This window comes from Gymnoscopelus microlampas (assembly GCF_963454915.1).
Source record: "Gymnoscopelus microlampas genome assembly, chromosome: 17".
Lineage (NCBI taxonomy): Eukaryota > Metazoa > Chordata > Actinopteri > Myctophiformes > Myctophidae > Gymnoscopelus > Gymnoscopelus microlampas.
Window position 1 is genome coordinate 15,897,035 of NC_139954.1, and position 61,493 is coordinate 15,958,527.

The window sequence follows — 61,493 nt, forward strand, 5'->3', positions numbered from 1 at the left end:
CCATGACGGCTTTTTATAAGCGACTTTGGGCTTCTTTTTCTGTAAAGTTGCTTGTAAATATTGGTAGTTGTGGGGTTGCCGTTTTTGGGCTTGTTTCTAAAGTGTATGCTTATTTGGGGTCGTTTCCTAATGTTGTTTAAACCAGTGATTCTCAAACATTTTCATGTCAAGGACCAAAATGTATATGTATATGTATTTGTCTGTAAACCCCCCAATCTGAAAATATTGTATGCCAGGGACCCCCCATACAAAATTTGTGTTTTGTGTTTTGTGTGTGTGTGTGTGTGTGTGTGTGTGTGTGTGTGTGTGTGTGTGTGTGTGTGTGTGTGTGTGTGTGTGTGTGTGTGTGTGTGTGTGTGTGATTCAAAATGGTGTAAATGGTTGCTATGATTCAACAGGACCTGTTGAACAGGTTATGACATGCATTATGGTGTATGGTGTTTTAAACTATTGTTTCATGTGTCCCTTTTGACATCTGAGTACATGCCCCTCTAAATGTCTCTGCACGGCCCTGCCTAGTGATAAACTAGTTAAACTTTAACCCACCAGAACACGTCATGATAACATAAACATACAAAGGAAGTGCACAGCACATGCGCACATCCTGCCCGCCAGAAAGAAACTGTTACTTTCACTTTGACTTGTGTGTGTGTGTGTGTGTCTGTGACATGTCAAGCTTTAAGGTAAGCTATTTTCTCTTTTCTGACTCTTTTAACCACATGAATCCTAGCGTTCCTATTCTGGGCATGTCATGATAGGCAAAAATAGACCGACATTCTAGAAAATAGAGAAACACATGGCAGAAATAAGAGAACATTCGGTAAAAACAGCAGATCTACAAGCTTGCAGATCAGCTATTTTTGCTACTTCATGTACAACAAAGTATTGGATTATAGAATTCATATGATTTAAGTGGTTAAAGGTTAAAAAAACGAATAACGCACATCCTCTGTTCCTTGGTGCTGAGCCAAACTGTAAGAAAAGAATCATAAGAGCAAAGCGGGGCTCGCAAATCACTTGTTGAATGCTCATGACAAACAGCAGATAAACGACGTTTCAATGTTTCAACGTTTGAAAAAGACGGGTCGAAACATTGTATATCTGCTGTTTGTCATGAATTTAAAAAAAGACCTTTGGAGCATTCAACAAGTGAGTTGTGAGCCCCGCTTTGTTCTTAAGAGGTTAATGGTCCACACATGTGGTAAAGATTGAAGACATACCGGGTCTGTGTACAGTATGTGCTAGGAAACCACGTTTGAACCTATTGTAGTTGATGGTGATGGATACTTTGCACGTTTTTCTCAAAGATTATATTTAATGTGGAAAAATGCCACATTTGTTCTGTTTGGCCTTATGTTTTGAAATTACAGACATACTTATACATATGTAGATATGTATGTAGATATGAACTCATGTAGAATGGTTCATGTTTTCACCTGCTGTATGACTAATAATAGCACATAATGTGGAATTTAGGATAGGAGCCCCTAAGCATGCGTGTACTGAAAAATCCCCCAAAAGTCCCATGAGCCCAAATATTAAATTATTATACCTTTCAAGGCAAGAACAAGATATAGACATTATTTATGTATATATTTTATACAAAAAAGCTTTTCAGAAAAAAAGGCAGCGTTTTTAGAATCACCCTCAGGTCTAAATGGGTTTGAAGTATCCTACCATAAACTGTACAGTATTTTCTGTTTTCTCACCAGAACATGGACATTCTAAAGTTAATCCAGGAGGACCAGGACCAACTTTGCAAGTGGCTTTCAACCGATCCTGATCACATCATTAAAAAATGTGGGGCCATCTTAACCATGGATCAGTATCTGGAGCTACAGAAGCAAGATGTTCCTTTGGAGAAAATGACACTTCTTTTGAAGATGATCACTGAAGGTGGAGAAAGCAAATGTCAGAGCTTCTATGACATTCTGAAGGAGCAGCAGACTCACTATCCAGAAATGCAGTTTTTCAAACAGAAAGGTAAGTCAGTCTCACTCATTGCTGCTTTTATTTGACACGACTCTTATTCAGCTGTTAGTCAAGCCAAGTACAGACGTTAAAGCTGCAATCCATCTTTGTTTTGGTGAATAAAACACCATTTTGACCAATCTGTAGACTATGTTAATACAATAGGCTCTAAATAACAGCAGTGGTTGGATTTGGTCTCCCTGTTCTTTTATTGAGACATTTAGATTATGTGCTTGAGTAGGACCACTACTGATTGACATGAGGTACTGTAACTGTAACTTAATGACTTGAAAATCCAACATGTCCTGTCCATTATAGCTCAACAGTACACAGTTTGGCCCCTGCACGGGGGACCTGGGTTCGAATGCTGAGTAGGACATGAGAAATGAAAATTATGGATTGCAGCTTTAAGAAGCAGTGAGCCTTACAGGGGCCAGCTGGGCTAATCTGACCTTCCTCAGTTATTGTTGTTATAATCAGTGGTGTAAAGTAACATTTACTCAAGTACTGTACCTAAGTACAATGTTGAGGTATTTTACTTTAATGGAGTATTTCCAATTTTCAGTACTTTTGCTTCTACTCCACTACATCTCAGAGGCATTGTACTTTTCCTCCACTACAATTATTTGAAAACTTTAGTTACTTGTTACTTTGTAGATTTTGATTATTATTACAACATTTTTTTCACTCACTTCAGCCCTATATACATTTTGGCCATTTGAAAATAGCCAATCTACAAGCTAGCAATGTGTTGGGATGCGACGCATTGTGAGCTTGTAGATCTGCTATTTTCAAATGATTTTTATACATTTGAAAACTTGTGAAATGGGACATTCTGCACAATGAGTACTTTCTACTTTTGGTACTTTAAGTACATTTTGATACCAATACTTTTGTACTTTTACTAGTAATACTAACAGAGTATTTTTACATTGCAGTATTGATACTTTTACTCCAAAAATGTGAGTACTTTTTCCACCACTGGTTATAATAATATATTGCTGATCTTTTGTCCTTTGTAGGGACACAGAGCCAAACGGTCCATGCTGATGGTGGGAGTGCTGCTTTTGCTCGCAACATTAAGGGCGTCAAAGCAAACACCCTGAATCTGTCAGTAAAAATAACTGGCAGCCCAGGAGTAACTCCTCAGAGTGGTGAGTATTATTATGAGACAACATAATACAGGAGGACAGTACGAAATGAATGCACAAAGATCAGAAAAGTGATTGTCTCATCCTCTTTTCACTCTTTTTTTAGAGAGGCCTGCTGGACAACTAGCAGCTTGCAATGCATCCAATAACAGTTTTGCAAGTGCAGATACACTACAAGATGTTGATATCAATGACATAAACATGTCAGTGGAGTTGAATAACCTACTCCCAGCAGGTAAACTACACTTTCCACGCATGTTTTTTTGGACATTATGTAGCTACACTTGTCTTCTTTCACACAATGTGAACTATAGCCTTCTGAGCGACAGGACTTCCATCAGGCTCCTCCATTGTGACTCATGTTAATGTATTTATCATTTTGTCAGAAAGCTGTTCACAAAGCCAATTTCTTAACTCGCTCTATAACCACGTTTTTGGTCGTACCAACACAAAAATCACCTTTTCTGCATCACTACACCAGGCACTCGGCATGTAAATATTGATGTATGCATACTACTATCTGTACATGCATGCATGCAATCTAGTTTAATGTTTAACTATAATATTAATCATGAACATGCAATTAAGTCTTTCACTTCTCTCATCCACAGGACCACCTGAACCAAAGAGAATGAGGCATGAAGTTGAAGGTACAGACTCATCATCCCGATTATACAAAGTATATGATTGTGACGGAACACAGTACAAGCTAGGGCTGAGCAATATGACTTCAATCTCACGATTACTTTATTTTGTTTGCCTCGATTTTATGATTAATTAACTTTTTTTTTAATGGATGCTACTATTGTACAACAAAGTATAAGTAAGCCTTGCCGAGCCCTGAGGCCCATAGGGCAGGAGCCTATCTCCTGTTTCCTTAGTGTGAGGCAGCTTGATGCACAAGTACACCCCCTGGACATGATGCTAGTATGTCACAGGGACTTATCCCAATCCAACCCTTGATGCAGAGTGCCAAGCAGGGAGGCACTGGGTACCATAGAGTCTTTGGTATGACCCGGCCGGGGATCAAACCCTGGCCTTCCAGTCTCAGGTCGGTCACTCAACCCACAAGGCCACTGAGCTGGTACAACAAGGTATAATACAGGGTTAAATGATTAATCAGACTAATCGGTTTAGTCGAAAACCTTCTAGTCAATTCGTTCGTTGCTATATAAGAAATAAAAACTGATATATATATATTTCTTTCAATTAACCTACGCAAGATTAAGTCTGTTATTGGTTCTAAATATCGGTTTCGATATATTTTCAGTTAATTGCTCTGCTCTAGTACAAGCTTATCAGTACACGTATACTTCACTCATAATCACAACTCCTCCTTCCAATAAGTAAAGATTAAATTCCCCCTTTTTCCCTGTCAGTGCCTCTTCCAGAGAAGACCATGGCTTCCACTCAGGTAGATACTCTAGGTTTACTGGCAAATAGCAACACAAAATAAGGTGTATTGTTACATTTGATAAATATTGGAAAGAAATTATACCTGCTACTCATTTCTATAGGGCTCATCTGTAAAGATATTGGTCGCCAACAAGGTGGAACTTGTCGAGTGGCTCCGCTCAGATCTCTACATTCTACAGCATGCACATTCTGGCGGAATTATTGATGAAAGAGTTTATAACCAACTGATGAATATAGTACAGCCGGAAGAAGCTTGTACTAAACTTATTGATATAATTACTAAGAGAGGAGAGGGACCTTCATCTCAGTTCCTTAAACTTCTCAAAAAACAACAGATCCTCGACACTTATCCACAACTCAAGGAATGGAATCCGTCTTTTTAGCAGCCAGGTAATTAAGACAAAAGCATGAATCTTTTTGCTGGGTGGGTGTAATGTCTAGGACATCCTTCAGGCGCACACAGCCACAATACAATATTAGGCCATTACACAGCATTTGACCAAAAATACAGACACCGATAAGCAGGGTTGAGCTGTAGGGGGTGCCGCACCATTAGTTCTGACACTGTGGGGGCTGGGGGCTCGTGCATGCTCCACATGCACGCACCGTCAGCGGCGGTCTTTAACGCCTTAAAGTTTAAAAACAATAGCCTCTCAAGGTTCGCGCCGTCAGTGGCGAGCCGTTCTCAATAGCGTCTACCTGGCTGCTTTGCATAACATTAGGCTACTCGAGAAAAGACACAGACTTGAATTGAATGTGTTACATTCCTCTCACAATGACAGACAACAGTCTCTGCACGGCAAGGTGTGAAGGGGGTCGCTTAGCAGAGGACCCAGTTCTCTGAGACAAGACAAAGACAAGTTGTCTGATTATTTTAACTACTTATGTGTGGGTGAGTCTATGTAAAGGGCTTTTATATAAATTTAAAAGGAAAATAAAATAATTAATTTGAAACAAAAATAAAAACAACAAATTAACAATGCAACAAAATAATAATACATATAATTACATTAATTATCACATGTTGAATACAGTATTTCAACTAGCACTGAGCTGAGTGGCTATGTGCACATGCCTGCGCAAGCACGTGCGCGCGTGACGTCATAAAATACAGCACCCGTAGTTCAAAAATCCACAGCTCACCACTGCCGATAAGCACAATAAGCAACAAAGAACTTAATAAAATAAAATAAACGGCTAAATTAGCTACTATTTTGAAGACTGAAATTATTTCATGTAATTAGATTAAGGTTAAACATTTAACTATAATATGAATCATATTCATGCACTAAAGTCTTTCACCTCTCTCATCTACAGGACCACACAGACCAATGAAGATCCGCCTTTCTGTTGAAGGTACAGACTCATTTTGTCCCATGTGTTCCTTCACAATAATATACTGCCTACAGATTAGGGCTGACCCAAATAACTTGAATATTCGAAGCTTCGTTCGATGGCACAAGATTCAAACTTTTTTTTTAAATCGAGTAATCGGCCGTTTTTTAAATTAGATTATTTTTTGTACAAAAATGTACAAATGCAAAATATAAGGTGCTTACCCGCTTGCCCCAAATGTTACCTAGGTGTCCGGAGTATTTGTGCAATGTATTAGTCCATATTTTTCAATAAAGAAGTGTTTTAATCCCGTCTGTGGACGAACGCCATTTCCCCCCCTCGTTTAATTCCTGTTTACATTGAGTGTAATTCCGGCTTTCACCGGATGCGCCCCCTCACTACCGCCGACAGAATCGGTCACAGGCGGGATTTAAACACTTCTTAATTGAAGAATATGGACTAATATATTGCACAAATACTCCGGACACCTAGTTAACATTTGAGGCAAGCGGGTAAGCACCTTATATTTTGCATCTGTACATGTTTGGAGAAATACAGGCTTTACTGGTGACATTCCAGGGCGAACTGGGGGGTGGTCGCTAAGACTCTCATAGATACGAAAATAAAAGTCATGACTAAAATACATTTACTACGACTTTTGTGACTGACAAATAAATCCTCTCGAATCTCCAATTGACAAACATAGAAAGTGTTCCGTTGCTCATTTTAATGCAAAAGAACCTGAGCATACGATTATTGTCAATTACTGCTGGTCCTTCCACGTCAACAAATAATTAGATCATACCCATTATGTGGCGTAATTCACTTTCGATTTAAAACTCCAGTGTCTTCCATTATTCCTGGGATTTCATCTTTTGGAAACTTTCCACCTTCCATAATAGGCTAGTGACAATGGCCCCCAAAAATTGATGTACCCCTACCGGAGGTAGAACCAAACACAACATAGTTTTTCTTCATCTCTAAGGCCTCCCATACATGAAATGGATTGTTGTGTAAAAATATTTTACTGCAAAAGTGGTGAAATTGATATATAAAGTTAGACAACCCAAACAAAAAATAAAGCCTGGCCGTCTGGGGGTTGAGGCATAAAAACTCATGTAGATTCACAATGGAAGCTCTGACAGATTTAAAACTTGGCTTAAATTAAGTCAGGACATTCCTCTACATTCCAAAAAAAGACTGAATGTCAATATCTGAATGTAAATAGGAGTATACAGTCATTTGAACACATACCTACGTAGGCGGAAATGTAAATCTATGTAGAATGTTCACTTTACTTTGTAGTGACTCTGACATGGATTGTCATAGCAGAACTTATGATGTCTTGTTTGAAAGGTTCTAATGAATCCAGCAATATCAATTGTGTAAAAGTAGCTTTAATACTCATGGAGTTATGTCACTAAACGTATATGGTGTCCCAAATGGGGAAAACATGAAACAGTCCTAATGAAATCTACAGTATCACACAGATTAGTTTTATTTTCAATTCACTTTTCAAGGGTGGAAAAATATTAGCAAATTCACTTGAGTAGAAGTCCCTAAAATGTATGAAATGTCCCAAAGTTGAGAACATTTGAAAATATTCAACAAGTTCAACAAGAGAAATTCAGGCGTACAGTAGAACGGTCTAGAATGGATACGGGAAAGGTCTGCACCTGATGTGTGCGTTCATGTATGTGTTCATGTACAGTATGTGTGTGTGATTGTTCTTTCTTTCTTGTCCTCCTTTCATTTCCAGAAGAAGAAGATCGCCAAAAGCTACCCAAAGGTATGGTGTGTGTGTGTGTGTGTGTGTGTGTGTGTGTGTGTGTGTGTGTGTGTGTGTGTGTGTGTGTGTGTGTGTGTGTGTGTGTGTGTGTCTGTCTTTTGTAGACAGCTTGCCTCATACAGAGCTGTAAGTGTAATTGAAGCGTGCGTCTAAAAGGTCAATGACATGTAAGCCTAATGATGATGAAGATGATTGAGAACAAACCTATACAAACAGTAACAGTTGCTCCAGTAACTGAGGGATGCAAAGCATTTCCATGTTAAAACATAGAATGTTAAGAAACATAATATAGCTGCAAGCAGCGATAATACGGGGCCAGTGAATGCAGAAAGAAAAAAGCAATGATAAGTAATATGCACAATAAGCCATAGAAACATAGAAGACTGAACTTAAGATTAAGAAGACCATGCAATTAAAAAATGAGCATTTTAAACCCTCACTAACACTAACCTCATTAAAACAACGCCTAAGCCTATCCTCAAGAAACACTGTGTAAACCTAAGAAAGCCAAATCATGATCACCTCAATACATTGTCGGGGACAGGAATCGAATCAGTGACCTACGAACTCACAGGCTGCCTCTCTTCTCATTGAGCTTCCCTGACAGCATCTGTTGACATATATAATTATTTCCGTCCATTATGAACCAAGCCTCATTTTTTTGTCTCCTCAGAACGAAAACTAGTGAAAGTATCCAATCTACAAGCTCACAAAGGGTTGCTATCTGAAAAGTTGTGTGATTGTAGATCGGCTATTTTCAAAATGAAGTATGTCACACATTGTAAAAACATACTCTCAAATAAGCATTTCATGTTATCTTTAAAAATTGCACATGCATTATTTGATGCAGTCATGTTTTGTGCGATGCAATTAAAAAGTGGAATGACCCACCCACAGACAGACAGACAGACAGACAGACAGACAGACAGACAGACAGACAGACAGACAGACAGACAGACAGACAGACAGACACACAGACAGACAGACAGACAGACACAAAAAAAGCAAACACATGGAAACAGAATAGATTGAAATTGAGACAAAGAGAGAGAGTCAAGGCACATGTGTAAGCAAGTTTAATGGCTGTCGGTCAAACAAGGCATGACTTTTGCTTGTTTAAAGTTTGCATTTAAAAAAAAAATCTATAGCGCCAATTGGACCAATTGGAGTAAGATTGGTTTCAGTGATATTTGGAATGACCCTATCGAGGTTTTATGGCTCTAGGTCCAAAAAGGGCATGAGTTGTACCTGTTTAAAGCCACCTTTTGACGAAAGATTGTGAGATTAATTTCTTGATAGTTTTTCATGACCATCTACCATTATGGCAGAGTTTCGTAAAAAGCGTATGCACGTTAAGCCAGAATTGCCAAAAACAGCAGAAGAAGGAGAAGAAACAGGATAATGCCAATATCAAAATGGAGCCATGCTTGAAGCCTGGCCCCATAAATAGTGAATAATGCCAATAACAAAAACGGAGTCTTGCTCTGCAGAGCCTGGCCCCATAATAAAGTAGGTGTGTGGATGGCACAGCGTGAGGACAGTGTTAGTTGAGGACAAGAGGAGATCAGGTTTGACCAGATGTGTGTTTGTCACGGTAGCTTTAATAGCTGTGGTTTCCATTCATGTGAACAGGTATTCTGTGTTGATGAGAGAGTCTTAAAGCATGCGTGGGTGTGTGTGTGTGTGTGTGTGTGTGTGTGTGTGTGTGTGTGTGTGTGTGTGTGTGTGTGTGTGTGTGTGTGTGTGTGTGTGTGTGTGTGTGTGTCCTCACAAGAAATGTTTTGTTTGTTAATATAATATATTATAATAAATAGTTTGTTTTATGGTTAAGAAAGATTTTTAGAGACACGTTTACAATTATGCAAATATTCAGGTTAGGGTTAGACATTTAGAGGTTTGGTTTAGTGATTAGAGATAGAGTTATGACTCATTTACACTGTATTGCAAGTTGGTGTTGTACACCGAAAAATAGCTGACCTATAATAATAAATAATAATAAAGCAGGTGTGTGGTTAATAATAAATCCTCATAGTAAAGCAGGTGTGTGGATAATAATAAATCCTAATAGTAAAGCAGATGTTTGGATAATAATAAATAATAATAATAAAGCAGGTGTGTGGACAATAATAAATACATAATAATAAAGCAGGTGTGTGGATAATAATAAATAATAATAATAAAGCAGGTTTGTGGATAATAATAAATAATAATAATAATAATAATAATAATAATAATAATAAATAATCATAATAAAGCAATTGTGTGGATAATAATAAATCATAATAAAGCAGGGGTGTGGATGCCACAGCGTGAGGACAGTGTTAGTTGAGGACAAGAGGAGATCAGGTTTGACCAGATGTGTGTTTGTCGCGGTAGCTTTAATAGCTGTGGTTTCCATTCATGTGAACAGGTATTCTGTGTTGAGAGAGAGAGAGAGAGAGAGAGAGTCTTAAAGCATGCGTGGGTGAGATGTAAGGTGTGCTAAAAGGAACAATGGGAACAGATACTGAACCTGATTCAAAACCTTAAAGCATTTTAAACCCTCACTAACCCTAACCTCAGTAAAACTATGCCTTCCCCTAATCTTAAGAAACACTATGCGTAAACCTAAGAATGCCAAATCATGATCACCCGACACATCGTCGAGACAGGGATCAAAGCAGTGACTTCAAGACTCATAAGCTGCCTTTCTTCTCATTGAGCTAGACATATGGTAGCCCTGGCAGTGTCTGTTGATATATATAAGTATTTCCGTCCCTGATGAACCAAGCCTCTGTTTTGCTAACTACTCTAGATCACTGGTTCCCTAACCATCTACCGATAGAGAAATTGTACTCCTCGGAACAGAAACTAGTGAAAGTAGTCAATCTACAAGCTCACAAAACATTGCTATCTGAAAAGTTGTGAGATTGTAGATCGGCTATGTCATACATTGAAATAACACACTCTCAAATAAGCATTTCATGTTATCTTTATCAATTGTACATGTATTCATTGATTTTGTGGACCCCAGGAAGATTAGCTGTTGTTATGCACCAGCTAATGGGGATCCTAATAAACTCATTAAAAAAAAAACAGTCATGATGTTTGCAATGCTCTTTAAAAGAAGTCTGCATGAAGTGAGGCTTGAACCGTCAACCTTGCGGTTTTTGCCATTGGCCCAGCAGACCAGAACCAGTGAAAAAGGAGCTCACACAGTTGATACAGTTTCAGGCGAATTACTCACAAATCCTGGGTTTAAGTGTTATTCAAACTGCTCAAAATTGCGGTCAATCTAAGGGCGGAGCTTACTGGTCAAAACGATAGATGTGTTCCCCATGAGTCAAGGCACAAGTGTAAGCAAGTTTCACGACTTTGGGCCAAACGAGGCATGACTTTTGCTTGTTTAAAGTTAGCATTTTCCAAAAAATTGCTATAGCGCCCCCCTTTGACCAATTGGAGTAAGATTGGTTTGGCTTCATTTTTTCACTTCAAAAATCCACCGCTAACGTTTTGTCGGCATAGGTCCAAAGTTCATGTGTAAAAAGTTTCGTGCAGATTACTCAAAAATTCCAGGAGGAGATAGTATTTAACTGTTTTTCATATAATTCAAAATGGTGGGAGATCTAAAGGTCAGAGGTCAAAAGTCAGACCACCAAAGTCGTTCATCATGAGTAGACGCATGTGTGTATCGAAGTTTCATGGCTGTAGGTCAAACAGGGCATGAGTTTTACCTGTTCAAAGTTGGCACTTTCAATTGAGTACTATAGCGCCACCCTTTGACGCATGACTGTGAGATTAATTTCTTGACAGTTTTTCATGACAAACTACCATATGGCCGAGTTTCGTAAAAAGCGACAGCACGGTTAAGCCAGAACTAAGATTAGCCTTGGAGAGAGAGGGAGCGGAAAACAATTATCAATATAGCTGCAAGCAGCGATAATACGGGGCCAGTGAATAGAGAGAGAGAGAGACATGGAAACGGAATAGATTGAAGAGAGAGAGAGTGACATGGAAACAATAGATTGATGAGAGAGAGAGAGATGGAAACATAATGGTTTGATTGGACATCTCAACCTACTGCCATTAACAGGATTCGAACTCTCAACCTTCAGACTAATAGGCTGCAACACTACCTATAGTGCTATAGCTTTGTCCAGGCTGATATTGTCTGTTGAAGATCATAAACTCTTGCCTTCTTTCATGAACCAAGCCCCTGTTTCACTAACACTAAGATCACTCGTTCACAAACCATTTACCAATGAAGAAATTGTAAATCTCCTCAGAACCATCACCAAAACTAGTGAAAGTAGCCGATCTACAAGCTCACAAACCATGAAAAGTTGTGAGATTGTAGATCAGCTATTTTCAGAATGAAGTATGTCATACGTTGAAAAAACGTACTCTCAAATAAGCATTTCTGGTTATCTTTACCATTTGCACATGTATTCATTGATACAGTCATGTTGTTTGCAATTCAACTTAAATTAAGTCTGCATCAAGTGAGGCTTGAACTGGCGTCCTTGAGATTGTGAGGCGTTCATTTAAGGGAGACGCCATTGGCCCAACAGACAAGTAACTGTGAAAAAGGAGATCAGACAGATGATACAGTTTCACGCAAATAGCTGAAAAATCCTGGGTTCAAGTGTTTTCAAACTGCTCAAAATTGCGGACAATCTAAGGGCGGAGCTTACTGGTCAAAGCGATAGATGTGTTCCTCATGAGTCAAGGCACAAGTGTAAGCAAGTTTCACGACTTTCGGCCAAACGAGGCATGACTTTTGCCTGTTTAAAGTTTGCATTTTCAAAAAATTGCTATAGCGCCCCCCTTTGGCCAATTGGAGTGAGATTGGTTTCAGTGATATTTGGAATGACTCTCTACATTACTGCAACGTTTCAAAGAAATGTGAGTCTTGCATGTATGTATTAGGGGCAGATGAATAATTTTCATAAAACTGCAATAGTTAAAATCTATTTCCTCCTGGGATTTTTGAGTAATCTGCACAAAACATTTTACACATGAACTTAGGACCTTTGCCGACAAAACAAAAGCGGCGGATTTTCCATAAGTGAAAAAATGCAGAAGTTATGAGCCAATGGCTGTTTTTCATATAATTCAAAATGGTGGGCGATCTAAAGGTCAGAGGTCAAAAGTCAGACCACGAAAGTTGTCGGGCATAAAGAGACGCATGTGTGTATCGAAGTTTCATGGTTGTAGGTCAAACAGGGCATGAGTTGCATTTTACACATGAACTTTGGACCTCTGCCTACAAAAATTTCCAACTTTTTTCCACTTGGATTTTCCAAGTGAAAAAATGCAGAAGTTAGGAGCCAATGACTGTTTTTCATATAATTCAAAATGGTGGGAGATCTAAAGGTCAGAGGTCAAAAGTCAGAGGGTGAAAGTTGTTCAGCATGAGGAGACGCATATGTGTATCCAAGTTTCATGGCTCTAAGTCAAACAGGGCATGAGTTGTACCTGTTCAAAGTTGCCATTTTCAATTGAGTGCTATAGCGCCACCAAGATTGTGAGAATTATTTCTTGATCGTTTTTCATTACCATCTACCATATGGCCGAGTTTCATAAAAAGCGACTGCACGGTTCAGCCAGAACTGCGAAAAGTGGCAGAAGAAGTGACAGAATACTGCCAATAACAAAACAGGTCCAGAGCTGAGCTCTGGCCCCGTAATTAATGTTTTTCTTTAAATATGTTTCACCCATCCTCTTAGCTTCAGTGAGTGACTTTGTGGACAAGCAGCGGGTTCTCCTGACTCAGAGAGTGAAGATGGTGGATCCCATCCTGGATCTGCTCCTAGTTGAGCGAAGCATCACCCAGGAGGGCTACGAAAATGTCAGGTCTAAGAGCACCACTCAGGCCCAGATGGGGGAACTCTACAAACTGCTGAACTCCAGGAAAGCCAAAGAGACTTTCTACGAAGGCCTTCAGGAAAATGAGAAATATCTTCTTGAAGACCTGAGGTAGTTTTCTTTTTTTAGGCCAAACATTGTGTTAATACAAGAGAATGTACACCGGGCAGTGTATTGTGTACAGTGGTGGACATCCGGGTTCAATCAACCTTTCTGATGCTGCATGACAGACCGTGTCTATGGTACTCTTACTGTACCTGTCCCAGTCTTAATGTCAGATGTTCTTGTCTTGTATGGCCTTCCCACAAATGAAACAATGTAATTTGTGGTAAGTGCGTCCTATTCGTGACGCAATGTGAGCTTGTAGATCTGCTATTTACTGCGCACTACACCGACACACAACTAGTATAGCTGAGGCCATGCAACACTTGGGTGTCGGGTTACATTCAGCGGGTCGTGGAGCTGGAGCAGCATTCTACTACAGCTGATCTTTATGACAGATCGCTATGGATGGATGCTTTGTAGTTTGGAATTCATTTTGACTAGCAAGAATATGTGGCTAATATTGAGCCACTTGTTTGGGTTTTATCCAACTAAGACAAGTAGCATATCCAATCCAACCTAGCAATGCATGTAAAATGTATTGTCGCTGGCTGCTGACTGCAGAGATAGGGCAACAGCGCAGGCCAGCGCAGCCTCGCGCTCATGGAAGATTAGCGACCCGACTCAACCCGAAAAAACTAAAAAAGGCACCCGAGTAATTCAGGGAAATGCATGACTATAACTACAAAACATGCATTAACCACTTCACTTCTGAATATACTTACAGCTATTTGATCTACAAGCTCACAGATCTGCTATTTTCAAAGGATTTGTGTACATTTTATACATATGCAAACTTGTGAAACAGGACAGTAAATTCCTTCTTTCCCTCTTCCAGGGAAGACCATGGCATCCACTCAGGTAGATACTCTAGGTTTACTGGCAAATAGTAACACAAAATAAGGTGTATTCTTCTTACATTTGATAAATATTGAAAAAAATCATACCTGCAACTAATTTCTATAGGGCTCGTCTGTGGTCATATTGGTCGCCAACAAGGTGAAACTTGTCGGGTGGCTCCGCTCAGATCTCAACATTCTACAGCATGCACATTCTGCCAAAATTATTGATGAAAGAGTTTATAACCAACTGATGAATACAGATCAGCCGGAAGAAGCTTGTACTAAACTTATTGATACAATGACTAATAGAGGATCTCAGTTCCTTAAACTTCTCAAAAAACAAGAGATCCTCGACACTTAGCCACAACTCAAGGAATGGAATCCTTCTTTTCAGCAGCCAGGTAATAGAGTATGCACATGCGTCACTTTTCCACCGGGAAACGCCCCCCCCCCCCCCCCCCCCCCCCCCCTCATCTAGACTGAGGTGCAAAACATTGAGCAGCATGGAGCATTGGAGTTTGGCCTCCTGCACATAATGCAGGAGGCAGCAGGACTAAGTTATTGAAAACGAGCACTTCCATGCTCTGACACTTATAAAATAATCACCTGCACAGAATTTCATGCCAGAAAGCAGCTCATAACATGTCTATGGTGGATTTTTATGAAACAAAAACTTTGCAGATAGAAAGAGGATAATTCAAGCTTTCCGTACCGCTGCCATGTTGGTGAGTTTAACGTTGTTTAATCCAATCAGATAGGACTTTTCTGTTTGGATGTATGGGCTGTCAAGGCTAGAAAGTTGTTTTTTGCCACTCAATAGGCGTTCCTGCATAACTTCCAGGTACGTCGATGTCACACGCATAGTCTCTATTAAAACAAAAGCATGAATATTTTTGCTGGGTGGGTGTAATGTCGACTTTATAGGACATCCTTCAGGCGCACACAGCCACAATACAATCTGAGGCCATTACACAGAATTTGACCAAAAATATTTACACCGATAAGCACAATAAGCAACAAAGAACTTAATAAAATAAAATAAACAGCTAAATCAGCTACTATAAGGATGACTGAAATTATTTCATTTAATTAGATAGTTTAATATTTAACTATAATATGAATCATAATAATGCAATATAGTCTTTCACTTCTGTCATCTACAGGACCACACGAACCAATGAAGAGCAGCCTTTCTGTTGAAGGTACAGACACATTTTCCCATTTGTTCCTTCACAATCATATACTGCCTACAATTATGCACGTGCGCACGTAAACACACACACACACACACACACACACACACACACACACACACACACACACACACACACACACACACACACACACACACACACACACACACACACACACACACACACACACACACACACACACACACACACACACATTTTCTTATATGTTCTTATATTATTTGTATAGTTTTATTTGCTTAAAGACAAACAGCTGTTCTTTGTCTTACTGCACTACGTGCTGTTTACATTTCTGACTAATAAAGTATTCAATCAACAAATCAATCACTTTAGGCAAGCGCCTTGCATTTTCACCTAGGGAAAAAAAAGAAGGGAAACAAAGCTTTGGTAGACACAAGGTCCTACACAGTACTGCCTCTAGATGACCAGGTACATTGAGGGGGTCCTACTGTATCTGCAATAATCGGATTGGGTCAAGTTCATCATGCAGTGAAAAAGTACCAGAAGTATTTTGGTCTGTCTGTTTGCTTGTCTGTTAGTCAAACACTTAGTCAGTCAGTCTGTGCTAGTCACACTGTGTAATTATGTATGTTCATTTTAACTGAATCCAAGCAATAATTAATCCATCATCCAGTTGTCGGCCCAAGTCAGCCAAATGTGTCAATGATGGCATCAGAGAAGTTGCATGAGGTCGATCATTCAAACATGGACATTGTGAGTAAAACCAGCTCCTCTATAGAACAATCAGACAGATTGAACAGCAGGACAGTTAATGATTATTTACTGACTGCTTTCTCTCTTTCAGACCAGTTTTACACCAACAGTGCACAAAGAACAGACAACCAATGAATACAGGTAACTGTATTTCACCACTGTGATTATAAATTAACTTGATACAACATGTGGCATGATTAAACATAATGAAGTCAATAGATGATATCAGAAACAATGGTTGTTTTGTGTCACAGGTTCAAGTTCCCTGGGACAGGGCTGTTCCAGTGCAGTGTGTCAGGGTTGGTCTTTGTAACGACAAAGGAAGGAGAAGTCCTCTACAGGACTGTTCAGTGGGATGAAAGATGTCTCCAGTCTAAAAGAGGGGTTCCTGCAGGGCCTCTGTTTGACATCCAGTGTCCTCAGGAGTCTGTCTGCCGGCTACACCTGCTGCACTGTGAGGTCACACTCGGTGAGACTGCTCTTCTCATTGTCTAATCATTATCAATAATTTTTAGTTTTTTCTTTCATCAATATTTTTTATAGTTTTTTCTTTTTTGTTTTCAAAGTTCAAAGTGACACTGTGAAACAGACAATAATATGATGCAATAATATTATGACAACAATATGTTGTAATCCAATGTGGGATGTTGTATTTGATTGTTGAGGCATCCTACTATAATTCTAGTAACCTGACGGTGGATGGGGTCTTGGGTGTCCGATCAAACTGCGCATGCGTCGTGTTGCCAGGTTTCGCGAGAGAAACAAGCAACGAGGTCTATGAAAACGAGGCCAAACCAAACGAACCCTATACCACCAACATTGGCCCTACAGCGCTTACAGTACGCCGACATGGCAACACCGAGACCCCGCCCACTCTCTGACTGTCTACAATTCCACACGCCGCGGCCGCCATTGAAATCAGCAGCTCGCTCGCTTCACACAGCTCACGCACAGTTACCTCCTAAATGCTGAAATAAGCACACATTTCGAACCAATGTGGTAATATTCTCACACAAACAAGCCCAACTTACATTTCTGTCCATTACAAATGTCACAAGACACGGAGGAGACGAGGCAGCGGCCACGCGGAAGTTGCGGCCTAGCGCAAGCATAAGCCTCGCCTGGGAGTGGGGCCTTTACCCCCACATCGCCGCGCCGCCCGACGGATGTCGGCGCGCTGCCACCCGCGACGTCCCGCGCCATGTAAACAAACTACCGGTTGTTGCTAATACTGTCTAAAGCATGTATGTGAATGCTTATGTCCAATACTGTGTTGCTGTTAGTTGGGTTTAAGGCAACAGCTGCCTATAATGGGCCGTCAGTGTGGAGCTAAGCCACGGGTAGTGTTAGCATGCGGCTAACGTTAATGTTACACAACGCAGCTGTCGTCACTCAAACGGCTACGTTAAACATCTTATCAACAACCTGTATGAACGTTAGTGTGGTCAATGTCATCAATGCTAACTAATTAGCCCGTTGAACAGTGTTATTTTGGGGACTTTGCTGGGTTTCTGTGACACAATATCACGATGTAGCAACTCACAGTGTTATGTCACACGCAATTGAATAGCTTAGCACTTCCGGTCGTTCCTTCACAATAAAGGTTGCAATCAATTGGAAATAGCCGATCTACAAGCTCTCAATGCGTCGCGATGCGTTGTGAAAATAGGGAGATGGGGAGAGAGAGACAGAGAGGGACGGAGAGAATACTCAAATACCTTGAGTAAAAATACTTCAGAGTACTCAACATGAGTAAAAATACTTAAAAGTACTGAAAAGTTGAAAAAAATAGTAAAAATACTTAAAGATTGATTGATGAAAACACTACAAATACCTAAAAGTTGATAAAAACACTACAAATACCTAAAAGTTGATAAAAACAGTAAAAATACTTAAAAATCTGTAAAAAAAACTTTAAAGCTAATAAAGTCATTAAAAACACTTTCACGTAAATACATTGAGTAACAATACTTACTTAACTACTACCACAAATACTCTTTTAGTACCGCCTCAATACCAGCTTCAATGCATTACTGAAATTACATTTATATGAAATACATCACAACACCCTCCTATAATATTAAAACAAACAGCCGAAGGGGTCCGCCATGTTCCACAGGGGTGCGCGGGCCCCCAGGGGGTCCGGGGAACACCCAGGAAAATAAAAAAGAAATATTGAATTTTTTTCTTTTTTCTTTTTCACTTTTGGAATTTTTTGTCCCACGCTTTTGGTACCCCAAAATAGGGGGGCGCCACGACGGGGCGCGCGCGGGGGAGAAACCGCGCGACAGGACGTGCATTAACCCCAACTTTGCAACTACTTTCGCCTGCGCCCTTCACCGGGTATGGTTTAGTGTTGTTAAACGAGATAATCTTTTTTTCTTTTTTGAAGTTTTGTTTACCATAAAATGGAGTACGATTTAAAAATCACACCCAGTGTGAAGTGTGTGGTGCCTTCACTCCTGTTTGTGTTTAATTAGTGTAACTGGTTGCACCTTTTCGTTGCAATCAGCTGCAGCTGTTGAGGCCATGCTCAAACATACGGACGGACGGACAAAGTCAGTCCTTGTGAGTGGTTGGCACCACTCAAAAAAAAGGGAACGTTGCTGATATTTAAATTAGGAATGAGGAGGATGTGAAAATCAGACATTTTCAAATACCTTCTGTGAGAATGAAAATGAAAACCATCAGCCTACATACAGCTCAGTGGGCAAGCCCAAGGCACACAGAACACATTTGTGTTGCGACTGATTTTCACGTCCTCCGCACAACAGAATGATAGGATTCATATTAAATAATCTGCACAATGTTAAACACCTTTCACAGATGATGACCTTTCTGTGGCCCACATCACAGATGAGGGGGTGGACTTCTTAAAACCTCTGAAAGTGACCAAGACTCACGTGGTTGTAAAGGTGCCCCATCTGTCTTTCTTTGGGCTGTGGATTCCCAACATATTTAAACCTAAACCAACCTATGGTCAAGTTCTGCTGTTCCGTCGACCACCAAGCAAGAGACTTGAGATGAAAGTATTTCTGCTGCCAAGCAATGTGCTTATTGAAGAGGTAAAATATTCTCTGTTAAGTAACTAGCATCTCAGAGGCTTTGAATCTATTTAAACTTATCCTTACTATAATTCTACAAACCTCTATCCTCCTGTCTGATCGGCTTCTTCTCCTCAGTGCGTTCAGCAATTGATCTGAACTTGCACATGGGCAATGATCATTACCATGTGCATGCACAATATTTTACTTAGTTGTCATCATCAAATGAATGGATTCAGATTTTGAAAAGACAGACAAGATACTCTATAGTTGTGACAACAATTTAAGATAAACTTTAGTAGAAGGACAATACAGAGCAAAGTCAAAGTACCCTGCATCAACGCCTGCGTACGTACATAGCCAGTAAAAGTTGCCCATGTACCAGATATTATAATTGATAAAGTATCTAACTGATAGGACATGTGTTATTCTATTATAGCTAAATAAAAATCACTGTAGTAATAACATTCAACAACAAAGACAGTCATACAACCAATGTTCAAGAGATAGATACAAACAGGATTCAATGCAGAGTAGACCAACCAGCTCTATTTTGTCTTGGTGTTCTTGTAGGTGATGGCAAAGCCCAACAACAAAGGGGATACATACATCGACACTTCTGCAGACTGTTCTCTCACCCCAAATGAAGTCTACAGACTTCACTGTCCTCCACATGACGCACAACCTAAGGTACCAGTGTCACACACTAAAACTACTGTATAATGGCTATGACTGACTTCCAACCGCACTCAGAGGCATGCACTTTTCTAGTTATTAGCGGTGCCAGCCGCTCTACATTTGACTGTGTCTGTGTGTCCGTCCGTCCGTCCGTCCGTCCGTCCGTATGTTATGTCCATCCGTATGTTTGAACACGGCAAAGAAGCAACACATGCGCCACTTCAACACACACACACACACACACACACACACACACACACACAAGCCAATACTGCACACATGCGCACACACGAACACACGCACACACACACACACTTGACGTCCGTATGTCCGTCCGCACGGCATTTAGACAGCCATAACTCCAGTTCGCAGCATGCTACGGAGTACACATTTTGTACATGGACTAAAACCACCAATAGGGACGAACTGAAATTAATTAAGCCCCGCCCCCTCTGTCTTCCTATTGGCTGGGCTTTAAACAGCCATAAGTCCAGTTTGCAGCATGCTACCAAATACAAATTTGGCATCTGGACTTAGACAACCAATAGAGACAAGCTTTAATTGCTGAAGCCCCGCCCCCTCTGTATTCTTATTGGCTGGGATTTAAACAGCCATAATGCCAGTTTGCAGCGTGCTATAGGTCTCAAACTTGGTGGGTGGTCCCACAGACATCCTACTTCATCAAAAATGACCACTTCTGGTTTTACCAGGAAGTGCTTGTAGAGAACCGACCCTACCTCTCGAACAAGGTTGCACAGACTTAAAATGTCTAAGACACACTTAAAATGTCTAGTTCATATATAGCCCAATTAAATAAACTCATCAAAGGCACCGCTTCCTTCACACAGGGTGTGATTTTTATTATTTATGATAACAATAGTACATAAAAAACTACTATTGCTAGCACTACTACGGTAATAGAACAATGCAATAGTAAAACAGTTCTATGTCTCTTCAGGCTTCGCAGCCTTATCGTCGGCACTATGGACCAAATTACCATCCAACATTTGAGGTGTTCATGGATCTCAATACAGAAGTCGTCTCATTGGAGGTACGAGGACCTGAGGAGAAGCACGTGTGGAAGCATAGCAACCTGAGGGTTAAAGGTATACTTATTAATTTAGCTTGAATTATGGGTAACTCATTGCTGTTTATTTATGTATTTGTTTATTTGTCATAAGACAATATACAACAAATTAGTTGCACCAGTTATAGCTATTAGCTCATTGTATCAAGGATTGTATATAGGTAAATATTAAACTACCTAATTATTATATACAATGAGAGTATGTTTTGCACCCTGTCTGTCCGTCCGTCCGTCCGTGTGTGTGTCCGTGTGTGTGTCCGCGTGTGTGTCCGTCTGTGAACAGGTAATCTCCAGCACCGTTGGCTTGATCGCAGCGAAACTGTGCACACACACACTCCCTGGATACCAATTCAGAACCTTTGCCACAAATCTTTCACATGGGCCTGTTATAGCGCCACCAGGAGGCCGCTTTTTGCAAAACACATTTTTTGACAGTACTCCTACAGATTTTGCCCAAACACCACGCAAATTGGTACACAGTATCTCTACAGTCATTACACAAAACTTTCAGATTTTTCATATTCCATCCTGATTGGCTAAAAATGGCTTCCAAAGTTTGCAGGAGTGCTCCGTTTTGAACAAAATGCCTCAAATCATGAACAAAGCTTGCAATTTCCGTGAAATTTTGCACACACATTCCCACTAGGCCGAGGAAGAAATGCCACTTGATCATTTTCAAATCAGCCTCATGGTGGCGCTATAACATGCCGATTACTGATTTTACCTATAACTGCACCGATCTGTGTAAAACTTTGTGTGTGCACTCCCTAGAAGTCAGGGAAAAACCTTTGCCCTGCATTTTTCACATCTGCCTTTTATAGCGCCACCAGGAGGCCGACTTATATAAAACATTTTTTTTATATTACTCCTTCACATTTTATCCAAATTTCAAGCAAATCGGTACACATGATCTCTATAGTCATGTGATCAAGACGTATCTGTTAGATTTTTCATATTCCATCCTGATTGGCTAAGATTGACATGTAAAGTTTCCAGGAGTGGCTTGTTTTGAACAAAATGTTGCAAATCATGAACGCAGCGTCCGATTGCGATGAAACTTCGCACGCACATTTGTACTACGTTGACGAACAAATGCCACCCTTTCAACATTGCCCTATTATAGCGCCACCAGGAGGCCAACTTATATAAAACTCATTGTTTTATATTACTCCTTCAGATTTTATCCAAACATCACGCAAATCGGTACACATGATCTCTATAGTCAACTGATCAAGACGGATCCGTCGGATCCGCCTGATTTTTCACATTCCAGCCTGATTGGCGAATTCCGAACATTGCTGCCCCACACTATCCTACCTGGCCTGGCACTTTTTCTAGTTTGCATCTGTTGTCCTCGTATAGACGCCATCGTCACACAAACAAAACATCTAAACACAGCTGGTTGGATGTCTAATACACACAACATATTAAAAACATTAAAGGACGACTTCACCCATTTTTTCTGGGGGGGGGGGGGCTTTTATGCCTTTATTGATAGGACAGTAGGCTGACAGGAAATGGGGAGAGAGAGATGGGGAATGGACATGAGCATTAGTAAGGACCAATTATGAAGATACGTTGAAAATGGGTCTCCTTAAAAGTCTCCTTTAAAGACAGGCCCAACAGTTCTAATACACAGGAAATCACAAAAAATATGCATTTGCACATTTTGTCCAGGGTTGTCCTCTGGATTTAAGTATTGTGTGTCTCCTCCATGTCATCCTCCTTCACAGTGTCGGGGAGTGAAGGGGGTTCAATCAATTATGTGTCGGAGATCCCAGACACTGGGAGCGGTCCGCTTCCCTCCGTCAAGGAGAACTGTACGTTGTCCGCTGCCCAACCGCGCCGTTCCACTCGGCTAGACTACAAACATGCGGCCGAAGATCCAGAACCACAATCCAGTAAAGGCAAGAAGGGAAAAACCCCGGCTAAAAAGCGTGCTGCAGGTGGAGCTCCGCAAAAAGGTGAGTTGTTATTTGCCTTTCTGATATTAAATCATCGCTGTCCAGCATGACCCAGAGACTGCTCGTGCTAGAAGCTAACTCCAATACGACGGACGACAGTATCGCTGGTACTTCCGCATCTACCCGATGACAACGTCAGCAGCTGACCGTGCATTCCTGCCCCGGAAGAGCTTGGGGACTGCAGTCCCCACGCCGTCTTCCGGAGCATCGTTTCTATCTCCATCAGGGGCCATTCCTGACACACTCAGGAACCAGATAATCGCAAGTAATGCAGCGCTCATCTCGGCAATAATCATGCTTGAGTTATTTATAAGATAAATAAGCCTATGCATTGCTTGCTTTAACATGGCAGGACGTAAATCTGATCAAGATCCTTATTTGCTCAGAGAAAAGGATGGTGGATTGTGGCGACTTTTCGGTTATCTTAAAAGATAGCGACCCTAGGTTATCTAAATCTCTTACTCTAGTTGAGTTTAACGTAGCTTTTGGCGTGTATAGAGATACTATTTGTGAGGTTTACCCCGACCGCAGAACAGAATTAATTTAGCCACGATCCAACCTATGTCCAAAGTCTGCGTTCCTGCCCAGCGCTTCTCGTCCTCAAGCTTTGCCGTTTGGCCCAACCAAAAGACAGGTGCCTTATGTTCCAGGCAACAATACGTCAATAAGTATACATTTCAATGAGAGTGTAAATGCATGTAATAATTGTAAATATATGCATATTTGCAGCTGGTGCGCAGACAGTCACCCACGGTCTGTGTGCCCGAGGAGGGGTCGTCCGGCTACAAAACCAGCCAAATAAATGATTTGCATCCATCTACGACTGTGGATGTTCCTGCTCTTTCTACGGCTCTCAAAGATCATCCGAATAAATGTTGGGTTAATGATCTTATCACTGGGCTAGTTCAGGGGCTTTTAGCGGGTCTATGCTGGTTTCGAAAAATCTATTTAATGACTATACAGATACTGTGTACCAATTTGTGTGAAGTTTGGACAAAATCTGTAGTACTGTCAAAAAAATTGTTTTGGCCTCCTGGTGGCGCTATAACAGGCCCATGTGAAAGATTTGAGGCAGAGGTTCTGCTCTGGCATCCAGGGAGTGTGCACAGTTTCATTGCGAGCAAGCCAACGGTGCCGGAGAATAGCTGTACAGAATGAACAGACAGAACGGACGGACGGACGGACACACACGGACGGACGGACAGGAGGCAAAACATACTCTCGCCATGCCTTTCGGCCTGGCGGAGACAATGAACGATTATTTGAAAACATGGACGCCACTATTGTACAACTAAATATTATACAGGGTTAAATGGTACATCAGACTACTCAATTTAGTCAAAAACGTTCTCGTCGATTTGTTGCTATATAAGAAATAAAATATTATATAAATATTATATTTTAAAAACAATTATTCAATTATGCCAACAAGGTGACACTTGTCGGGTGGCTCCGCTCAGATCTCTACATTCTACAGCATGCACATTCTGCCAGAATTATTGATGAAAGAGTTCATAACCAACTGATGAATACAGATCAGCCGGAAGAAGCTTGTACTAAACGTATTGATACAATGACTAATAGAGGAGAGGGACCTTCGTCTCAGTTCCTTAAACTTATCCACAACTCAAGAAATGGAATTCTTCTTTTTAGCAGCCAGGTAATTAAGACAAAAGCATGAATATTTTTGCTGGGTGGGTGTAATGTCTACTTTATAGGACATCCTTCAAGCGCACACAGCCACAATACAATCTGAGGCCATTACCCAGCATTTGACCAAAAATATGACACCAATAAGCAACAAAGAACTTAATAAAATAAAATAAACAGCTAAATCAGCTACTATTTGGATGACTGAAATTATTTCATTTAATTAGATTAATATAATATTATAATAATATTTATTATATACTATTTATAATATTTAACTATAATATGAATCATAATCATGCAATAAAGTATTTCCCTTCTCTCATGTACAGGACCACCTGAACCAAAGAGAAGGAAGCATGAAGTTGAAGGTACAAACTAATTATCCCATTTGTTCCATCACAATCATATACTGCCTACAGACATACTGCCTACAACTGCCGCACGCACGCACGCACGCACAACGGAGATATGCTCTGTTACAAGTAAAAGTCCAGCATTGCCTACAATTACGCACACGCACGCACGCACGCACGCACGCACGCACGCACGCACACACACACACACACACACACACACACACACACACACACACACACACACACACACACACACACACACACACACACACACACACACACACACACACACACACACACACACACACACACACACACACACACACACACACACACACACACACTTTTCTTACATTCTTATATGCTTCAAGACAAACAGCTGTTCATGAAGAATAATCGGTGGGATTTAGTCAACAAAGTCAAGAACGTCCCGGCCATCGTTGATGATCTGCAAAGTGAAGGGCTGCACGACGAAATGGCCGCCAACGTCCACGCTGACAACACACTCCAAGGACGTATGAGGAGGATCCTTGACAGTGCAACCAGCAGTGCAGCAGTTGAGGCCCTCTTCACTGCCCTTCTCAAGCATGAAAAGGGTGTCATGATGGACTTACAAAAAAAAGCACCCCAGTAATTCAGGGAAATGTCACACATCTTTTACATCGGATAGAAAAGATTCCAGGCATGTCACACACACACACACACACACAGATATAGATCACAGAGTGCATTACATTTGTATATCCAGATTGATTCTGATTGGGCATAGCATTCTGCTGTCCGTTTTGTCCTGATAACAGACCACTGCTCGACAAAGACTGCTGCTTTTGCCTCTGCTTACGTTGCTATGGAAGCAGCTAGAGCTTGTAAAATAATCAAGATTTCATCTCAAACGACTGATTTTGTTTGTAAGTAGCCATGGAATAACTGCGATGGTGTACAATGAGCCGGTCGTTATTGGAACATAAAACTTGACAGGGTGATACAGGCCTGATGTGATGTGAAGTGGAGCCGTCCTCACATTTGTTTATGTACCACTGTACCATACTGCCACTGCCTCTGTGACAGCATGTCTGTCACCCTCCTGCCTATTGTCCAGTGGTGTACTGTAATGCTGTACAATTTTGAGGTACTTTACTGGAGTAATTCCAATTTTCTGTACTTTTACTTCTACTCCACTACATCTCAGAAGCAAATATTATACTTTTACTCCAGTACAATTATTTGAAAACTTTAGTTAGTTACTTTGTGGATCATGATGCAGGCTGAAAACCCACCTCTTCAGGAAACACTACCCTTCCTCTTCGCCTTGCCTACTTGTTAACTAGTTGTACAAACTCTTGTTTTATTGTTTTACTGGATCTTGTTTATGCGATACACTTATTTGTTTTAGCTCTTGCTCATTTGATTTTCCTATTTTGTATCATCTGTTTAAGAAAGCAGGTAGCTGATATATTGCACTTTTACTTTAGCACAAGGTATACTCTTAGTTGCTTGTTTTATAAGAGAATGCACTTAATACTTCTGGTGATTAGTAGTTTCGTTCCCTAACTATGTTGAATGCAGTCGCTTTGGATAAAAGCGTCTGCTAAATGACTGTAATGTAATGTAATGTAGCTACCTGCGGATTATACCAGGGTCAGTCCACCCTTAGGTGAACACGCACTGACCTTCTGCACCTTAATCCCATGTATAACGCACAAACTTTTTTTGTTTTTTTTATTGCGCTCTTTTCTCTCTAAGCACCTTAGCGTCTATAAGTATATCATGCACAGTATACATACATTGCTGCTACTGTATGCTCAGGCACCTTAGTTTGTTTCTTATCTCAGGTACTTTGTAAATATGTAGATAACTTGTTTTTGGCCTTCTATTGTTCTCTTGTTCGATCTCCTTCCCACTTGCCCCCTACCCCTCTTCTTTTTCTCTCTCCCCACTCTTCTTTCTACGGAATTTAACGTTGCGATGGGAATGATGTACAAAAAAGAATTTCACCCACTTTTTTACCTTGTAAACCTGTGATGTGACAATAAACCTGATTCTGATTCTGATTCTGAAATGTAATGATGACTATTATTACAAATACAAAACATACATTAACCACTTTAGCCCTGTATATACTTAAGCTATTTGAAAATAGCCGATCTACAAGCTCACAGATCAGCTATTTTCAAAGGATTTTTATACATGTGAAATGGGACATTCTGCTGGGACTATTTCTACATTGTTTTAATATTAAATCCCGGGTCTAGGAAAACAAGCCCAAAAGAAGCGAGCCTTTCACCCTTTAAACATATTACATTGGCTATTTGAAAATAGCTCACGTGTCACCATGCGACGTGTTGTGAGCTTGTAGATCTGCAATTTTCAAAAAAAGAAAATCTTGAAGACATTTTTGAAACATTTTTACAACAACAGCAATAATAGAACTTGAGGAATTTGAGGAAATATTACTCTCTGCCTGCCAGATTAACACTGTGCCCCCTGAGTCACAGTTGCTGTGTGTGTGTGTGTGTGTGTGTGTGTGTGTGTGTGTGTGTGTGTGTGTGTGTGTGTGTGTGTGTGTGTGTGTGTGTGTGTGTGTGTGTGTTGTTTGCCATGACTAAACTCAACTCAACTGCAGTTCAGTTACAGTATATGTGTACACAGAAAATAACATCTACCCTACAGCAACTGTATTATTCATTTTGAAAATAATGTCTATCATATTATATACAATTAAAGGACAAATAACTTTAACACATTTTCAATTTGGTACTGAGGAATTGAAAATATACTGAATGTATCAAGTGAATCTAACCATGTGTATGGTTTCTGCTGCTATTTTCAAAGGGGTATTTAACTTTAAAACACTTCTGGGGTCATGTTAATGTCTACTTTGTCTTTTGTGAGCACCCCAGACAGTTTTTAAGTTGCTCGATTAAATGATCAGACACGCCCCCTTCCTATACAAATCCATTGTAACTTCAAACATGACATTGTCCTGCTAATGTGTGAGGGTTGCTGTGTTTTTTCAATAACATTTTGAATGCTGGACTTTTTGTTATCTCTGTGTGTGTGTGTGTGTGTGTGTGTGTGTGTGTGTGTGTGTGTGTGTGTGTGTGTGTGTGTGTGTGTGTGTGTGTGTGTGTGTGTGTGTGTGTGTGTGTGTGTGTGTGTGTGTGTGTGTGTGTGTGTGTGCGCGCGCGCATGAGGTTTGTCTTATGATTCCATGTTACATTCTGTTTAGAAATGGTTGCTATGATTCAACAGGACCTGTTGAACAGGTTATGAATTATGATACATTATGGTGTATGGTGTTTTAAACTATTGTTTCATGTGTCCCTTTTGACATCTGAGTACATGCCCCTCCATGTCTCTGCACGGCCCTGCCTAGTGATAAATGAGTTAAACTTTAACCCACCTGAACACGTCATGACAACATAAACATACAAAAGAAAGTGCACAGCGCATGCGCACATCCTGGCGCCATAAAGAAACTGACTTTCACTTTGACTCGTGTGTGTGTGTGTGTGTCTGTGACATGTCAAGCTTTAAGGTAAGCTATTTTCTCTTTTCTGACTCTTTTAAACACATGAATCCTAGCGTTCCTATTCTGGGCATGTCATGATAGGCAGAAATAGACCAACATTCTAGAAAATAGAGAAACACATGGCAAAACTAAGAGAACATTCGGTAAAAAATAGCAGATCTACAAGCTTGCAGATCAGCTATTTTTGCTATTTCATGTACAACAAAGTATAGGATTAGAAGATAGAATTCATATGATTTAAGTGGTTAAAGGTTAAAAAAACTAATAACGCACATCCTCCGTGCCTTGGTGCTGAGCCAAACTGTGAGAAAATAATTATAAGAGCAAAGCGGGGCTCGCAACTCACTTGTTGAATGCTCGTGACAAACAGCAGATAAACGTCGTTTCAACGTTTCAAAAAGACCGGAAGGGTCGAAACATTGTATATCTGCTGTTTGTCATGAATAAAAAAAGACCTTTGGAGCATTCAACAAGTGAGTTGTGAGCCCCGCTTTGTTCTTAAGTAGTTAATGGTCCACACATGTGCAAAAGATTGAAGACATACCGGGTCTGTGTATGTGCTAGGAAGCCACATTTAAACCTATTGTAGCTGATGGTGATGGATACTTTGCACGTTTTACTCAAAGATTACATTTAATGTGGAAAAATGCCACATTTGCTCTGTTTGGCCTTATGTTTTGAAATTACAGACATACTTATACGTATGTAGATATGTACAACAGGAATGTAGGTATGTGCAGTTTGTGTGCGTATGTACAGTATGTAGTAGTGCACAGTAGGCATGTAGGCATATACAGTATACAGTATATATGTATTTATGTACAGTAGGTATATACAGTTTATATTATGTACAATATGGTAGGTATACTGTCTGTATAGCTTGTTTGTTTGTATGTACAGTACTGTATGTAGTTGTGTACAGTTTGTATGTAGGTTAGTATGTATGTATACACAATATGAATACTGTATGTATGTATGTATGTATGTATGTATGTATGTACAGTCGGTAGGTACAGTAAGTATGTATGTACATAATGTATGCATACATGTATGTATGTATGTATGTATGTATGTATGTATGTATGTATGTATGTATGTATGTATGTATGTATGTATGTACAGTCGGTAGGTACAGTAAGTATGTATGTACATAATGTATGCATACATGTATGTATGTATGTATGTATGTATGTATGTATGTATGTATGTATGTATGTATGTATGTATGTATGTATGTATGTACAGTCGGTAGGTACAGTAAGTATGTATGTACATAATGTATGCATACATGTATATATGTATGTATGTATGTATGTATGTATGTATGTATGTATGTATGTATGTATGTATGTATGTATGTAGGTAGGTAGGCAGAGGTAGGTAGGCAGGTACAATAGGTACCAGTCAGTAGTTATCTCAAAAAAAGTATGTACTGATGAAATTGCATTAAAACCCAATGGAACTCATGTAGAATGGCTCCTCAAGCTAACGTTTTAACCTGCTGTATGACTAATAATAATTATGTGCAACTTTTATTTATATTTTTGTATAAAAGAAAGTATGATGATAGGAGCCCCTAAGCATCTTTTTGGGGGATGAGGCCAAATATTGAATTATTATATCTTTCAAGCCGGGAACCCCTCTGTGTGTAGTTGCTATAGTATATAGACATTATTTTAACATAAAACATTATTATTATTTTTTTTTTCAGGGGGAAAAAATAAGGCGTTTTTAGAATCACCCTCATGGTTTGAAGTATCCTACCATAAACTGTACAGTATTTTCCGTTTTCTCACCAGAACATGGAAAAACTAAAGAAAATCCAGGACAAACTTTGCAAGTGGCTTTCAACCGATCCTGATCACATCATTGCACAATGTGAGGACATCTTATCCGCAAAGCAGGATAGGATGATAAAGGAGCAAGCTGTTGCCTTGGAGAAAATTACACTTCTTTTGGAGATGATCACTAAAGGTGGAGAAAGCAAATGTCAGAGCTTCTATGACATTCTAAAGCAGCAGACGCACTATCCAGACATGCAGACGTTTTTCAACCAGGAAGGTAAAAGTCAGTCTCACTCATTGCTTCATTTGACACAACTCTTACTCAGCTGTTTGTAAAGCCAAGTATAGATTTTAAAGCTGCAATCCAAAATCCTTTTATTGAGACTTTTAGATTACGTGGTGAGCAGGACCACTTAATAACGTGCAAATCCAACATGTGCTGTCCATTTCCATCTCAACATTAAACAGTTTGGCCCCTAAACGGGGGACCTGGATTCGAATCCTGAGTAGGACATGAAAGTTATGGATTGCAGCTTTAAGAAGCAGTGAGCCTTACAGGGGCCAGCTGGGCTAATCTGACCTTCCTTATGTTACTGTTGTTATAATAAATATATATGATTGCTGATCTTTTGTCCTTTGTAGGGTCACAGAGCCAAACTGTCCATGCTGATGGTGGGAGTTTTGCTTCTGCTCGCGAACTTACGGACATCAAAGGAAAAAACCTGAATATGTCAGTAAAAGTAAATAGCAGCCCAGGAGTAACTTCTCAGAGTGGTGAGTATTATTATGAGACAACACAATACAGGAGGATGGTACAAAATGTATGCACAAAGATCACAAAGGTGTATTTTCTTTCTGTTTCCTAGAGAGGCCTGCTGGACTACTAGCAGATGTCAATGCATCCACTAGCAGTTTTGCAAGTGCAGATAAAATAAGAGGCGCTGATCTTAGTGGTGACATCAACCTCTCAGTGGAGGTGAATACCCAACAACTCCCAGAAGGTAAACTACAGTACCAATCACCTTTTCTATATCACTACACCAGGCACTCAGCTACATGTACTGTATGCATACTATCTGCATGCACACTGTCTGCATTACATTAAAAAGGCTAAAAGGATAACACAAAAAAGTTCTGGGGACTTGTTTCCATTGTGGTCCTATGTATTCAATTCATCAACATGAATGCATGAATGTGTATACAGTACAAGCTAGGGATGAGCAATCTAGTTTAATATTTAACTATAATATTAATCATGATCATGTAATATAAGTCTTTCACTTCTCTCATCCACAGGACCACCTGAACCAAAGAGAAGGAAGCATGAAGTTGAAGGTACAGACTAATTATCCCGTTTATACACAGTATTTGTGAAGGAACAAAGTACAAGCTAGGGCTGAGCAATATGACTTTAAATCAATATCACGATTATTTTTGTTTGCCTCGATTATATGATTAATAAAAAACGATTATTAAAAAAAATGGACGCCACTATTGTACAACAAAATATAATACAGGGTTAAATGGTAAATCAGACTAAACGATTTAGTCAAAAACGTTCTAGTCGATTCATTGCTATATAAGAAATAAAAACATATATTTAAAAAAAAAAACTGCTTCTCAATTATTCAACTAACCTACTCGAGAAAGATTAAGTCTAAATATCGGTTTTGATATATTTTCAGTTAATTGCCCAGCCCTAGTACAAGCTCATCATTACACGTATACTTCACTCATAATCACAACTCCTGCTTCCAATAAGTAAAGAGTAAATTCCTTCTTTGCTTGTCAGTGCCTCTTCAAGAGAAGACCATGGCTTCCACTCAGGTAGATAATCTAGGTTTACTGGCAAATAGCAACACAAAATAAGGTGTATTCTTACATTTGATAAATATTGGAGAAAAATAAATCACACCTGCAACTCATTTCTATAGGGCTCGTCTGTGGACATATTGGTCGCCAACAAGGTGAAACTTGTCGGGTGGCTCAGCTCAGATCTCCACATTATACAGCATGCGCATTCTGCCAGAATCATTGATGAAAGAGTTTATAAACAACTGAAGAATACAGCACAGCCAGAAGATGTTTGTACTAAACTTATTGATACAATGACTGATGGAGGAGAGGAACCTTCATCTCAGTTCCTTAAACTTCTCAAAAAACAAGAGATCCTCAACACTTATCCACAACTCAAGAAATGGAATCCTTCCTTTTAGCAGCCAGGTAATTAAGACAAAAGCATGAATCTTTTTGCTAGGTGGGTGTAATTTATAAGACATCCTTCAGGCGCACACAGCCACAATACAATCTGAGACCATTACACAGCATTTGACCAAAAATATGACACCGATAAGCACAATAACAAACAAAGAACTTAATAAAATAAAATAAACGGCTAAATTAGCTACTATTTTGAAGACTGAAATTATTTCAAGTAATTAGTTAAATATCTAACTGTAATATGAATCATAATAATGAAATAAAGTCTTTCACTTCTGTCATCTACAGCTACAGGACCACACGAACCAATGAAGAGCAGCCTTTCTGTTAAAGGTACAGACACATTTCCCATGTGTTCCTTCACAATAATATACTGCCTACAATTACACGCGCTTGCGCACACACGCACGCACACACACACGCACACACACACACACACACACACACACACACACACACACACACACACGCATGCACACACACACACACACACACACACACACACACACACACACTTTTCTTATATGTTCTTATATTATTGTTTTATTTGCTTAAAGACCAACAGCTGTTCTTTAAGAACAATCGGGGGGATTTAGTCAGGAGAGTCAAGAACGTCCCGGCCATCGTTGATGATCTGCAAAGTAAAGGGTTGCATGACGAAATGGCCGCCAACGTCCACGCTGACAACACACACCAAGAACGCATGAGGACGATCCTTAACAGTGCAACCAGCAGTGCAGCAGTTGAGGCCCTCTTCACTGCCCTTCTCAAGCATGAAAAGGGTGTCATGATGGACTTACTTGGGAAAAAAGCACCCGAGTAATTCAGGGAAATGCATGACTATTATTACAAAACATAGATTAACCACTTCAGCCCTGTATATCTATTTGAAAATAGCCGATCTACAAGCTCACAGATCTGCTATTTTCAAAGGATTTCATACATTTTATACATACTGTATGAAAACTTGTGAAATGGGACATTCTGCTGGGACTATTTCTACATTGTGGTATTAATACTTTTACTCAAGTAAAGAAATTTGAGTACTTCTTCCACCACTGCTATTGTCTGTCATTTACAGTTAAGTCACCCCCAGTGGCGGTTCTGGCTGTTCTGGCCCCCTGAGCCCGATGGAGATCCAATGCATTCTCACACCTGTTGTGTCAAAGGGGTGACCAGTTCGGGCAGGATTTGACCATGCGCCACCCGTTTGACACAACAGGACTCCATAAACACATGCTGTGTTTTTAAAGTGGTCAGTCCTTGTCCCTTTTGTAGTTTATTTGCTTTTATTGAGATTGAAGACATACTGTAGGAGGATGACTTTGTAACCTTTTTTGAAAATTGCTTTAAAAAGAACGTTTATTGGCCACATCTGTACTTTTGTCTAATTCTTTCCTCGTCTTTACTCTTCTTTCTAAACTGACCATGAAGGCTTTGAACTTTTCAAAGCATATCAGGAACTCTAGAGACAGACAGATGCTTTTAAAATTGTCCATGAAAAACATGCCTCTATGCTTTTGTTTCCTTTCAGATGGCTTTGAATTAATCATTGTACGGACCGGTAGTGCACCCAACTACAGTCCACATATGTGTGTGCGGGCACGCACGCACGCACGCACGCACGCACGCAATTTGGGGAATTGGGGGGGGGGGGGGGGGGGGTCGGGTGCGGCGATTAAAATTTTGAAAACCCCCTTTTATTTCATTGGTTGATTTGATAACAGTTGATCTATTTAAGCACACGTGACTGTTTAATTACAGCACTCTCTTTTAACCCTGACAAAGACCGCATGGTGAAACACTTTTTTTTAAATGTTGTTTGTAAAAGTTGTGGCTGGAATCCTTTGATCTTATTCCTGTAAGATATAAGATCTAATATACCACAGTATCAAAATGAACTTCACAGCGGCACGGTATGTACTGTACAGCATGATTAAAGCGCTGCAGTCAGTCGTGAAAATGAGGCGGGGTATATTGCATATTATGCTAAGTACTTACTAGCATTCTCTGAATTATATATTATATATATTCACTTCTCAGCCAAACGACCACTTAGCTGAGAGTAAACGTATGTTATTGCAGAGACACTGTTGGAGAGCAACTTATAAACAGAATTGAATTGGAAAAAAACAAAATGAAAAATACACTATAGAAGCAAAGGCAAATGCTTCATTCGTAAGTTTACAATAATATGACATATTTGTTGAGACCCTTTGTCAGCACATCACTCTTAAAATGTATACAAAAGCATGTTGGACAGAACCTGACAGTTCAGTTCAGTTCCACAGCTGCATGTAGTGACAGTTATGAATGTAATGTCTATGACATACTGCATGGCAAAGCACAGCTGTTGATCAACAACTGATGAGGGTCTACTGACATGCTGAAGGTGGATTATCAGCCGTTTTGTTTTCATTTTGTGCACATCAAATGCTCTCCTGAATAGACTCTCTCAAGTGAGTCCAGTCCGTATGTTTCTACATGTCATTACATTTTAATTATTTAAAAATACAAAATGAAATGTTGAAACACATGCAAGTCACTTTGAAACATGGCGTTACTAGCCTACTTTTGGTAATTTGCTACTTTTAACTTTGGTTCCTACGTTTTAGTAGCCTATAGCTCAAGTATTCCAAAGTATTAGCTAAACTGTCTGTATCCTCATTATACGTTCCATTTACATCATTCTGAAAACATGGCTAAACTGAAAGGAAATTGAGAATCGTGAAGTCAAAGATAAACCACTGAAGCAGAGCAGAGGGTGAACAGGCAGCCATAGAATCTTCTATTTCATTGTGTAGTTTCTATTGTACCCACTAGAGGGTGCAATAACGTCAAATATAAAAATGCAGCAACTCAGAAGAGTAACTTTCTGTACTTCTGCTGGGTGATATAACTCCTCTGTTAAGTGGCTTAATGCTTTGGTATGATAGCTGAAGAATATCAATAGACAATCATTTATAATGAATAACATGTCTAGTAAAATTCTATTGCTTCATAGTTTGAAAAATATGCCTATTTTGTTTTACATAATTCTTCACATTTGCTGATTGTGATCCAGCAAAACAGAACACAATGTAACATGTTTTGCACACGAGTCGAATGCTTAAATCTGAACAAGATCAAGTCTAGCAGATCGGCTATTTTAGGCGTGCCACTGCGTCGTACGAAATCAGTATAAATCAGGCTGAAACGTGCGAGACATATTGTCTCCGGATCTGTTGACGTGTGTGTCAGACCGACAGACATTTCGCAGATGGAGGAACAGCCTCCGCTGTGCCATTGTGTCAATAGTTGGCAAACATGCGGAGGTTCATAGAATTTAATAAGACCATCAACTTGCCACAGCATCAACAAACATGCTGAACGCCATCGTAATATTATTAGAGTATCAAACTAGCCAAAGTATGGGAGACTCCACTTGGTATTCATCAGACATCATTTCTTACTTTTCAAGTTTGAACAAGTCCTTGAACTCCAGATGTGGAGTTCAAGTGTTCTTATTATAAGTAGAGAGTTGGATATGAAACTGAGGCTCAGAATCTTTGAAGGAAAATTGTTATTTTTAAAAGTGTTTTTTTTTTACAGCAAGATATTGTTGCTGAAAAGCATTCCAACCACTTGAATTTTAATTCACTTTTGTTCCTTCCTTTTTTCACCTCTAAATGAATGCAAAGTCAAACATACTTTCTCAGGTGCCTCAACAGGATGTATCATTTGGCTCTCACAGTGACAAATGCTTGGATCTTGGTACGGGGTTGTTTGTCAAGTGATTACAGGTCTCCTGAAGAGAGATAGCACTTCTAGACGACCGCCAGTAATATGTTGTGCTTCATGGTAATACGCAAGCTCATCCATAACAAAATGGTGACTTTACTATAACATTTAAAAAATGATGTGATTTGTTTTGCGTACAGTTACTTTAGCCCTATTTCACACCGCTTTGCATCGTGAGTCGCGACACATGAGCATTCAGATCTAGCTATGTAAACCATGTAAGGCAACCAACCTGCTCATCGGGAGCAATTAGGGGTTCACCGTCTTGCTCAAGGACACTTCGACACTAACTCTGGGGGAGCCCGGGATCGAACTAGGAACCTCGCGGTCCCCATCCGGCCGCTCCACCGGCCACTCTACCCCTGAGCCATGGTTGGTGGTTGTGGACTACCGCACGAGCAAGAGGCTTCCACAGGTCTGTAGCGTAATTCACAGGGAGGTGGTGGAGATCATGGACAGTTACAAGTTCCTGGGACTGGACTGACAACTCTGATGTCCTCTATGGCAAGGGCTGGAGTCTATTGTTTTTTCTGAGGGGGTTGAGGTCCTTCAGGGTGTGTAACAGGATGCTGCAGACGTTCTACCAGTCTGTAATGGCTAGTGCCCTCTTCTTTGCGATTGCCAGCTGGGGGGGGGGGGGTACATTAATGCTGGGGACACGAACAACCTGAACAGGCAGGTCAAGAAAGCTGGCTCCCACGTTGGGTCTATACCCTGGACGAGGTGGAGGAGGTGGTGAAGGCGCGTATAGCGAGGAAGCTGGACGCCATCATGGACGACCATTCAAACCCTCTTCACATGGAGATTGTGGGACGGTTTAGCAGGGGGTGATGATAGATTCATCTTCCCCAAGGGGACACACAAAATACTTCTTTGTCTTTTGTGCCACTTGCTATGAAGATGTATAATGAGGCACACGATGGTTCACTCACTGCATAAAATGCTATTATCATTATTATTAATATTATTATTATTATTAGGGGTTTATTAGGAGATTGGCATTCTTGTGAAGCCTGATGCTTTTGTTCAATGGCTGGCATCTAGTGCTTTGAGTGACAAATAGTAGTAGTAGGAAACTTTGCTACTTGTACTTACCATGACAAATACCCAATGAAGAAAATAAGAGACTAAAATAAAAATGTCAACGTGTCTTTTTAAAGAATGGATTGCAGCAATGTAATGTCATAGTTTAAAGGGGCTACTGCAATTCATCAAAAAGATGTACTGAGTGTAAGTACCATAGAAATCAGTCTTTCCTTGTGCCAGTTAGAGAGTTAACATTCTAGCTGTTCCTGACACAAAAAATGCCTTTGTGAGTTTTGCATGGGGGTTGTCTTAAAGTTAAGGGCATCAAATCTAAAAGCAGGGAAGCGTGTTCAACACAAAGTATTCCATTGTTTCATTGAGTGTGAGAAACACCACCATTTTATGTGACAATCACAATCCCAAACTTGCAATCTAGAGAGTTGTAAATTATAATGTTTTGTAATGGATAATAACAAATGCATGCCTGTGCTGGAAAATGGCGTACAATGGAGCCAGTAGCAGACATTTTGAAGGGGAGCTGGCAGGAGATGGACAGCAAATCTGCAGATGATGAAAAACATGCCCCTTGGGTGCCCATTTCAACGGAACGAAATATTCAAAACGGAAGAGTTTAGCAGCAGAATGTGAACTGAGCTTCACGTGAGTCCAAACTCCTGCACGTTCCTGTTGCATGTTTTGAACTTTAATAACATTAAAGGAGTAGTTCACCCCAAAAAAATGACTTATTTTCTATCAATTACACACCCCATATAGTATTGAATTCATGGAGATTATTTAGTTTTTGTCGCATTCCTAAGCCAATAAGTTGATCTCCGGTGGTCTCTCTGGTAGGAGACTCAAAGAGTCTCCTTTGTGTCTCCTACCGGATACATTAGCATCTTTCCGCGGGTAATCAAATTATTAGCTTAGGAATGCGACAAAAAAAACAAACAGGTGTAATTAATAGAAAATAAGTCATTTTTGACTTATTTAACCACTTTAACCACTTGAAACCTACAATAGTATCCCTATTCTGGGGGGAACATTTGCTGAAAATAACAGATCCAGTTCTGCTTGTAAATCTGCGTGTAGATTGTGAGCTTGTAGATCTGCTAAGCGCTTTGGTCGTAAAGGGGGGGGGGGGGGGACCCCAGTCATATACTGTAAGCATTGTTTAGTAAGTATAGAGGGTTTTTGTGGTGAAACTAGTTTGAAAAAGAATCAAGGCATTTGCGCATCATTAATGCAAACCCACTCAAAGAAAAGGAATCAAAGACAAAGCACCGTGACAGAATGGGCAGCCCACTACAAAAGACAGATTGACTCCTCAGACCCTTCTGAACAACACAAATGGATAGCTGTGGTCAACCGCACAATGCAGGGAGCTGCACAGTAGAACAACAACACGACATGTGACTTAGCAAACAACATCTGTGTAGTTCACTGCTCCCACATACTATCCCCCAAGGGTGGGATAAGACGAGAAATTGAACAAACGAGGGCTCTGTCTATTGAATCGTACCTCAGACATTACTGCAATAGCAAGCAAGTCAAATAATTAAATACTTCTGTTTTTGATCAAACTTGCACTTTGTTAGCATTACAGGGATGGGTTCACAGACACGGACGTGTCAAGATAACAAAGAACAGTCTTTTCTCAGTTACTGTTCCTTAAAGTACTCAATGCGAAAAATACCCCATGATACCAAAGCAAATAATGAAAAGGTCTCATTGTGCAACCCTGACTTATTAAATTACCATAGCGGTCAAGAGCTGCACGGCACGCACATCCAAACATTTCGACGGGTGCTGGATCAAAATAGATAAAACTCGAGGTTACGAATGTAACCCCGGTTTCTTTAGAATTCGGAGTAACATACTCACTATGGGATATCAGCGCCTCCTGGCGATGAACAGAGCTACATACCATAAACTCCCGGGCCATTCATTGGCTGAGAAGGGTATGTCACGTGTCCGGTAGACCGGAACCGGCTTAAAGCCGGTCGCGTGACGTGGCTCATCCTCTTTAACAACCGCTCTCTGCATGCAGATGCACACAAACAGGGGTGTTAGGTGAGTATGTTACTCCGAATTCTAAAGAAACCGGGGTTACATTCGTAACCTCGAGTTTCTTGTCAAATTCTCCGTAACATACTCACTATGGGATTCATAAACCCCCCTGGGGCTTATAGCCATACGGAAACCCTCCCAGTCCCGCACGCCCCCTTGCCGTAAGGCCCCGCCCCCACGGGCGTGACCTCCGGCCTCACGGGAGCCCCGGCCCCCCGGGCCGGGGTGCGGGATATAGAAAAAAGGTAGACCCTGACAGACTAAGTCTTCCTTATTGAACTAATGAACAGACACAAGTCTGTCCCAAAAGTGAAAACACAAGGAAACAGGGCCTCCTCCCCTGGGACCCTACCAGGGTGGTCCCGAGGGGACTCAGGAGAAGGAAGGCAGGAGAGAGAAAAAACAGGGTAACAAAACCCTGTCCAAACCTCCCCCACTCTAGCTAGAGACAGCCGCTACGCCCAGGACAGCGTGCGTCACTGACGACGCCGCCACGTCCAGGCTGCAGGAAGCCGCAAAAGTCGATGGAGACGACCAGTTTGCCGCCTCGCAAACCTCCTGGACCGAAAATCCCCTGGAGAGAGCCCAGGATGCAGCCATGCCTCTAGTAGAGTGAGCCTTCAGTCCTTCTGGAACTGGAGCGCCACCACTGACGTAGGCCAGCCTAATGGCATCCAAGATCCATCTAGAAAGCGTCGCCCTAGCCACCGCCTTCCTCCGACCACATGGTCTGAAGGAGACAAAAGCTGTGACGACGACCGGCCGATCACTGTCCACTGGCAGCAGAGCTTCAGAGCCCTCCCTGGGCAAAGACAGTGCAGCCGCTCATCCTTCGCTGAAACGAAAGGAGGTGGATGAAAAACAGCTCAAACGGGGCCTGGGTCACCAACCCGTTCTTGGGAGCAAACGCTAAGTTGGGTTTAAACAAAACCCTCCTGTTGTTGCCCGAGAACCTCAAGCATTCCGAACTCACCGAGAGTGCATGCATGTCACTAACCCGTTTAGCTGTAGACAAAGCAACTGAAAGGACCGTTTTGAAACTGACGATCTGCGGATCTACAGACTCAAACGGCTCGAACGGTGGACGGCAAAGGGCCCCCAGTACCACCGCCAGGTCCCAGGCCGGGAAAGAGGCCTAGTAACCGGTCTGGCCCACCTGGCACCGTTTCAAAAAACGACGCACCAGAGGATGTCGGCCAACCGTCATGCCACCGAAACCTTCTTGACAAGCGGAAAAGGCCGCCTGGTACCCCTTAACCGTCGAGAAACCAGACCCTGACTCAACCTGCCATGCAGGAAGACGAGGATGCTGCGCACCGGGGCCTGGAAAACCACCACTGGCGGTGATAGTTCCAGAGACCAAGACACGAACATGTTCCATCTATCGTTGTGCACAGCCCTCGTGGAAACGGCCCTCGCGCCCTGGATGGTAGTCACCACCTCAGGGGGCAGGCCACACGAAGTCAAAATCTCCCTCTCACGGGCCAGACCCACAGGTCTAGGTCCTGAGGCCGCTCGTGGAAAATCTCGTACCCTGCCTGTCGTAACAGATCTCTGTTCGGGGGGAGGGGCCAGGGCTCGTCGCAGAGGGGAGGATTATTCCTGACCTCCATGCGCCCCACGCCAGTGCCACCAGCGGCACTGACAGTCCGTGGAGTCTGACCCTCTCCATTGTTGAGAGGACCAACTCCAGTGACGGGAACGCATAAAGCAGTTCAGTCGGCCAAAACTGGCCCAGATCTGGCTCGTTATCTCCGGAGGAGAGGCCAATCTGCGTACCAAAAAATGCCCCTGGACAACAGAGTCGCACCGCTGTTCAGGAGGCCCGGTACATGTGAGGCTCTGAAAGACGCAAGGCGCGCGTCGCACCACAGCGTCAGATCGCCAGCTAGCTTTGTCCAACACCGGAGAGGCCAGGCCTCCCTGCTTGTTGACATAGCACAAGGTCGCGCTGTTGTCGGTCCTGAACAGGACATGACAACCTCGAAACCGAGCCTTGCAATGTCTGACCGTCAGAAAAGACTGTCATCAGCTCCAAGTAGTTGATGTGGGCCGTCTGTAGACTGGGACCCCACACCCCCTTGACCGAGCGGCTCTCGTGGACGGCACCCATTCAGTGAGGTTAACGTCCGTGGTAATGACCTTCCGCGAGACCACAGCACCCATTCTGACCCTTTGGACATAAGGGTTGCGTCTGACCACGGTCTAATCGTGTCCATGCACCGTGGGGATACCTGGACCTTCTGATAACCTCAGGTGGACGGGACTCCAAGACCCCGCATCCACGAAAAAGGGGTCACAAGTGGGGCTTGTCTAAACGAAACAGGTGTAAGGCCGAAGTCATGAGACCCGCCGCCGGCAAGCATAGCCTGTATGTGACTTGTCGCCTCACGCGAGAAGACCATAGGCCCAAAAGCTGTCTATCCCGTCCCGGGACAGACGCCTGTGAGCCTGGTCTAGCCCAGCGAGATCCCCATGAAGGTGGTCTGCTGAGACGGAGGTCGATGCTGGTCCACCAATCCCCTTAACGCACCGTCTGTAGCAGAGACGCGGACGTCAAAATCCGGAAACAAACACCTTGTTTGACATAGGAGGTTTATGCATAAAGGCATGTGGAAAACACACCAGTACAACCACAGTGTGTTGTTGTTGATCAGGGGAGCTGACCAGTACAACCACAGTGTGTCACTGCCGTACTGAAAAAGAGCAGTACCCACACAGTGTAACACTTACAGCAAAGGTCGTCGGGATCGGGAGTCGAACCTGCGACGCGCTGTCAGGCTGGATTACCAGCATGTGGTATGCACCTGGACCGCTAGGCCAGCGGACGCCCTGAAGTACCGGAATAGTAAACAGTTCCGGACTGCAAACTCTCCAACAAGCTGCGCCACAGCAAGCGAGTTGGGGGGGGGGCTCTGATGTCACCCAGTCCCGCGGAGAACGCGCACGTTTCCGACGGGACCGGTGATGTCGTCACGTGGTCCAGCGGACTGCTTTGAGGCCTCCCGACCCAAGGGAAAAACCCTTCAGTTAGGCAGTTTGCGGCAAAAGCTGCAGTCTGAACAGTTCATTCAAATGATTTGCAATGTTTTTCCCCCCGCACAGGTTCAGAGGCTGAGCCGTGGTGGTAGGTGGCCACCGTGGTGTTGCTTTAGCGTGGCTGGCTATGCACTGTACCAAAAAACAACACTGCAAGTGTTGATGATAGTAAGGCTAGTCGGCCGCTAATTGAAAACAACAGTAGCCTGACTGGAAGTCTTTAGTCAAGGCTAAACCCACCATGAGCCACGACAATGTTGGCATCCGTTCCCATGGAGACTAATGATGTCGTCACGTAATCCCACGGACCCGCACGAGCAACGCCCGTTAGGGAGCGTGGAAAGGTAGCGGTGATAGTGGCCACCGCAGTGTTGCTTTAGCGTGGCTGGCTAAGCACTGTACCAAAAAACAACACTGCAAGTGTTGATGATAGTAAGGCTAGTCAGCCGCTAAGTGAAAACAACAGTAGCCTGACTGGAAGTCTAAGCTTTAGTCAAGGCTAAACCCACCATGAGCCACGACAATGTTGGCATCCGTTCCCATGGAGACCAATGATGTCGTCACGTAATCCCACGGACCCGCACGAGCAACGCCCGTTAGGGAGCGTGGAAAGGTAGCGGTGATAGTGGCCACCGCAGTGTTGCTTTAGCGTGGCTGGCCATGTGCTGCACTAAAAAACAACACTGCTATGCGTTGTTGTTAGTGAGGCTAGATAGCTGCTAAGTGAAACAACAGTAAGCAGTTATCAAACATTCGAAAGTTGTAAACCTTCAAATATTTGTTGAGGCTGCTGGACCCTACGCATGAGAAAAACAATACTTTGTCTGTCATGGGGGTTTTTGTGGAGAATTGCAGCCTGCAACCCTTCAGTATTGTGTGCAACAACACCCAAGGATTCGGCTTGCAATATTTCCATTGTTCCACACCCCGAGCGAACGGGTCGGTGGGGGCTGATGACGTCATCGGCCGTTCGGAGCTCAACATTCGGTTCGTCCGTCGTCGCCGCTCGCCTGTTCCCATGGAAACCAACGGCGCTGCCGATTGGACAGGCGGGGCCGTGCGCGTTAGTAACGCTGGCTTGCCCGGGGGACTCGGAGGAGTCACGTGACTGGTCACGGGAAAAATTACCCGACGTCAGAAATAAGCCTACCTCGGCCGTCGTCTCTGCGCGGAGTGTCGACAAAGTTATCCTCTCTTTAGGAGGCGCCCCGTCGTATTCCAGCGGCAGACGAGGCCTTCTGTTTCCATGGAAACCTGTGAGGCGTGACAGCTGAGGGGTCGTCTGTCCTTCCAAAATGGCGGAGACAGAGGTCCGCTCTTTCTGACTCAAGCACTTCCGGTTCACAGTGGCGCTTGATCGCTTCCTGTGAGACGGAAGGCAAAACCGCCGTGACCCTGTTCCACTGGCGCTTTGGCGCCCTCTGGCGGACAAAGGTGGCGTCGGTTTTGTTATTACCTCCTAATGATTTATTCCCTTCATATGATCCAAAACATGCACAGATGTTGTCCCAGCAATGTCCGGGGCACCGGAATTCGGGTGTACCCGGGCATTGTGGGCTCATGGGATGATGACACTGATCCATTGCATGCACAGATGTTATCCCAGCAATATCTGCCACACCGGAATTCGGGCGCTGCAGATATTGACGGGCTTATTTGGATAACAACATTGATTCAAAGCATCATGTAATGAGAACATTGGAGCAGAGAAGCCGTCGGTACGGGGACTCCACTGCACCGTTGTTCTAGGACATGTGAAATAACGAGCTGGTTTGTAACATGTAACACATTTATTTTCTTTGGCAGAAATAATGGTACCTTTAAACACACATTCGTTTTCATTACAGTCTTTTGGCACTTGAGGAGCCGTTCCTGGCCCTGTCCAACGAGGCCTGACAAGCCACTGTCCTCGTCCCCAGCATATGAAAAATGGCTTATGAAATGATTCATTGCAAGCACAGCTGTTAACCCAGTAATCTTTGAAACACCGGTGTTCGGGCGCTTCAGCTATTGTGGGCTAAGGGCTTATATAGAAAACATTGGAGCAGAGAGGCCCTCGGTACGTTGACTCCACTGCTCTCTGCTGTTCTAGGACATGTGAGATAACGAGCTGGTTTGTAACATGTAACACATTTATTTTCTTTGGCAGAAAAAAAAAATTGTACCTTAAACACACACATTCGTTTTCATTACACACGGGGGTGTTGAACCGGTCTGTGCACCGGTGAGTCTGCTAATGTGCAAATGTACTTTGGAACATGTGAAATGAAACAAAAGTAGGCACAGGAACAGTAAACAGCATGAGACGTTTTAACATATTGTATGAAAAAACAACATGTGTACAAATGGCACCCGATGAAACCGTTCACGGTTGTTCTCATCCTGGAGCCTCCTTTCCCTGGATGCCGGATTGGAGGTGCAGGGGGCAGGAGGGCGGCCAGCCCTTGCTGTCTGGTGCTAGGAGGAGGCGTAGTCTGGGCCTACCTGGACCTGGAAGCTGCCTCGTCCCTTGTGGTAAAAACGCCGGCTCGGCTGCGGTCTTTAGACGCCCCCGAGCGGGGTTACTCGTTACACAGAGTGAGAAGGCTAACACGCTGGTGTAGTCCTAGCGAGGCTATAGCTAAGCTAGAACAGCACCGCTAATAACCTGTTGCTTAGTTAAGCTAGCTGGGTGTTGTTAAGCCAATAAAAACACTGCCTGACTGGAGCGATGTTAACTAGCAAAGCAGCTAACGTAGCTAGTCTGGGCTAACTCACTCAAGAGGCTCCTGCCTCGTTCTCCCCCTCGTCCATGCTGCCGTCGCCTGGAGTCCTTGTTGTCCTCTGGCGACGTACTGCCGTCCCTTGTAGATGGCTGGGAGGAGGGGGAAGAAGAGCCGCTAGTAGGCTGTACCTGGCTGGGCCCACCAGGCACAGCTCGCGCAGCTGCTGGAGTGCCGTGTTCAACGGCCGGTGTGGCAGCCTGGTGGAGTCGCGAGCCGTGGTTGCGCTGCTCGGAGGCTCCGGGGCTGCTGGAGGGCCCATGGTGATCTGGGCACGCACGTGGTGGGGCCACCACGCACGGTCCCTGGGCCGGCGATGCGGGGTGTCTCTGGAGCCGCGCCGATCTAGGACGAATCCCCGCTACTTCCTCCGACTCGTGCCCTGGCCTTGGCCAGGCGGCTGTCGAGGTGCAGGGTGGGGAGTCAATGCAGTGTCCTGGCGCATCGGGGATGCGCCAGGCAGGAGATGCAGAAACGTGGGGATCGTCTCGGTTGCATGCGGTAATCCAGAAGCCCGCATCCGTGTGGTTCCTCCAATGCAGGGCTAGCGTCGAGTGTTTGCTAGTAAGCTAACGCTAACGCTAAGCTAGGCTTTAACACAGCGACCGACGGAGAGCTAGGCTAGTTAGCTTTAGCTGCTAGGCTAAAGCTAGCTGCTAACTCTGGCTTGACCGTGCTAGCACGTGAGGAGGAAAACATGTAGTAGTAAGATAAGTTTAGAAAGAAGAAGATAGCCGCGGGAGCGGAACTAAGGATTTAAGGACTAAAAACCCGTGGGTAGGTACAAGTACCACCGCTGTGGGCTAAAGCTGGTTTCAGTCCGGAGAAATCGAATAGTTTCAGAATAATTTGTTTTAGTATGTCTTAAGCCGTGTTACATCTGCCATGCAGAGAAGCGAAAGAGGATGAGCCACGTCACGCGACCGGCTTTAAGCCGGTTCCGGTCTACCGGACACGTGACATACCCTTCTCAGCCAATGAATGGCCCGGGAGTTTATGGTATGTAGCTCTGTTCATCGCCAGGAGGCGCTGATATCCCATAGTGAGTATGTTACGGAGAATTTGACAAGAAACTGTAAAGAAAAAGAGAAGAGGTCCGCACACCGTCTTAATGCACCCAAAATAATGTATTAACAGAGCAGTAAAAATAGATAACGCTTCGGTCTCTCCGGCCTTCGTCAGGTATACTCAGTAGTATACCTGACGAAGCATTAAGACGGTGTGCAGACCTTCCCTTTTTCTTTATTAAATTACCATACCACACCATACAGTTAGCAAATTAGCCACTTGCTGAAATCTGAAACCACTTTGCTTTGAGTAGCAACGGTGGGCAAGGCATGTGGCCTGTGATATTTGTATATTTGAATATTCATAGATCTAGAATTTCACAAGAGATTAGGTTTTCGCCCCTCGTCCGCTTGTCCATCCGTCTGTCCATGAACAGCTGACTTCAGGCACCACTGCACCAATCGGCGTGACACTTTGCACGTGCACTTCCAGTAGGCCAAGGAAGACCCTCAGCCCCTGTATTGACGACAGTATGGTCCCTGTACCTCTTATTGCCCACTGTGAAACACTATCACAATGTCTTTGATTGCATAGTGAATTATTCGATTGAGGATGTTTTCCACTCTCTAAATTGTCATGTGAAGCTTTTATACAAATACAGGCAGTATTTGACGGCTAAATATGTACTCTGGTGCTACAAAATATGTGTTTACCTTGAAGACATTGGTAAACATTTGATTAAAACTGCTTTCATTTTGACTCACAAAGGACTAACAAAGTTCTCAAAGGCTTTATTTTCCCATCTTGAAGTTTACCCATAATTAAATGAATTGCAGATCTTCTTTTCTCTAGAATGAACAAAGTAAGCCCAGGCTTCCACCTCATCACGGTCAACATGAAACATTTGTTGACCTCGGTTTATTTTATGTGTGAACCCAGAATGTCGGTGGGGGGAAATTGGTGGGAGAATGATTAAATGCTACTTTGAAAAACGTAACCTTTACCCATGTGCGAGCCATACATCACGTCTCGCTCCACCCTTGACAGGTCCCTGTCTTTACAGGGGTGGCAGTGAAAGGTCCTCACTCCTGCGTAAACACAAACCCAGACACATGTCTACACAGAGGAGAAACAGAGGGCGTGCTGCCAGAGAGTCCCCGTGTAAACATTGTCAAACGAGCCCCCCCCCCAATCCAAGCACTCCAAAGCGTGCATGGTATGGCACCAACTTGCATCTGACCCCGACTGTGCATCTAAACAAAGGTAAACACGAGGTTTATGTAGTGTTCCTGCTCTCGCCACAGGACTTACAAACTTTCTAGTATGGCTGATGAGTGCAGTGGTGGAATGAAGTACTCAATTGCTTTACTTGAGTAAAAGTATCAATACCGCAATGTAGAAATACTCCGTTACAAGTAAAGGTCCGGAATTCTAAATTTACTTGGGTAAAAGTACAAAAGTATTGGCATCAAAATGTACTTAAAGTACCAAAAGTAAAAGTACTCATTATGCAGAATGTCCCATTTCAAGTTTTCAAATGTATAAAAATCTATAAAAATGTGCCAGTGATCAATGGAAATCACTATCAGCGCCACTATTTAATTTTTTATATACACACATTTTGCTTTTAGAATTACTTTTAATTAATTTACTCCTCTCACAAACCCCATGGAGAGTGTTAACCACTTAAACACTAGGCTTCACTGCATGGGAAATAGTGAAAATTGCCTACAAGCTCACAACATTGTGAGCTGGTTCTAGATCTGCTGTTTGCCAAATGTTGACGTGTTGTCACAGATTGTTTTCCTATTTTTAGCAGAATGCTCGCCTATTTTCTCCTACAACACTAGGGTTCATGTGGTTTAAACACTAGGGTTCATGTGGTTTAAAAGTCACTGGTTTTCAAAGTCAGGTTTGGGGACCATTACCTTATACAGGTCAGTAACTCAGAGTAACTCAGACGGGTCCATTTGGTTCCAGTTGTACACTCACTGAGTTAATTTAACACTATGGACTTCACAGTGTAGATTCTGGTCCCAGAGATAACCCACAGTACACTCTCTGAGTTACAGACTCATAAGGATACATTTTTTGACCACTGGTGGTCCCCAGAGTCGACGTTGAGAAACACTGATCTGAGTCAGCACTATGACGGCAGCATCATTTGGTACATAAAGTATTTTTTACCCCCCTCCCATTTTTTCCCACCAACACCACTAGAAAAAATATGACTCAACAGTTTTCTATGCCACCCCCTGGGGCCAGACTGGATCCACCTTCACCACATCGCTGTGCAACCCCCGTCTGGGCCCCCACCACGTCTGCCCCCCCCCCGCGTCTGGGCCCCCACCCCGCGTCTCCAGGAAGGACGGTGATTAACTCAGCCTTTCCAGTCCTGATGTGGCGAGCAGACCTCAGCGCTGAGGTCATAGTCGGCCACTCATCTTGGCGAGGATGACTTCCATCCTCCCCCCGCTCTCCCTAGACCCCCTTCCCCCTGGCTGCGCCAGATTTTGCGAGAGAAATAAGCAACCAGGTCTATGAAAACAAGCCCAAAAGAAGTGACTAGGCTACATGAGCACTTTATACCTATATATGTTGTCGATTCGAAAATAGCCGATCTACAAGCTTGTAGATCTGCTATTTTTAAAAACGTTTTAAAACATTTAACACAATTAATCTGGTACGGAAAATATTTTCAGATGGGGGGGTCTGCTGGCAAATACATATTCGTTTTTTTTTGGAGGGGGGGGTCCTTGACATGACATTTTTTGAGAACTACTGGTTTAAAGAACATTAGGAAGGAAGCCCAAATAAGCAACTACACATTTTAGAAACAAGCCCAAAAAAACACAAGCAACTTCACAGAAAAACAAGCGCAAAGTTGCTTATAATAAGCAGACATGGCAACCCTGTGCTCAACATCTGCACTTTTGACTGCGTAGAGGAAAAGGAAAAAAACGAGTCTATGCTGTCCCTACTGTATCGAGATAATATTTTCAGCTTGTGAAAAACTGTCAGGTTTTAAACACAATCTCAGAGCGTGCCATTCCAGGTCTGTGCACTACTTCTGCATTGGTGGACAAAGTACTCAACACTTGAGTGCTTGAGTCAAAGTAGATACTCCTGGTCAAACATTACTCAACTACAATGAGAGTTGCTCAGTCAAATTTGAGTTAAACTACTGTAGCCGATCTACAAACTCACGTGTCGTATCGCTATTTCACTATGTTAGAAATAGGGTTTAAAAGGTTAATTCATAGTGTAAATTTTACCCTTCCTAGAAATGTAGTGGAGCCAGAAGTACAAGTGATGTCTTTGCAATGTAGTGGAGTGAAAGTCATAAGTAGCCTATTGTAATAAAGTAATAAATACTCAAGTAAAATACGATACTCAAAAACAGTACTTCAGTAATGACTGAAGTACTGGATCTCCTTCTCAATTCAAAATGTAAGCTTGACCTACAAAGTAGAACCGAGTTTCTAATGAAAAAACTATACAAAAACAAAAAGCTCAAAAACAGCGCCAAGTAAAGCCAGTATCCTGCTGGAAAACCTTCTCTCCAATCTAGAGATGTTATTGCTGGCAATGCACAGTACAAAGATTGTACCGTTTGACAGTACAACACGCAAGTTTGTGAGGGCGCGAACTTGAAAACAATCTAATAGTTACCTCAAATACATTTACATAAGACATATAATGAAACTGTGAAATCTGATATAACGATGGAGAAAATCACAACACATTCCTGTTGGGTTGGATCTGCAACACTGCTAAATTCTCAGTGTTAATATGCTGTAACTCTGAAAGTTAAAGTAACACAGGGTTCCAGGTGGTCTCCAGCTAAATGATGGAGAGTTGGTAACCAAATGGACCCTTATAGATCTTTAACTCTTGAGAGTGTAAAATGAAACCAAATGGACCCTTACGGGTCCATTTGGTTTCATCTTACGCTCTCAAGAGTTAAATTATTGTTAAACATCGGCATTACTAAATTAAAGAATTGTTATTTTGATCAACATTTGCCTGTTATCTCTCCTCAATGGTACCACATCAATACAGCATGGGATTGTGGACAAAATCATATCCAACGACAACAAAATATTCTAAGTCTTGAGTCTGAGAGTCTAAATCTCATCAAATGGTGGTCTGTGGCTCAAATGTCGAATAAATAATGGACCTTGATATAAAAAGGGTTGAGAACCACTGCATTAGGCCAAAAGAAAAGTTCAGAAGACAATACAGAAGAACTGAAGAACGCCTACAGAAGAACGCCTTGCCACCAAGTGGCAAGGCGTTGTCTTGTAAACTAAAGATCACGGGTTCAACCCTCATCCGTGCCTATTAACAATGTTCTTCACAGTCTGGACACTGTTATTGACTGAGAGAAAGACTATTGAGAAGTTTATTAGAAGCAAGTTTAAGACAGTGCTTTGTTGTTGCACCCCAAAACGACTGCACAAGTAAGTGTTTTTTGCGGGTGGTCTTTTCATCGACAGAAGAGAACATATATCATCCTCAGACACAGTCTGTGTTTGTTTCATAAACGTTCAGTCCCCAATGATGCATGTGAAACGTCTGAGTCATGCTACAAAAATATCAGACCTTTTGGTCTCTCCACGTTCATCAGATGAAGGTTGAGAGACTGAAATGACATGAAAAATAAATCTACATTTGGCGTTAAGTGTCATGCCTAAATACCCTGACACAAAATTACTTACTGTAGTAAAAGTACCACATTGATTGCATGTCTACACGCGTATTTAAGTACTGTACTTAAGTGGTTGAAGCACTTAAAAGGATTAAAAGCCCTCATATAACAAGCTCTAAAATGATAATATAAGTGTGCCTACCTACTGTATGTACTTTTTCATGCATATCATGGTTATAAAATACTATAGGTGGTGTCAATGTAATTTACAGGGATATTTTCTTTGCAGTGTGGCTTGAGGCCAAGGGTTAGTTATTTATGTCCCGTGACAATAGTCAATCACATAGCCATGAAACAGAACCAGCTCTGGCCATAAACGAACATGGCATGAACATCCAGGAAATACCAAAGTGAAACATGAAAAAGTGTGCAAAAGTTGGACCACAGGATAATCTATGCATGTAAAACTTCGCTTTTTCAGTGAATGTCCTAGTTATACTAATAATGTTATTGTGAAGCAGTTTTGTACTTAAATACTGTAGGTTAAGTATTTATAATGAATACGATTTCCACTTGGCCAAATGGAGACATGGACCTACAGTAGATGTCACCACGTTAGCTGACATGCCCGGCCTCAAGTGAGCAGTTCGTCGATGCAGGGACAATGCCATCTGGATACTTGTGTGTCTACTGTAAAAAAAAAAACGACGTCACCACCGAACACCACATTGTGATTTGTGTGACTTTGTTTATGAACTACACACATAAATTGCTCCGGGTGGTTCGGGCGCGCCACATGGGCTCTAATGCCTGACACCATTTGCTGCTTGTTAGTCCCCTACTCTGTCTCCATTTGTCCTGTCTCTCTCTACTGTACCTGACAAATAATGGCTCAGAAAGGAAACCCAAAAGAAAAAAAGATTGGACAGGGAGGCCAGACTGCTAGATCTAAACCACACAAATCAAATGTCCACTTCTGAAAACTAAAGATGTTATAAATCAAAAGGAGTTATTTTTCTCCCCAATGACATAAGTGCTGAAATGCATTTAGACAAAAATAAAACACTGTGTGAAGAAAGGAAAGCCGACAAGAAACAGATTTCCACAATACGTAACTGCACAAAGACTTCTAGGACCCTAAAAGAAAAAAAGTACTTTCTGAAATTCTCAGGGTCAAATCTGTGTAACTCCATCTGCACAAGAGTGAGTTACCTGGGCTTAACTCCTCTCAAAAGGTCTGAATAGCAGATCAAATGATTTGCACAACCTTTCTTTTCCCAGAGTATAATAGTGAGATTGACACATGAATCGTGTCATGAATTATGAGCCAAGAAGCTCAACCCATCATCAACCTGCAGTCTATACTTCATCGCCTGCAACAGAGCAAATGACAAAAGAGACACACAGATTGTTGCAGGCAGGGCACAGCAAACACGTTTACCTGTACGAACCACAGCCCGGCATTGGCTGTATAAATAACATTCTGCACACACCTGTCATTACTCACCTATCAGCTATTTGTAACATTAGCTGCCTGCGGCATGCTTTAGCTCCCCATCAGTCAGCTCTGCAGCAAAGACAATCATGTTCTGCTTTAAGACATTTTACATACATTAAAAAGGGTGTTCTTGTAGAGGCATGCAGCCAGGCATGTTGCAAAGACTATTCCAGGGGATACAGACGCAATGTTGTCTTAGGAGTCAAGGGAGGTTGAGGTGATGATATGAGTGGAGCCATCATTGCTGTTTTGGCTAGCTTGATTATCTACTCCAAAAATCCTGTTAGAAAGGCTAACGCAAGCATTAGCTTCAAGAGTTATTTGTGTTTGACAGATATTTCCTTTGATAACAGATATAAATCTAAGATTTTTATTTTACATGATACATTTGTGTTGGATCAAATGTTCCTCTTGTAACGCTTCACGATGGAACACTTTAAATATAGATTGACTGTAACCGGTTTCTTTTTCCAAAGGAAATAGTAGCTCCTTTTTCTTTTGACTCATGGACTTGAGGCAGATAAACCACACTGGAGCATTCCGATATGGCTTGTAGGAGACCCCACTCTACCAGACATATGGGGTGGGCCAAACCATCTGTGGAAGCATGTGGAATAAAAGACGGATATGTGGATTTTTTCCCCCCTTCGGCTATGGAAAAAGGGAGCTCACGCGCCGCCCCAATAAAAGAATGACATCATCAGCATACATGGATTTGTTTTATACCTAGTGATTATCCTGGTGTCATAGAGTGTAAGTTTCTTGCAAGGAAATTAGGCTTCAGTTCTCTCTCTCTCTCTCTCTCTCTCTCTCTCTCTCTCTCTCTAATGTCGACATGGTCTCACTCTCTCTCGTTTCTTGTTCTTTTGACTTCATTGCAAATTTAACTAACCACTTGAACCCTATAGCGTCTCCATTCTGGGACAAACATTTGGCAAAAATAGCCAATCTACAAGCTCACAACATGTGGCGTCGTAATGCGTTGTGAGCTTGTAAATCGGCCATTTTAGGCTAAGAGATTGAGAAATACTCGCAGACCTAGTAGAGAGTCCCCGGGGGACCCTGGTCAACTAAGAACAGGGTTAAATGGCTAATCAGAATGGAGTGGATGCAGCGCTGATTTACTCATTACAGCTTGAAGGGCTGGTCAGCCAGACGTTACCATTACAATGAAACAGTAAAAACTATAAATAGGTTCAGCATTTAGTGCAGAAATATTGCATGTGGTCATAATGTCTTTATCCTGTGCAAACAATAGAACTGATGAGGGTGGAATTCAACGTGTAGCGTAGTTGAACGCAGCAATGCACCGTAGCCTGAGGTGTCATTTTTATTACACTAGAGTTCCAGAGAACTTCCCCTTTGACGTTCCCAGGGACCATGGAGTTCATTTGACCTCCTTTAGCGTACTGTAAGGAGAGATGGATTCATTAGCCAAGTTCCACGAAGCCTGGACATTTCTGCATCCGTATGCAGAATTGTTCCCTAGCTTGTGGTCACTGGGGCTTGGATGAATAGTATTTTTTGCTGTTACACCAAAAAGACTCCTAATTGTTGTAGCGATGTTCAGCGCGGTATGGTATGGAATGGAAGTGAATAGTGCAAACTGCTCATATAGCTGCTGAGATTAAAGGGTTTACATTAGTTGATGATGCCCTCCTTAGCATCCAATGAGTTAGTGGTAATTAGTTTGGCATAATTGGCATCAGGTGCTGTGAGAGGTCTATGCACTCGTGAATGTCATTTCAGCTGCACAACCTTTCCAAAGTACAAAAAAAAAGTAAATGTCATAGAGGGAGAGGAACTCTCTCGTTGTAAATCCATAGCTGGCAATTAACTTCACTGTGCTGCCTGCACCCCACTTTTGTGTTACACGAACCAACCCAATGTGATAGTGTTGCATTGAAAGTGTTCTGTTCGTAATATTAAATATTAAAAAACACATTCTTTTAACAGTATTGAACATCCAAAAAGATCAGAAACGTCAGCTTCCCCGTTCACTTCCATTCTATGGGAACAAAGGAGTGGCGCGCCCCATTGCGGCACAATGACGGCTTTGAAGGATGAGAAGTCAGATGAGTGTGAAGCATGGAGTTCAACAATGTTGAACTATGACCAGGCGCCAACCAACAGGAAAGAAGCGCCGTCGTTGTTTACGCTTAGGTACTGCGTTCAAAACTGATGCTTGAGGAAAGTAGCCTGGTAAACCCTCCCTCCGGAAATCTCATTTCCATTCGATTTCAAGAAGGAGTCTGGTCTGAAACGCCTTTCTGCAATAATCGCTGTGGGCTGGAGTTGGGCGGGAGTAATACCGTTGACTGACAACCCCTTCAACCAATGATCGTTTTTCCCCTTCAGCCAATGAGCAGTTCATTTTGACGAGCTCCAGACTATGTGACGCAACGGGACTTTTGGGACGGCCATGCCGAAAATAGGTTGCCTTATTGGGATACATGCGTGTCACTCCCCGCCCCTGCCGGTTCTCTAAATTTATATTTTTAAATAGGCTCTGTCATGATTAATTGACCACATATATGAAGTTAAACAACTAAATTCTATCCAAACGATATCTTATAAGTAAATTCCGTGCCTCAAAAAAGAAGTTTGAAAGCGTTATAAAACTGAAAGTAAGAAGTGAAGGCACTCGCACAAACAACAATGGCTGCCGTTCGTCTTTTGTCGGCGGCTCTCAGGCTGCACTCGGGTTCATTCGGGCTCACTCGAACTCGCCACCTGATTGGCCAACTGTCGCTGTCAATCACAGAACAATGAGCGACGACGCTGATAGGCTCGTCGGCTCGGCGAGCAGAGCGATTATTGGAGAAAGGCGTTTCAGACCAGACTCCTTCTTGAAATCGAATGGAAATGAGATTTCCGGAGGGAGGGTTTACCAGGCTATGAGGAAAGAGCCAAAAGCATCATATTTCATAGTTTAGGGGCCACTGTCAGAGCTGCATTATGTGACCAGTTGTGAGTGAGAATGTGTTGCGGTGTCACAGACTGTTGCTGCACTTCGGGTACCACCATGGCTATCCATCATTGTCAAAATCCTTTCTATATGGCTAGTGGCTTCACTCCTCCAGGGCACAGAGTGTCAGATGAAGTTGAAGAATATGAGCTCCTAGTATTTCTTCACTTCAAGTCAAATGTGAGGGCCCGTCAAACCCAAATGGGCCTACAGCAAACTGATAAGATGTCTGCCAGTTTCCAAATGGTTTGACAACCTTGTTGCAAGGCCCTGTGACATCCAAAGTGCTTTAAGCCTATATATAAAACCTTCCAAACACACAAGTTGAGTCCTGTTCCTTGTGAAGGGTTTTTACAGTGAAGGGTTTACTGAATTAAACTGATCCTCCTCGTATGGGGCAATTTCAAAACTTTGATTAACTGTGATTACTGTATACAGCCAAGACATGAATGCACAGGTGATCCAACACCGACTTTTCCTAGACACTAAAACAGCTTTCAGTAGCCAACATTGAATATTTTGTTAAACCAAATTGTAAACAAACTAGAGGTGCCAAGTAAATAAGTGTTCATGCCCTAAAAAGTCACATAATAATAATAATAATAATAATAATAATAATAATATAAAACAATAATGCAAGTGGTTGTCTCACTGATGGTTTTCTATGCAAGTTGAGCTTAAAAATAAAATAATACTTGTAATTGTATTGTATTAGACTTAAATATATCTACGCTTCAGTGCACTCATTTGAGAATAATGTATATTCATAAATGTGTATTCATGAAAGTACACAATGTTAAAAAGTTCAGGTTACTGTAGATTTAATCGATTTCATCTGTTTCTACTTGTGTGCTCATTACTTGGTAAGACTCACGGTGTGTCTCTGCTGCCTCATAGCCTCTTACAGTGAGGACACCAGAAACTTGGATGAGTTCCCAAGACTGGGAATGTAGTCATCATTTCCTAGTCTGTTGCTCTTCAAACTTGAGCCTGTATCTCACGTCTGTCTCACACAATTATGGTATGGCATGGTATGGTATGGTATGGTATGGTATGGTATGGTATGGTAAGGCAAGGTATGGTAAGATAAGTTAATTGTGTGGTGTGTGTTATGCACCAAAATCTGCCCAGCCCACATGGGCTTACGAGACACTACAAAACATAATAAAACAAAATCAATACGCTCTTCCACATGACAATCAATGTCCAAACAAATATGAACACAGTCCTACATTACACCTATTATATTGTAATACAACTTAGGCAATAGACATACATGAAGCAACACTAAGATATCAAAGATAAATCACCGTTAACACAAAATGAGTGAAACACTTTGTCTTAAAACAGATACTTAATTCAACATTCATAGAAAACTAATCTGGACATTTTAAGAAAAAGCTTTTTATCTGAATTCATGATATAATGGAAAATAGTTCAGAAAGTAAATTTTGACCTCTCCCAGATCACAAAAGTAACATTTTCTATTCTCCTCTGGGATTGAATGGAAGCGTCTGGTTTCCACCACCAGAGGTAAAATACTACAAACAGATCTCTGTGCTGTGGTCAGGTTAGCAGTGACATAGTGCTCAGGGTTTTAACCCAAGACCTGAGGCCGATTCTACAAATGCCTTCTTAACCACTAGTTAAAAAAAAAAATTGAGCCAACGACCCCTAAATTGATATGGCCGCGGACCCCCATATGAAAATGTTTTGTCCCAGGGACCTCTCAGAACAGAAGATTTGGGTAAAAAAAATCAAAAAGATACAAAAGATTTTTCAAATAAAAAAAAATCGCAGATGTACAAGCTCGCAGTGCGGCACTAAGTGACAGAGCACTAAGTGACAGAGCACGAAGTGACGCGCTGTGAGTATATCTGCTATTTTTGAATAGCCAACGCTAAAATCTAAAATGACACGAGATGCTTTCCTGGTTTTAATGGGTTAAATGAATAAGACCACTTCAGTGGTTAATCAGACTATGCATTCTCTGTTTAGGGTTGCACTAACACTACAAGATCATTTGTTTCCAAATACAGTATATTTAAGTCCTGCCTTACCAAATATTTTGCAAGTCCAATAACAATGATTTGAAAAATCCCAATAGAACATTTGTTTGTTAAGTCTGTTATCGGGCATGTTAATTAATCTGGTACAGGGTCACAACATGTCACATGGCTTCCGTCCCACGTCAGCCCATAGGCCTCAGTTTCGGGGCCATATTATGCACATGATGTGGTGGTACTCATGCTCAACAAAGATGGAAGAAAGAGGGAGAAAATAGGTTTTCCCAAGCATCAGGATATATCCAGCATAATGACTTGTCAGAAATGAATGACTGTAAAGGCAACTATATTTTTGCAGCCAAGGCCATTTTCTTTCCAATCTGTCTCCTTAATTTGTCTCAGAAAAGACGTCTTAGGGAGTTTTTCCCACCACTTGCCCAGACATGCATGACAAGGTCAAATCAACCTGTTTTTACATTATAAAGACTTTAATCCAACAATGTCCCACCACGAATGTTCTTGAGAGAACACTTTTTTAATATTATTTTAGCGATGATGGATTGCTAGAATTGACCCCAATGCCTGTTATACAGAATGGTGGAAAGTGATGATCCAATTGCCCTCCATTTTCCCCTCACAGGAGCCTCTCAGCTCCTCTGTCTGAAAAGTAAACAAATGTCTGAGTCCAGCATTCAAAGACAGGACCTTCCATCCCCCTCTAAGATAGCTAGCCAGTGACTCATGCTCAGTGGTCCCAGCACTCCTCACATTTTCCACAAGGTGCAAATCATTTCCCCGCTAACCATGTAAAACCAAATGTACATGTGGCTGGCAAGCCAAGCCACGTGGTGAAGAAAGCATTCATGTCACTCGTGTTTTATAACTCAGGCAGTTAATGTTAATTAAAAGAGAAGTAGTACAAGCATGTTTTGGTGCGACATGCTATTGATCACCCATCAGTGAAACTAATCGCAGTCACTATGACTCAAACATAACCATAAACAAACCATATGCACGTCACTATGACTCACACATAACCATAAACAAACCCGATACGCCCATATATACCAAATATGTTTACTCAAGTACTATGCAATAATGTACAGTGCTTACGATGCTCAGTATATTTTGTTGGTAGTTTTACTTTACTTTCCATTTTTGTTGCTTCTACTCCACAACAATTACAGCATTTGACTGCTTGAGTTACTTGTTACTTTGCAGATTTTATTATTAATACAAAAATCACACCCTGTGTGAAGGAAGCGGTGCCTTTGGGGCGGGGCGTAACTCATTTCAGTGCGTCCCTATTGGTGGTCTGAGTCCACTTACCAAATTGGTACTTGGTAGCATGCTGCAAACTAAAATAATGGCTGTTTAAAGCCCAGCCAATGGGCAGACAGAGGGGGCGGGGCTTAAGTAATTACAGTTCGTCCCTATTGGTGGTTTTAGTCCATGTACAAAATTTGTACTCCGTAGCATGCTGCAAACTTGAGTTATAGCTGTTTAAAGGCCAGCCAATGGGAAGACAGAGGGGGCGGGGCTTCAGCAATTAATGCTGGTCCCTATTGGTGGTCTAAGTCCACATACCAAATTTGGACTTGGTGGCATGCTGCAAACTGGAGTTATAGCTGTTTAAAATCCCGTGCTCTAAACGGGCGGACGGACATAACAGACGCTGGGGGTCCCTGGACCCCGCTTTGATAACTTCAGCAATTCATGCTCGGCCCTATTGGTGGTCTAAGTGCACATACCAAATTTGGACTTGGTGGCATGCTGCAAACTGGAGTTATAGCTGTTTAAAATCCCGTGCTCTAAACGGGCGGACGGACATAACATACGCTGGGGGTCCCTGGACCCCTCTTTGATAAGCAGTGGCACGTGTGGCCAATGACAGGAGAGATGGCATAGGCAATCTCCAAGTCTGTGTGTGTGTGTGTGTGTGTGTGTGTGTGTGTGTGTGTGTGTGTGTGTGTGTGTGTGTGTGTGTGTGTGTGTGTGTGTGTGTGTGTGTGTGTGTGTGTGTGTGCGTGTGTTTGTATGTCTTGCTTCTTTGCCGTGCTCATCCCAGGCTCATACGTACAAACGGACAAAGTCAAGCTTAGAGCGGTTGGCACCGCTAAAAACATATATTAACCACTTAAGTCCTATACTTTGGCTATTCGAAAAAAGCCGATATACAATGTGGCATGCAATGAGCTTGTAGACCTGCACATTCTTCTTAAAGCTTGACATTTTTTTTAAACTTTGAGTACTTTTACTTTGGTACATTTTGGTATATTTTGATCTCAATACTTTTGTACATCCCATAGCTCCAATTTTCCAAAACATATGAAATTCACAACACTTTGTTTGCTCCTTGTGTGTGACAATATACATTTTCCTATGTCAGTCACGTTTGTCACAGCAAATACAGAGATGATCTGTAACTGTTTGAAACTGAAACGGAGCATATGGCAGACTACATTATTTATCCACTAATTGTTTATTGAGCGAAGGATAATCAATGGGGCAGGTCATTATTAAGAAATAAACCCTGACAGGGTCTTTATCACCCTGAACAACAAAATGATTTGATTGATTTTAAAAGGATTTCATTGCTTACTGTATTGAAAATAGTCCCGTTAATTTATGCCAGGTGCGTCCAGTGCAATGAGGTCGTCTTGGAAAACAACGGGAAGGGTTGATTAAATAGAATCAATATTCTGTTACTGCATTGTCTATTTCTCGCTTCAAATGTTTTCAAAAGCATTATTGAAAGTACTGTTTAGCTGTAAATTACATCGAGTGTTTGTTTTACATGGCTACAAGGTTGGATACGTCAAAAATCAAGCAGTACAGATTGATATAAGCCAGGCGCTCTGAGCCTTTGATTACACAGCGATGAAATCAGTAATCAATCAGAATCAAGCATTCAACCAAGCCATGTACTAAGAAATGATAATGAGACATGGGATGGGAGGTGAGGTAGAGTGATCGTGCAAACTTCTTTGGCTGTGATCAAGCAGGGGTTAAGTGGACCCCCAGGTCAATGAAGTGAACTGAGCTGGGTCATGGGGCTTGAAGGGACGTCACGTGGTCATAGATTGGCTATTTATTACCATACTTGAAACAGGACTTAAGTGGTTAATCCATTATATTTTTGTAAGTTTCTGTGCCAAGAGTCCCTTCCTAGAAATGCAGTGGGGTCAAAAGTACAGTATTTCTATTTAAAATGTAGTGGAGTGAAAGTCATCAGCTTGCAAAAAAACAAATACTCCAAAAATGTACTTAAGTACAGTACTCATCTACGCAAGTTAATGTACTTAAGGTATAGGCAATAGGCATATATGGAGATCTAATTATCCAGCGCAACAGATCCGACCTCTATGTCCATATATGGTCTTATGCATATATGGGACCGACTGACTTCAAACTCGGCGTGCGTAGCAGCAAGGAAAGGACTGGAGGGAGTGCGGTGCCCGCCGTCGAGTAATTCGGATATACGGGGCCGCATAGCAGCCCAAACCTCCAGTAATTGGAAAAGACAGATGACTAAGTAATTAGATAAATTGCCTTTCAATTTTGTCTATCAGGTGTTAAACAGAGTCTATATCTTAATGCTTGTCTGAGCTGCCGAGCCATTCCACCTTCACCATATTTACATTTTCCTTATACATTTTCTATATAATCTCAATAGATGTATATCTCCTTACACACAAGAACACACAAAGACTCTGGTTTCACTTTGTGGTCAGAGGTCTTTAGTACTGGTAAATGCTTGTACGGTTCCTGACAGCCTGTAAAGAGCAGGTTTCTTCATCATTGCTCAATGTGGCCCGGGAATATTAATGGGAGGTTACGATGAGCATGATTTACGGTACAAAATATGATATACACATGGATACTGACATGCAACAGGCCAGTGTAGCTCTTGTTTCCACAACACTATTCGTCAAAGATGTCATTTAAAAAAAATCTTTTGTCATAGGGAGATTAATAAATTAAAAACA

General features: G+C 42.0%; 2 protein-coding genes across 10 annotated transcripts; both read left to right on the plus strand.

Annotated features, from left to right (window-relative positions):
- The first annotated feature begins 592 nt into the window (after positions 1 to 592).
- Positions 593 to 27,173, plus strand: LOC311064849 (uncharacterized protein). 7 transcript variants are annotated; one of them, XR_014602759.1, is made up of 19 exons: positions 593 to 683; positions 1,713 to 1,983; positions 2,994 to 3,125; positions 3,229 to 3,357; positions 3,734 to 3,772; positions 5,856 to 5,894; positions 7,633 to 7,662; positions 13,371 to 13,620; positions 14,450 to 14,472; positions 15,617 to 15,655; positions 16,299 to 16,378; positions 16,470 to 16,519; positions 16,633 to 16,847; positions 19,205 to 19,443; positions 19,996 to 20,112; positions 21,059 to 21,206; positions 22,921 to 24,025; positions 25,134 to 25,172; positions 25,532 to 25,614. XR_014602759.1 is itself a non-coding variant. In XM_084084834.1 (19 exons), the coding sequence occupies exons 1-19, from the start codon at positions 594 to 596 to the stop codon at positions 25,792 to 25,794; spliced, it is 2,424 nt and encodes an 807-aa protein (XP_083940960.1). In that variant the 5' UTR covers position 593; the 3' UTR covers positions 25,795 to 27,173. The 7 variants fall into 7 exon arrangements, 5 of the variants coding, with proteins under 5 accessions (XP_083940960.1, XP_083940962.1, XP_083940961.1 ...); XR_014602760.1 differs by having other exon boundaries at positions 22,921 to 24,811; positions 25,532 to 25,594; XM_084084834.1 differs by having other exon boundaries at positions 22,921 to 23,151; positions 25,532 to 27,173.
- Positions 27,174 to 28,598: 1,425 nt separating this feature from the next.
- On the plus strand, positions 28,599 to 34,068 carry LOC311064850 (uncharacterized protein). Of its 3 annotated transcripts, XR_014602761.1 has the most exons (9): positions 28,599 to 28,698; positions 30,492 to 30,753; positions 31,119 to 31,250; positions 31,343 to 31,477; positions 31,773 to 31,811; positions 32,269 to 32,303; positions 32,411 to 32,699; positions 32,985 to 33,029; positions 33,254 to 33,345. XR_014602761.1 is itself a non-coding variant. In XM_084084839.1 (7 exons), the coding sequence occupies exons 1-7, from the start codon at positions 28,612 to 28,614 to the stop codon at positions 33,517 to 33,519; spliced, it is 966 nt and encodes a 321-aa protein (XP_083940965.1). In that variant the 5' UTR covers positions 28,599 to 28,611; the 3' UTR covers positions 33,520 to 34,068. The 3 variants fall into 3 exon arrangements, 2 of the variants coding, with proteins under 2 accessions (XP_083940965.1, XP_083940966.1); XM_084084839.1 differs by lacking the exons at positions 32,269 to 32,303; positions 32,411 to 32,699 and having other exon boundaries at positions 33,254 to 34,068; XM_084084840.1 differs by lacking the exons at positions 32,269 to 32,303; positions 32,411 to 32,699 and having other exon boundaries at positions 32,991 to 33,029; positions 33,254 to 34,068.
- The last annotated feature ends 27,425 nt before the right edge of the window (positions 34,069 to 61,493 follow it).

Bases quoted from the DNA above. Each gene is read 5' to 3' on its own strand.
- LOC311064849 (XM_084084834.1), top strand. From the start codon at position 594: ATGCGCACATCCTGCCCGCCAGAAAGAAACTGTTACTTTCACTTTGAC. The intron at 7,663-13,370 runs GTATGGTGTGTG...CCATCCTCTTAG, and splicing joins TCGCCAAAAGCTACCCAAAG to CTTCAGTGAGTGACTTTGTG. The intron at 14,473-15,616 runs GTAGATACTCTA...TGTCATCTACAG, and splicing joins AGACCATGGCATCCACTCAG to GACCACACGAACCAATGAAG.
- LOC311064850 (XM_084084839.1), top strand. From the start codon at position 28,612: ATGCGCACATCCTGGCGCCATAAAGAAACTGACTTTCACTTTGACTCG. The intron at 31,251-31,342 runs GTGAGTATTATT...TCTGTTTCCTAG, and splicing joins AGGAGTAACTTCTCAGAGTG to AGAGGCCTGCTGGACTACTA. The intron at 31,478-31,772 runs GTAAACTACAGT...TCTCATCCACAG, and splicing joins TACCCAACAACTCCCAGAAG to GACCACCTGAACCAAAGAGA.